Source organism: Nothoprocta perdicaria, unplaced genomic scaffold (genome assembly GCF_003342845.1).
Source record: "Nothoprocta perdicaria isolate Ctin4 unplaced genomic scaffold, notPer1 scaffold_93, whole genome shotgun sequence".
Taxonomy (NCBI): Eukaryota; Metazoa; Chordata; class Aves; order Tinamiformes; family Tinamidae; genus Nothoprocta; species Nothoprocta perdicaria.
This window is the reverse complement of record NW_020456232.1, coordinates 1,612,691-1,684,623: the sequence shown is the minus strand read 5'-3', so window position 1 is coordinate 1,684,623 and position 71,933 is coordinate 1,612,691. Positions and strand designations below refer to the sequence as shown.

The 71,933-nt window shown below is 43.8% G+C and overlaps 1 protein-coding gene across 1 annotated transcript; it reads left to right on the top strand.

Moving 5' to 3' along the window:
- The first annotated feature begins 30,698 nt into the window (after nucleotides 1-30,698).
- PAK5 (p21 (RAC1) activated kinase 5) lies at nucleotides 30,699-70,859 on the top strand. The gene is made up of 8 exons (XM_026052919.1): nucleotides 30,699-30,908; nucleotides 50,490-51,287; nucleotides 58,898-59,389; nucleotides 63,542-63,675; nucleotides 65,519-65,645; nucleotides 68,067-68,192; nucleotides 70,021-70,155; nucleotides 70,704-70,859. Exons 1-8 carry the CDS (start codon nucleotides 30,705-30,707, stop codon nucleotides 70,857-70,859), a joined length of 2,172 nt encoding a protein of 723 aa, XP_025908704.1. The 5' UTR covers nucleotides 30,699-30,704.
- Nucleotides 70,860-71,933: the final 1,074 nt, after the last annotated feature.

Here is a 71,933-nt window from a genome sequence, read left to right as displayed (position 1 = left end):
GTAGTGCGAGCTGTTGGCAGCGCTGTCCCACTTTAAGTACGYACCTTGGGAGCAGACCCTGTGCCCCTGAGGGAGGCCGTGGGGCTGATGCAGGTCGCTGGGCCAGGGTGGTGTGTGGGGCTCTACACGTTCATCTCATCTCTGCCCATGTCTTTTGCTTACCGGTCAGGCGAGAGCTCTGGAAGGCTTGGTAGCAAAGAAGGGCATAAAAAGCTCAGGATCTAAATCTAGGTGCCTGCTGTTTAGTGCAGGAAATGGGACTGAAGTACATGGATAAATTCTARGGTTTTTATTTATCTCTTCCTCTGTGCTTTAGGTCGCCTTTTGCACCAGAGCAAACATGGTTGTAAAATAGATCGGCGTTCTGGGAAAAGTTATKTGCTTATGGAACAGAGCTAGGACCATTCAAGGCATGATTCATATATGCAATAAACTTCCTTTACACGATGCTGTCAGCAGGTTATAATCTTTGCTGTGAGAGTTAACGYAACTAACTTTGTACCAGGGCCCTACAACAGAAGATGGAATGTCCACGGGAGCCTTCTTTTCAAGGTTGTTGGGTGTATTTATTTTGTTGTACATGTGCAATGTTGAAAGTGCATGCGATCTTATTAGAAGTGCCCCTTTATGCACTTTTTTTTACTTTTGTTTTTGGCATATCCCTACCTCGTACAGCCATGGGGCTGCCAAAGGGGCAGCGTTTTTGTGCTTGCTGCAGTTGCACGATGGAGATGCGGGCTCAGTGCTCGAGTCCAGAGCTCACAGAGTAGCCTGGGCAAGGACAGGAAAAACGGCTGGGACTCCAAGCGAAAATGATCTCCTTGTCTTTTCCAGCCTGCAATTTCAGAGGAAACGTAGGAGCAAGATGGCTCTAGAGCAGCATCAGAGCTTTCCTTTGAGGAGAATGAGGTGTGTGCTTGGAAAGACAGCCAGGAAGCAAAGCTAACGTGCAGTGCTCATCGTGTGGAAATCAGGATCCACAAGTGGAGCAGGCTGCTAAGCTGCTTGTCACTTGTCACTTGTCAGGCCCTTTCCTGAACCTCGGGGTTGCAACTGGTATTGTCAAGTTGTGTCTATATTTGAGTTAGTAAACTGACTTTTTAAAAGCTTCCTTTCTATTTTTATTTCTTTAATATCAACTTTTCCCCTTACACAGCTTTGTGTTGTGTTGTTTCCTGGGGTGATATATAATTTGTTTGTTAATGCAGTGTCCTATTTTTACAAATTAAATCTTTTTARTAGCACTCTTATTAATTGGTTTTGACTGCACTGCATTAATTACAGCAGGGATAGTGTAGTTTTAATTGCAGAGAATTAGTCTCTAATTTAAGGGAAACAGACAACACTCAACGCGCAGCTTCCAGTAAGGGTTTGTTATCTCCGAGCCTAAACATGGCACTTACGCCATTAAAATAATCTCATGGTGACAGTAATACGAATAAAATAACATGGTGCAAGAACAGCACCAGGGCTTGTTTTTACAGCTGCAATAATGTCAGGAGAGGGCAAGCTGCCAGGTTGGAGGTGGCCACGGCTGCCTCCGTCGAGGCTGCCTCCTCGCGGCCACCACGGCGTTTGAGAGGCAGTTCTGCCAGTTCTCCTTTGGGGACGGATGCTCCTCGAGTCCCAGTGGCGTGCTGTCATGTTTTGGCAGCTACAGCTGGTGCATGTGTGCTGAGCCCCTGCGTTTGCACAGCACTTAGCACAATTCCCGATGTGTGAGGAGCGCGCGAGCGTGATGCTGGTAAGGGGTCCTGCTGGAGAAATAACAAGCCCTAACGCTAAAACTGCGCTTAATTCTTCAGGGAGAGGCTGCTAGAAGTGACTGTGCTCTGCGTGTGCGTGCAGGCTACAGTGAACGGTGCGGGTCCAGACATATATTGGCCAGATGTGGTCTCTGGTGCTACATTTTAAAAGTACGCTCAAATAGTTAAATCATTACCTATAAAACGCTTTAAGGATTCAAAATGCTAGCAGGGTAATAGCATTTATTGTTTATTGTTAGTAATTGCTAATTTGTTGTTGCAAGATTTTGAAAAATGGAAAACAAAGCGATGATGCTTTTGGAGACTTTCATTGATCTACAGTGGCTGTGTGGCTGCAAAGTCACTATGTTTGTTTGTTTGTTTTTTCACAAGTAGACTTTTTCTGCCTTAATATTTGGCCAGCTTTAAACCTGGCTGACTTCGAGCAGATTTGCTGCTGAGATCCGCTCAGGCTTGCAGGTTTCCCCTGCACGGTGTAAGCTGTGCAGTAGCACCGAGTGTTTATTCATCCCGCCAGGCAAGCAGAGCCCGTGATTCCCTTACTTAGAGCATGTCGGTTCCAAAACCATCTTAATATGCGGGTATCATCGCACTTTAGAAAGTCAAATCTCTTTTTATCCCGATTTCCTAAGGAGGCTTATGTGCTCATGCTCCGTTTGCATCTTCATCCCTCCCTTTGAGAACTTGTGAACCCCTAGGCCGGGAGCAGCCGAATTCTCCGGCGTGCTCGAGCTGGGCACCCCACGGCCCTGCCAGCTGCTGGTGTGAGATGTGGTGGTGGTTCCCAGCAGGCTTGATGGTGAAGGAAAATACAGCAGGTTCGTGGGGCGTAGCAAGTCCCCAGGGAAGGCTGCAAACAAGCAGCCACCGGAGCTGCCACGGGGATTGCTCCGTGGCCGGGCCAAGGCACAGGCTGGTCTCCGGAGCGCCGTGTCCCACTTCCCTGTTGTCCGCTGCCCCATGGGAACTCTGCTCGGAGCAGCAGCCCGTGAGTAGCAGCCATTCTAATTGCTGGTGGGAAGAAGCAGATTCATTATTTTAACTGTTGTGCTGGGAGAAAATCCCCAAAAGCTGCTTGGGTTTCGCTGTGGGTTGCAGCGATGGTGCGTCRCAGGGAAGAGCTGGGACCAGGGACCTGCAGAGCTCCTTCTTGGTGCTCTTTCCTCCCGCCTGCACAGGGAAACGCCTTCAGGTCCGTGTGTATTTTGTTTCCCCTCCACTTCTCCATCTGTATTTGTCAGGGCATGAGGGCTGCTTTTCCAGCTGGGGGAGACTTCGATCCAAGTGGAAGCGATTCCCTGTTCTCTGCCGTGACCCAAGTAAAACAAGGGTATCTTGTCTGAGTCGTATCTTGTGAGGAAAAGGCTTGTGCCAACTGAAGTCTCTCAGCAACAACCTCAATAAACGAAATCCTCCTCTGAGAGGGCAGATAATCACGTGGAGAGGCTGAACATCCCCTGCTGCACATCTGTCCAGTGGGGAGCACGCGGGGCTGCAACAACCCCCGTGCTCAAGATGAGCACAAGCAGATCCGAGCTCACATTGCTGCCCTAAGGAGTAATTCCCTGCCTGTTCCCCATTTCCACCCCGTTTCCAAGAGCAGAAGTGGAGGGAAGTGCTTCTCCACTTGGAGATCCTTGGAGAAGGTCATTCTCCACCCCCATTGCAGTCATGCCCAGGAGCTGCCCTGGTTTGGAATTTCAACATGAATTAGGCATCAATGGGAGACTTTTTTTTCTCCATCCTTCAAGTGATGATAAGCCTATTAATCTCAATGCACTTAAAATGTCCTAAAGTGCAGAGCGGGGAAGAAGAAAAAGAACGAATTTGTGGATGTCTTCAGGTACCTGATGCAGATACTCATCTGGTTAAACAGAAGGGGTTTCTCTTTGTGTTGAAGAAGAAAAGTAAATTTTTCTGACTTCAGAAAAYAGTCCTGAAAGAACTTTCATAAATTTTCAAAACATACTTTTTGGGTGTTTAATAGCTCTTTTTCTTGTTTGGGTGGATCAAGGATTTTTGTGTTTGCTGTGGCTAAGGGAATTAGCCGTTCAGGAAATTAAACTTCCCTGGTCATTGCCAAGCCGGCTTCGGCGACGCCTCCTCCGTAATCGCTGCTCCAGACGCCGCCGTGAGAGGCAGCTCTGATTGAATCTCTGTGCAGTACCAGGGCAGAAACCCTCCGGAGCAGAAACCTCAGCCGTGCGTAATTATTCAGGGGAGGAGGTTACGGTGTGGGCTGCTTAGGGCACTAAACCCATTTCTGCTAGAAAACTGATTGGATTTGAGGCAGGAGGGCAGAAATGAAAATGTTTTCACCGCTAATCTCAGATACGCGCTTGTTTTGTCTTAACTTTTAATCCTAAATGTATACCTGCAAATAAGATGTGAATGGGAATAAGCTATGTGTTTTAAATCAGTTTTTGATGTGATGAGAATTGTCTATGGTCAGTGTTAGAAGCCTTTAAAAGGAGGCAGTCTGGATGCTAGAGAGGGAGCAATTTGAGATTTACCAGCAATGTTCCCACAGCTGCGGGCTCCAGCTGACTGAGTCCCACGTGGTGAAGTAGCCACCAGAAAGCTGGCGTACCCCAAATTTCCTCCCCATCATTTCTCACAAACTGCTGCTTGTCATCTAGGATCTCATTAACTGAGACCTTTAATTCTTTACAAATCCTTCAGAAGATGACTTCTAGTCATTACAAACTTCAGTCCAACTCAAAATAAGACTTAGATGTGTAAGGATTTGTGCTCTTAAATGATATAGCGAGCAGTCTAGGCTCTCAGAGGAACAATGCTTACAAGATCTCATTCCTGGCTTAATTCCCCAGCTTTCTGGCCTGCAGATTTCTTGCTCTTAAACGCATGTGCTCAAATTGGTTGCAGAAAATGAGCTGCAGACTCTGGACTCCATTACCTTTACTCTGCCTGTAGATTTCAGCATAGCATCCCCTCCCAAATGTGTTGTCTCCTCCAAAAACACGTATGTATTTTCTCCATTGCACACCATAAGCTGCCTGCTTTTAAATTCCTGCTGGTTGGGGCTGCAAATTGGGATAAAGCCGATGCAATCGGCAGGATTTTGGGGGCCTCCTCCTGTGCTGAGTGATGCATCAGCACCACGTGCGGCAGAGACAGCAGGGCTGAAGCTCTAGTGAAAATGGAGCAGTGTTTATTTGAAGTGGCAAAATAGGCATGCATTAATCAGCAGGTTGACTTCGAATGCTCTGCCGCTACAGCAGAGCAACAAGAGACAAAATAAATAGGTCACGTTAACTGAGCTACAGACTTACTAGAAGCTCAGAACTTAATTATGAAGTTACTTGCCGTTTTCATCTTTGGAATCTCCTTAGTTCTTAATACTCCTCTGCATGTCAGTTAACACTCAAAGATATCTTTTGCTTATTTAATTACAGCTTAATCTCACCCATTTCTGACTGCTCTGGTGCGGCTGTTTGAGACTGTCCATTTATACATGCAGACATATAAATGTTCGCAGTTAGATGGATGGGGTTGAAGGACTGGAGCAGGAATATGCCATGAGAGTGGACAAGGGGTGATGAGCTCATGTGCCACCTTGTGCCTCTTGTATGAACAGCTGATGCACTGATGTGCTCCGAGCTGTTGTCTTCAGCTTGGATTTGGGATATGCACAGACCAGCTGGGCACGTGCAAGCTCATAAGCCATGTAGACTTGGAAGAAACCATTGGAACATGGAGTTTTCCTTCCCGTTTGACCGGATCAGCTCTGAGTGCTTCCCTGATATAGTCAGCACCGCATTGTTTGTTTGACTGCATCTGGCCCCAGTTTCCTGCACGTGAAATGAGAGGCATTCCCGCTGCCCTTGATGTTGTCTCTGTGGAAGGCGAAGGGAGGCAAAGAGGGAACGTTGGTAGTTAAGCAGCTCTACACACCACATGTTTGGTGGACTGAAATAACATATTTGCATTTTGTAGCTATGAGACGTGTAGGTGCTTCTCTGTGAGTTTGTAAGAATAACAGGTCATCTATCGGTCATCGAAGTCATCAAGGTACTGCATAGGAGAATGCCAAGTGGCACCTAGTAAGTGGAGCTACAGATTTTTGTTGCTGGGATGTAGCCCTGAGCCCCCTGAAATCAAACGGAGTCTTCCCTGGCCATGGAAATCACCTGCCATTTCCAAAAGGGCCTGAGATACCCTGAAAGAAATAGCACGTAACATCAGTAAAAAGGCATCAAGGAAAATTGCATCAAGTTCCTGGATTCTTCTAAGTTTACCTCTCCACTGCTGTCCTTTTGAAAAGCTCATCTCCAACTTTATTTCCTCCATGCTCTTGGAAAGTTATTTTTGGAATTGCAGAATGATAATTTTTATAATATATATCTTTTCTTTTCCCAGCAAGACTATTAGACTTTTCCACTGACATGTCRTTGCACTAATCAAGAACATGTCGTGTGACTCTTCTGAATATAATTTATGATAAAGATTGCTCAAAAGATATTCCAGAAAAGTCTTTATCATTTTTTATGCCTTTAGTTATGTGCATGTTGTATTATGCCGTTGGCTTTCTAAATATTCCTTGCTGACTGAATCTTATTTTCAGTCTTTTCAATCTTAGTGAAACTAATAATAATAACAATAAAAAGATTTCTGAATTTAGATGCTTTTCTGGCTGGAAAAGTCTTTGAAGATGGATTTTCTGTTGATTTTCATGCTGTTTAGCTCCTTGCTTGGACGGATGTGAGCCTTCCGATAGTTCTCCTAGCTGGCAGGTATGCCAGATTTTAATATTTTTAATGCTGTTATTGACTCAAGGATATTTTGGACTAGCTTTATCTTTCTTTTCCTGTTGTTTATTATTTTTGACCTATTAACTCCAGCAGGCGTTAAATTAAATTATATTAAGCTGCACTTGATATTGTAGCCTTAATTAAACTACTCCGGGTCTCCGTTCTCCAACTCTCTTGAAACCACCTTGTACTTCTATTTCCAGTCTAACCTATATTAGCAATATGTGCTGAACTATTTAAAAAGGAGCGGGTTGATGTTTCTGTGCTTTCCTGGAGTGAATGTTATTAAGGGCTAGTCTTAATTTTTGTGAGGTTTTTCCATCTGCACAGAAGAAGCCATTACATGGTGAGCACAGAAGGCTGCAGCATGCGAGCCGCTCTTTTTCCTCAGACATTCCCTGTGACTCGTGTTTGAGAACTGCGACTTGTTGTAAGGGATCTGCAAGGCTGTCTAAGCCAGTGCTTTAAAATTGCAGTCTCTTATTTTAACCAGTGGCTTTAGAGCTGGCTTTGATAAATGTACCCAGACATATTTAATTAAGTATAAAATATAATGCAATCCTGGGGTATTTTTTTTAAAGGATTAAATAGTTACAATACATGGAGAGATTTTAATTTTATTTATTTAATGCGACTTCCTACGTGGCATTCTGAAGACCATCCTTATTAGGTGCTTCATCTTTTTGGTATAATTTGAGAACCTTTGGTGAACGACTGGTCTTTATCAGCTGGGACACGTGGCAATGACTTGGCCTCGATGAGAGGAAGCATCAATGCGTGGTTGGGGCTGTGGGTGCAGAGGCTGCAGCCTTTGCAGCCTGGCTAAAACATCCAGACAGAAGGATTTAATAGAGCTTGTGAGGGAAGTGAACTGGTACTTCATATCCCAGGGATCACGCTGGATTTGTGTTAGCACTTGGAGAGCTCCTTATGAAGTTCTGCATTGTCCGAGTTACAAATGAAGCGCAAGAACATGGAAAATTTTCCTAAAGTAGCACATTGCTTCTGAGAAAACGAGAAAGTGATGTAAAATGCATGACTGGTTAGATTATCAGCTGAGTGAAAAAAAAAATGGTTTCTAGCGGTCATGAATTATGTGTGAAGTCATTTTTAATATTAATTTTATTGGCGCTTTTTAAAGTGACTCTACTGATGACACTCTAAATATTTAAAACCCTCAGCAGCCAGGGCGAAGAGCAAGGCCCAAGTGGTGTCCCCTTCGTGCCCTCTTTGGTGTCCCCACCTCACAGCAGGACCAGCGCACCAGCCCCACTCACCGAGCCTGGTGGCCATGAGATGAAGTATCTCTTCCTTTTCCCCCAGCAAGGTTAGAAGGACAGATGTATCCTTTGGTATGAGAAGCATTAGACTTCTGTTTGAAAATCAGGAAACGCAGGCAGGCTCCCTGTGAGATGCAGACAGGTCTCTTCACCATCTACCCAAGTAGGGCTCATCACACTCCTTCCCATGCTTGTCTCCTGTCTGCTTGGGCAGAGAGCTCCTCAGGACTGGACTGTATTGTATGAGCAGCACTAGGCTCTTCCCAACACTGTTACCAAAGCAGTTCTTTATAATACCTCGAGTGAGTTTTCCTCTTTGGCATGAATTGAGCAAAGCTCAGGCAAAGCCCCTCAGAAGAACTCAATTGGCATAGTTTCTTGGTGGAGGGTGTTAGTATTAAGATACCTTTGTCTAATTGTATTTAAAAAAAAAAATCCTGCAAGGGGGGCATGTAACCAGAGTAAAAGGTATTCTGGGTCAGATTTTGCAGTTACTTGGGCTTCAGTGATGTGCAAAACTTGGTGTCAACTCTAGATTTTTTTTCTCTGCACAGGCTGTACTTTTACAAAGCATTCAGAGGTTTTCCCTTGCTGCTCATCGAATTTATTTCTACTGATTGAATCATCTATGTAACTCTTCTGGGAGCTGCTCGGAGGCAGAGGTGTAAGCAGATGGTGTCTTGTCTTGCAAGGTGTGCAGGGATCTCAACACCCACCAGCTGTGGTTGGCACCAGAAATGGAGGCTTGACCCTTCTCTTGGCCAGCTTTGTAGGACCAACTTGGTCAGCTTTTGTTGGAGCTACATTTTGCCTACCTTTCTATTGACTTTGGCAGTTGTCAGATATTTCACAGTTCCCAAGTTTAGGATCCTGACCAACAAATTTGGGAAGGAACGTAAGAATAGCTCTAATTGGGCTAATTGGGCCTTGGTCTTTGAGCACATTTTGGTGCTTCATTTGAGAAGATACTGAGGGACGCTAAAACCAGAACATTTGGAGATGCTGGTGAGGAGACTTCTTTTGAAGCTCCTCTGTTAAATCTCTGCTTTGAATAAGACCTTGAAGAGATCTGAACCCATTTCTCACATCCCAGCTGAGTGTGAAACCACACAGCCTTTCAGCATAAAAGCAATGTCAACACCCTCTCCATCTCCTCAGCGGTTTTATGAATAGTGCCTGCATTTTTAAGGAAGAAAATACTCAGCTGAATCTGTTTGCTGAATTCAGCCCAAAATCACAAGTAGCTGCAGATCCTCTGAAACAGCAATTTTGACAAGTAAGCTACATCCATTAAAAAAAAAAAAATTATTTCATATTTAACCCTGCACTTGGCTGATCTTTTTGTTAATCTTTCTTGACTTCTTTTTCATAGCCTCCTCTTGAAATTTGGTTTTAAAAAATTACAATTAAATTTTTCTAGAGGCTGAGCTCCCCCCCCATTTGCTGTTTAGCTTTCCATTGTCTATTATTATTATTTCTCTATGTCACCAGGCAGATRCATTCTTTCTCCGCATGTCAGCAGGTGCTCTCCTACAAGACAGTTATTGTCTTGAACATCATGGGACAGGAGACCTCGGGCTCGGAGGGATGCAGCCCTTGGCACTCGCTGCTCGAGCTCCCTGGAGTCCTTCCCCACGTGCAGCTTTGCTTTTTGCAGCCTTCTCCTGCATCTCAGTGGATGCTCTCCCTGCCCGGCTTCCCAGTGCAGGCCCCATCCTTGGGTACCTGCTGCAGTAGTTGGTGTATTTGTTTTGCTGGAGAAACAGCAGCAAAGGAACCATTTACTAGCAGAAGGTTCGCAGGATCCACCCTGGGGATGTTTATGTTACCAATCTCGGCCACTTGACCATAATAACAATAATTTAAACAGGTGCTGGTGAGTAAAGGACAGTTACAGATCGTTGAGTTTTGCATATGCTTCTTATCCTCCACAAGCTGCAACTGCGCCTCATTTGCCAGAGTTTATATTATTAGGATTGAGCGGCTCCTTTGAAGTTGTTGGTGGTAAAACCACATTTAGGAAGCGTGGAAGGAGGCCTGGAGCCCAGAGTGTCTCCCCGGGATGTGGGTACTGGCGCYGTGGGCGCTGGAGGCAGCGCTCGGTCCCCCCCTGCGCCGATTCCCGCACAGCCGCTCTCRCTGGCGGCCTCATCCGGGCACCGGGATTTATGGAGCTGAACAAATGATTAAAGAAAAGCTGGACACTTAGCACACTTGCACAGATTTTTCCAAGCCGGGGGGGAAAATCCCCTCTTTTCTAGCTGCCCTCTGTTTCTACAGCTGTCATGCATCCTCCTAGGTAGTCTGAAAGCCTCAGAGTAGGGGATATTCAGCGTGCCTGGAGAGTTATTTATTSTCATCTGGAAGTTATGCTCATAAATGGTGTAGGTGTTGCTGCAGACAGATTTTTTTGGTGTGGTTTTGGGGACTGTGCAGGCAGAACTGAGGCCAAACACAGGAGAGCCTGTGGAAGCAAGTGCCCCTCTTCGAGTACCCTTTTTTTGGGTAAAACTTCAACTTCAGGGTATTGATAGACAATACTGGTCCCTGGCGTTTTGGCATTATCGTCATCTGGGGGAAAAAAAGTCTGTTGTGTGCCAAAGATCCCCTGTGAGCTTAGCCTCCATCAGGGACATGARCACTGGTGGAGTCACCGTCCTTGGCACTGTTCAAGAAATGTGTAGGTGAGGCACTTGGGGACGTGGTTTAACAGGCATGGTGCTGAAGAGCTTCCTGTTGGACTCACCGTGAAAGCCTTTTCTAACCATCATGATGCTATGACTCTGTGATCTCTGCTTCTGTTAAACCTGTTGAGTGGACTCAGTGTGGTATAATGTGAATTAGTGCAACTGCCATGAAGGGAAGTTGCATCTCGGAATGGATTTGGGGGATTTTTGTTTTSTTTTGTTTTTTGTTTTATTTGTTATCCCTAACTTGCTTGGATGGAAAGGCCAGTTCTGCCTGCTGTTTGTTAAACAAAATGATGGGTTCCTCACATGGACACACAGATCAGCTTGATAATAATAATTACTGTCTTGGGATAAAAAATGGAGGGGAAGGAATGTTTTATAGTTTCATTTAAATGTATTGTTTGGTGTCCAAGCTTATTATTTCAGAATGAAAACTCTAAGCACTTAGTTGCATCTTGGTTTTGGTAGTCCAGAAGCTGCGTTAACGCTGCACAGGTTCATGAAGTGCCCAAGTCCGAGGTTCAGCCGAGTTGCAGCCAGAATCCCACTGCTTTCCCCAGCAAAGCCGAGGTCGAGACCAGCCCGTGTGTCAACAGGAGGTTTGTGCAGATGCTGCTAAGTGTAAAATTTGACCTATAGAAACTTCATGGTGATGACAAACGGGCCAGAGGAGACCTGGCTTGATTCTCACATTTCAGCTCAAATTTTCAGCGCTTTGCGATTAAGCAAGGTGGATTTCCATGTTTAAACTGAGCACGTTGGATCTGGAGCATCTCTGGCGGCATTTCCATGCCATTTCCATTGCCATTTCCATTGCCATTTCCGTGGAGTCAGCTGTGAAAGAGATCCTTACCTTAAGGAAAGGAAAAGCAGAAGACAAGGCACATGTAGTCCCAAGGGGAAGATTTCTTCAACAAGCCCTGGCAGAAATGCAGTGATCCTGATAAATCTGTGCAAAACGTGAGTCCCTGTTAGCTACTCCTTTATAAATGAATTTCCTAGAAATCAATAGCAGGTTCCCTTGTGCAGACAGCCAAGGCACAAGAGGGTTACCCACCTGTGCCAGGTGGTTTCTGGCGCTCCAGGAGCCACGTACAGAGATGGAAGGCAGCTGATCTCAAAAGGACTTGCTTCAAGGGAAAAGAGAGAGRAAGGTTGAAGGGGTTTATGGATTTCTGAAACCCTCCTGTCAAGGCAGAGAAGCTGCTGAGACTTGCTGTGTGCGTCTAATAAACTTAGCTCAGAGCGGCSGGGTTACTGGGAGGAATATCCAAGGCAGAAGCAGCAGCGGGACCCAACGCAGCCGCTATGCGGTGCAGAGTTAATCACGTTACTGTCACTTTGCCTCATCTAAAACACAGCTGATCAAATCCTCCCCGATGCTCTGCAAGCACCACTGCGTTGGCTTTCCCCTTTGCTATTGAATCACGTCAAAGCTACTTGATTTATCTCTCCCTTTTTCTTCTGACCTGCCCTCTTATTCAATTTGCTCCCTTTGGACGCAGCCCTGAGCTCGGCACACACAAACCTCTGGGTCCCTTCTTGCCTGCACGGCCTCCAGGCTATGGCCGTTTGCAATCAGGGCGTTTCCAAAGTGCATGGAAACGGGATCGAGGTCATGGCAAGTGAATTCATGCTTTTGCAAAATACGTAGCACCCTAACGTTGTGTTGGATTTGCCAGATGGGTGGTTGCACGCTGGAAATTTTCTGGAGTTTTTCTTCTAGCGTTTTGTGTTAGCACAGAAAATGCCCAATGGTGTTTGGCAGAGAAGAAACTCTACATTTATGGCCCTGGGACTAATAATGCTCTTCTTCCTGTTTTGTGTTTCAGCAGGATAGATGGGCTTCATATGCGAGATGCCTTGCCATGAAGATCACTTAACAAACCACTGAGTAGATAAAAGATGGGCTAACAGGAAAGGCATTAGCAGGAAGCAGATGGGTAGCACAGTATGTGGCTTGCCTGGCATTTGTTATTTTGCTGTAGGAAGCTAAGAAATGAGTTACAGTGGGACCGAACAAAGAATAAAGAAAAAAAAAAAAAGAAGCCATAAATATTCAGAAGGGCAGAAGAAACAAATGTGTTGACCTAAATGACCACTGGTGACTAAAAGGCTTTCAGGCAATACATTCACATCATAACTGTACCATTAAGAACATGAAAAGATGCGGTCTGAGTGGGGCTGTGTGGCAAAGGAAGAAGCAGAAATCTGCTGTCTTTCTGAGGGAAATGCAGAATAACACAAATAATTTCCTTCATGATCCACTCGCTGTCTGTGTCCACAGAGACCCTTTACAAACCAGACTTCTTGTAAGTTCATATTTGGCCTTGCGCTCAATATAGTTCATGTCTGGTTRCCTTCTCCTGAGCAATGTTTCATTAGACTAATTCTGTAAATAATTCCCTTTGAGTGTCATGCATCCCAGTGAATGGCAGACTGATTGCAGTTTTTTTGTGTATGGTTCTCCAAGCTGAAAGCTGACGTGTATGTTTTCGATCTTTGTTGCATTCAGATGGAAACTTTTGCTGTGCTGGCCTTTACAGTCTTCTTTTTCTAATTCCAAATTTAAAAAATAAATAAAAAGAGGAGATTACCTTGATTAACTCAAATGGAAGGTTTAATTGACTTCTTTTAAACAAATCTCTTTCCTGGAGAAGCTTGAATTAAAAACCCACTTACCCACTTTTATCCCTGCAATTTAATTGATYATTTTACAGATGAGATACCACCGATGTGCAGTGATTGATTAAGCCTTAATGTTTCAGACTTTTGAAAGCTGAGACCAAAATGACTCGGAGCTGTCTTGGAACCCTGCCATACTAATAAGCAATATTTAGTACTGATTTGGGGCATCAACTGTTTTCTCTTACGTTTGTTTTTTATTCTGCACCCTTGTACTCATAGCTAGTGCATATTCCCTACCCTTCAGAGGGTTTTTCTGTATAAATGGGTAGCGGAGAAGCAGTTTGGAAGGGGAAGAGGTGGCTGGGGTGGGCTTTGCCTGGTAGGAAGAGGCCTTTCAGAACCAGCTCTGGGTCTGAAAGGACTTGGATTTGGGCAGAAAGACAACAAAACTGAGATCCTGGGAAGAAATATGTGACGGAGMAGAACTGCAGAGGATCCCATCTCTGTCCTGCAGAGCGAGGATGGGGGAGGAAGGGGCTATTGGGTCCCCTTGCAAACTCTTCAAGTTTTAAGTGCGCTTTTAACCAAGAGGGAAAAAACGTCCTCTCCTCCCCTCGAGGTGTAATTTCCTTGCTCTGATTATTGCCGAGCGTGGAGAGCGTTTGCCTCCGTGAGTGTAATGGATGCCAAGGGCACGGGAAAGCTGTCATCAGGCTGAGGAGCAAAAAGCTTTCCGTGTGCTTCCCGGAGCAGAGCTTAGCAGAGCACAACAACCGCTTGCATGCTGGTTCCTGCTATTTCATGTGGCCTCTTACTCCCCTCTTTCTCTAAATTTGAAAAACATCTATTAATAAGCTGACATATGAGGAGTGTTTTTGCATGTTAAATAGAGTGATTGATTCATCTCAGTGGGAGTGTACTATTTCTAGGTTCGGAAAGCTGGAAAAAATGCATATACTGGTAAATACATTAGACTTTATTTACAAATATTGACTCTGAGCATTTCCAAGTCAAAAATTTGCTTGCTTTTTTTTCTTCTTTCTGTTTTCCGATGAACTTCAACTTTGACTTTCTGCTGCTGGATTGGCGATGCGCAGCGTGCGCCGCTCAGCCTTTGTGCAGCTTTGCAAAATTCGGGGATTAAGGGAGGCGATTGAAGTTGCTGAGCCTTTGATTCGCATTTAGAAATGGGAGACRGGGCAGCAAAGGGGAGGGAAGCAGGCGAGCCGGGCGTCAGCTCCGTGGGGCTTTTACACCTGCATGAGCGTTTGCAAACCAGATTCCCAGCTAGTTTCGTGTGGAGTGAGGGCTCCTGGTGTGGGAGCAGGTTTGYGCTGGCTTCAGTGCAGATGAAAGGCATCTAGTGTGGCAGCTTTAGAAAGAGATGATTAATGTTTGGTTGCATGTTATCATTGCTGCAAAAGGATGCTGAGTGCTTATGTTTAAAGGGCTAGGTGCAGACCTTGGCTGTCATAAGGACCAGAGTATGGCTGTATCCTTTTTTTATTTTATTTTATTTTATTTTATTTTATTTTATTTTATTTTATTTTATTTTATTTTATTTTATTTTATTTTTCTCTCTTTAGCTGGCACCAACCCATTCTTTGTCCCCCCCTCTCCAGTTTCGTCACCACTTCTGTCACCACTTGGGGCTATTTTTCCCATCCTACTATCAACAGAAGGAAAGAATGGAGAAATAAGTGGCTGTTCCTGGGGTCTGGGCCCTCTCGCATGGAAGGTCAAGCAGCTGCAGTTGTAGCTTTTCTAGCCTGATACTCCCTCCTTCAGCTCCTGGCATYCTAAGAAGTGGCTACTTTCAAGGGCAGCCCACAAGTAACCATGTAGGGAAGAGATTATTCCATTTAAAATATTCAGCCTATATATAATACGTAGCATGGCAGTTATTATAGCGCAGTTCATTACCTTCAGAATAGTAAAGGGAAGTGACTGCAAAACGTATTACACGCTGAGGTGTGCTTTGCATAAGCTTTTTAAGAGCCTTTCACGACTTCTTCCTGCTTATATCAGGAGGAGGATGGAAATGATCTAGGAAAATGTGTCTGATAGTGCCACCGAGCTCACGGCAGCGTATGGCAATGCCCRGACATCATCTTAAACATTAATGGTGTCTCAAAGAATATCTCAAGAGTCTATTTTTTTATGCCCGTGCCCTTGCATGTACCCTTGCCTGGCCTCACAGAGGATGCAAGGGGCRGCTCTTGGGCCTCTTGGGGAGGGAATCTTTTTGGGAAGATGTGGAAGGCCTTAGTGCATTGATTGTTYTTGACCTTTTCTCTCAGAAAGACAGATGAATTGTGTTAGAAAGGTCTATGTGGTACTATTTTCCAAACCACCCACCACGAGCATTCCTTGCAGCAGAAGAAATGTCTGCCGTTCAGCAGAATTTTGTCGTCTGGTTGGTGCAGAGATGGGACTTGTCATGGTGATGCATGTTGATATCTGCCATGGGGGTCCTCAGGCCACAGCGATGGAGGTTGAATTTGGTATTTAGGTAAAGGAGCCTGGTGGAAAGTGTCATTCATAGCTGTTGAAAAAGCACCCTCTTCTTTCCATAATTGTTTGAATAGTCCTTACAAAATTACATGGGCTACCGAGTATTTGGACTAGATCTAGGCAGTGCTTCCCACTGTGGTACCAGGTTCTTGAACCTGGTTCTTGAACCTGTACAGACCTGTGGGGCCTGTACATATCCCAGATCATCATCATCATCATCAAAGAAGAGCTCTTTGCCTATTTGAGCCTTCAAAATGAAGCTTAAGCCCCTTTTTAGACAGTGTTCAGATCTATATTTAGGGTGCAGTATTTGCCATCCTAAGGAGCTAAAGAAAAGCTTCATGTTAAGGGAAGTAGGAGATTCTTGGCTTATATCCTTCAAGACATGAAGAACTGGRCAAGTCCATCTCATAAAGCTCTGCTGGTTGTAGGTAGAAGAAACTTTTGCCAGTTCTTTGGGAGAGTTTTGGTGAACCCTTTTTGGGAGACGTGGTAATTGAATCATTTGGATCTCCAGAAGGATGGTTATGACAAGCAGTTGGAATAAAGAGTTTTAAAACTCAATAAAAAGCATAAAATAGCTTTTCAGCATGGAGCATACAGCATGCAAGTTAAGAACTCAGAGGAATATATGGTAAAGAAGATTTTATTGTCATTAATTTGCAGTGTCTTGAATATCTTGAGTGTCATGACCATCTTAAAAATCTTGTTTCTGAAACTGTTCTATTGCCCCCTGAAGTGCACGTTATCTTGATTGATACCTCTCTTGAGCACAGGAAATTTTCAGATCAGCTGAAACCAAGCCTGTCAGAGAATTTATTATATCCCCCTCAAATTTGTGGGAAATGCTAAATTGATATTTTTGTGTTTTAACATTTTTAAAATATCTTTTTACTTTCATATTTCTTAGTATTTATGAAAAGGAAAGAGTGAAAATGATGTAGAAGATTCAGTTGAAGAAAACACTTCATTTGATCATAAATAAAAACGCGCTTTTGCTAAAAGAAGTTTTCATTTGAGATTGAGCAACTTTTGCACACTTATTCCTTAGCTTAGCCAACAAATTTCACAATCCCGTTTTCATGTAGTGCTAGTCTTGTCCCCACCTCCTTGTATAATTTTGGCTATTTCTGTAATGTCTCCGTTTGCAGCCGCTTCCCCTGCCTGCCCTTTTGTTTCCCAGGTTGCATGAGCAGCTTTGTTTGGAGTTTTTCCGTGGTGCTCTGTGGAATGAAGGAATTATTAAACCTACCAGCCCCTAGGAAAAGCCGGGAATGCAGCCGTAGATGACATTTACAATTTTCATTTTATTTGTGTTTTCTTTTTTTTTAAAGTGATTGTATTTTCAATTGGAGGAGTACTTTTGCTATTGAGCCTTCAAGAAGTGTCCGCAGTCCAAGGCACCGATTAGCGAGTTTGCCTCTTCCCAACTCATTCTATCCAGTGCTGTGTACGCCATTCAGGGGATATAAAAAGTGTTTTTTGAAGTAAATATAAGGTTTATGAGATAAAGGTAGAGTTCTTCATCTCCTCTTTGGTATAACCTCTCCCTCTCTGCCATAAATAAGACCTYTCAGGAAATACAGGGGGAACATTTTGTCTTCTTGCGCAGCCTYCTTGCTCTGGTGTGACCTTCTTGGTGAAGTGGCCTCAGCTGGAGCGTTGCCTGCAGATCTGGGGGATCTTCTCAGACGGAGCTGGCGTTTTGACAGAATTCCCTGAACATTTCCAAGCTGTCCCAGCCTGCGCAGGTGCTTGTAAGGCAACCAACCTCTCTTGTTATTTCCAGCTCTGGGAAGCTTTTTGGGAGTCATCTGGCCACCTAGTCTGCTGACAGACTCCTTCCTTGTTCCCGGTGAGATGGAAAGTGTCCTTTGGGACCATTCCAAGTGAAAATCTTTGTCCTGGTGAGGCAAAACACGTTCTCTCCTGAGACAGAATATGGATGGGGCCAGCAACATGTTTAGTGAGTCGTGTGTGGGCATCTTCCCTCTGAAGGAAGGGATCTGAGCAGCTTTTGGTGCTGCCCCCTCATCTCAGAAGTGGCCATCTGCATGCAGGAACCTTCCCCATTTGTTTGAAACCAAACTACAGTCAACAATAATTCTTATTGTAATCATTTAAAAAGGTCTTAAAAATTAAAGAGTAGCATTTTTWWAAAAAAAAATATTATTATTTTTAAAGAGTAGCATTAAAGAGTAGCATTATTTWWWAAAWAWAWATATTATTTTTTAAAAAATAATCATCCAGAGATGAAAATGTGATTTTTATATTCATCTCTGTATAAAATTTGATGTCATATGATGTTGCTTGTTTGCTGTCTGGTGGCTGGTCCCAGAGCTGTCACATAGGTTAGAAAGGCACKGAATAAATAATCTCAATTTCTTCCTAAAAGTGTTTGTCTCATAGTTGAATCAAGAGATAGGTGAGACCTATCACTTTATAATTGACATTTGTACAATACAAAATCTCATTTTAGCTCTGAAAAGGATTGAGGAATTAATCAATACAATCATGGATGGTTGGGGATGATCCAAGTGGACACTGCTTTATAAACCTTCAGAATTTTGCATGAAATATAGTAAACTTTATGATGCAGGTAGATGAAASCATAAGCTTTAGAAAGCCCTTCAAGAGATCAGTTCTGAATCTTACTATTGGAAACCAAGTATAGCATGACAGCAGCTTGAATGGATATGATAAGATGAATTGATTCTCAAACCATGTTTTTCATTGCATTCCAGAGTGAGAAAAGGACAAGCAYATATTTAAGACATAAAAACTTAAAACAGTATATATAAAGTTCACTGTAGATCATGCAAATATTTTTCTATTTTTCCTTCTGTTACACATTACAGCAGTACAGAGCAAAACCTCATAGTAAGATGAATCCACAGTGATAATAACAGAAGTGATTTTAATCTTCTGTGCATTTGCTGTGTGTAAGCTAATTTATAGATATGTTTGCATTTTAAAAAGCTTTAAAAATACTGCATTTTTGTTCCACTTCTTGCTAAATACCATTGTGAATATTATGTTGTGATTGGAGGAAAAAAAAAAGAAAAAAAGAAAAAAAAAAGCCAGCACAGCCTAATACTGTTGTAAAAATAAAACAACATACAACAAGAAGTATGAAGAGATAATGTGCAACAGGTTGTTTTGCTCCTGGAAAGATGAAAGATTGAACCTACATGTTTGTGGATTGAATATACACAACACAGGGCCCAGCAGAACTGCAATCAAAAGAACACAGGGCCACAGCTGCAATCAAAAGTTGGTTTTGAGAGAGATCCTCTGTCCTGGGTGCTGTGTCCCTTTGAAAGCCTGGTCGCTTGTGACGTTCYTCAGTTTTTCTTGATAAAAGTCATATATAATTATAGGGGGAAAAAGTGAAAACAGCAGATCATTTGCAGTGCTGTCTCTGCTGCCACCAGCAAGCATTGGAGAAGAAGCTGTTCCAGGGGSATGCAACTAAAGCTTTACGTGTAGAAGAGTCATTTGATGGCCCAAGCACCACATTTACTGTGCTGTAGGTGAGTGACAAACAACCTAGCTATTTCCTGAAGCTCTGCTGCCTTCTATCACCAAGGATGCCCAAAATGCAGAGAGAAGGGATCGTGGTGCAGAATGGATGAGAGCCGATTTCCAAGTGCTTTTCAAAGGCTTCTCTCATTCTTTGCTCATGACTGAGTTATGATTTCATATCCAGGCACTTCTTACACTGCAGTCATCACAGCCTATAGAAATSTCAAGATTTACTAATACTAATGCTCAGAATTAAATAATATGGTTTCAGGAGTCGCCTTTGATGCATCCTGCAGGCATTCCAGGTGTGTTATCTGTCTGCTCTCCAGATAAATCAGCATTTTTATTCTTGACAGTGTTTCCATTTCATGAGTTTTTTTTCCTAACTCAAATATAGGAATAAAGAGCAGCTGCTTTAGAGTCATCAACTATATTCTTTACAATATGAATTATTGTATTTTTATCCATATTTAATACTAATATAATAATATAGACATAATAATAACAAATAAAGGAAACTGTTACAACTGCTTTTAAATTTCAGAAGGAATTCGAGGTTAGTGTTGACTCACTTTTGGGTGCTTTATTGAATCCCCCCTCTCTGTGGTTTTCATGCATTTCTTGAGAAGTTAACACCATTAAGCAATCTCAAGCCAAGCATCCAAAGGATGATTTGCTTCTGCAAGTCTGGAACCTTTTCCTTTCCTAGGAATAGAAATGGTTTGAATTGCATCCAGAGGCTGTTTTTTTTTCTTTTTTTTCTTCCCTTTTAATCTACCCYGAGCTATTGCAGACTAATTCATTGCAGGAGAATCTCTGCACTCGCTGTACGTGTGTGCATATGTATAAGATAATAGGGAGTGACTGGATACAATACGTGTGTTTAAGCTACTCAGTTGAAAATTACCGAGCGTTGAAATCTGCTGGGAATCACAAGATTTCTAAATTAGGAAAGCACATGTCACTCAGGATGTGCAAATGAGTCCTTGTACAAGAGTAGCTTTCAATAAGAAGAATGAGTGTTGTTCCCCAGAGAACATAAACCCTAGTTTGGCCACTCTGTACCAGCTCTTGCTATTTCTCTAGAAGCATATGTTGCCTTTTGTTGTTRTTTTTTTTTTCCTGTATCTTGTTCCCTTGTGCATTTCTATTAGATGTTTCTCATGGGCCAGATATCAAGAGACACCTTAACTATGCTGTGGTGTTGCAAAGGAAGGCATTTTCCCCCCATAAACAAGGTATAGCGTGGTTGAAGAGAAACATTGACAATGGCAAGTCCCAGATGGCTTGTAATTGTTTGAATGTATTTTTATTATGTGTCATGGTAACTCAGAAAAACAGGCCAATTTGACCTGAGGTTGGGGTGAATGCTGTAGAAAAAATGAGGGGTTTTAGGGACGATGTCATTTATGTGCTTATTGGGGGTGGGCTAGATATCAGTCACTCAGGGCAGGTCTTTCCATGATTAAAATATATATTCTAAAACAGTTTAAATGCTTCAGGAAGGAAAACAAATTAAAAWATATATATATATTAACCTAGAAAATCCATGGGATTTATAAAACTAAGTTGAATCCTATTGACCGTTAAGCTTTTTATCGTGCCTAAGGCTCATTTGGACAGGCTTTGAAAATGGTATTTCTATACTTCCTTTGAATTCATATAGATAGTGCTAGGCTGAAAAACCTTTATGGACACAAATGATTAATTTTTCACCAGTGATGCTGTTTATGTGCGTAGGAGCAGGAAAAGCAGGATTTGGCTCCACGTAAATCCCTGCTGTTCTTGTGGGGAGGAGGAACGTGRCAGGGAGAAGGGACCCTTTTCATCTCCGTGTTTGGTTATTGGTGGGATGCAGGTCCAAGAGCATCCTGTGGTCCTTAAGGACACAAATCCCAGAGTGGTCACTGAGTTGCGGTTGATTGCATGGAAATAAATGTTGGATCGCATCGGGGTTTCAGGGAAAACAGGGTGCCCAGGAAGCGCTTCTTGATGAACAGAAGTCACCTAGAGCATCTTGTCTGCAAAGTCAAACCAAATGGCTCCTCTGTCCCAACTCCTACATTTGTTCTCTGTTACTTTGATCTTCGTTTTCCATGAGTTCCCCATCTGCCCTACACGTGGTGGCAAGAGGGGAGCCGGCCTTTGAGGTGACTCCGAGTTCTGCGGTGCACTCTCCTCTTGCAGGCACCTTCCCTCGTWATGGGCAGCAATTGCAAAGCACAAGACAAGGGAGCAACCACCAGCCCAGCTTGCTGAGTGCCACAGGGCTCCCGAGCTGTAAGTGAGCATCGTCTGCTTGAGAAGTCCTGCAACCTACGTAGGTTTTACTCACAGAAAAACAGACAAGCATTTTTAAAGGCTTCTCATTTAAACCTCTTTGCTTTCCCAGGAATTGCCTGGCAAACAGAAAACAGAAAGTTTGACATCAATTCCTTTTAAAAATGGAAGACGCGCATTTCTTTTTTTTTGCTAGTGAAAATCATCACCTGATTCCAGCCAGCAAAAGATGCCCAGTAAGAAACTTAGAGGAGTTTTTAAAGGAAGCTTAGAGCATTTTTTAAAAGAAACAAGAAGTATGGAGCTATTGCTGCAGCTACACCCTAATTTAGAAAAATATTAATACAATATTATAAAATATTAACATATTTTACACACTTTGATATTTAATGTAAGATATGTCTCACTTATATCTGCATATATACCTGAGTGTTTATGTACATTTATGTATACAAATGTGTGTCTGTGCACCTGCATGTACCTTGCAGCAATGTGAAATAGAGTGGGCCAGAATGAGTTTCTTCTGCAGGTCTCTTCCCTGCCCTTATCATAGCTCACAGACTTGGCTTTCATTCCTTAAAAACGAATGAAGGGAGAAGGAGAGAAAAGTGCAGAAAAGCAGGCAAGCAAGCGGACGAGAGCTGCTGGCCAGAATGCCAAGCCTGAGACTTAGCAGCACCAACCCAGCTCTGCACGTGTTGTGTGAAAATGCAGTGGTAATATACGTTTATGCAATAATATAGCATATGTAGGTAATATTTATATATTTATTATATTAATAATATAGGATATGTATGTAATATTTATAAATTTATTATCTCTCTATATATAATATAAGCTTATATTATATTATATTATATTATATTATATCGTATAATACAATACAATACAATACAATACAATATATATAATATTATATATATAATATAATATATATATATAAAATGTAATATAATATAGGCTTATATATAATATAGGATCAAGGTGAGATTTCCCTGTCTTTCCCCTCTGCAGAAGGGAGCTTTGCCAGTGTAAAGAAGAACTTCTGTAATTTTTCCCTCACACTTACAGAGTATTTCTTAGTGATTTATGCCACCAGAAGCCAATAAGCAGACATTGGCTTTCTTCTCCAGATTGAGCACTCGTCCTGCTTCCATTTATCCAAAGCCCTGGCTATGCAAGCTGGCTTGACACGTTAATTTAATTTGTGCTTCACAATTCATACCCTTTCATTTATGATCACATYTTGGGAAAGGTTACGATTAATCAGCGAGCGCGAATGGGAGCCGGCAAAGCCAGTGGTGTTTTATTGCACTTGGTTTGCTCTGCAAGAGAATAGAGGAAGMCCCTGTGCTCCAGAGAACTATTTTTGTTATTTACTAAAACAAATAAATTATTAAAGGAAATCTTCCAGCACTCTTCTCCTGTTTTCAAAACGTGTATGTTTGTCTGTGTTTGTAGTGATGCCCCAGTTCTTAACGGCTGTGACCAGCTTTGGGGTTGGAAACGGCTGAGGGGCGCTCTGTGGACGAGGGGACACCGTGGATGTCAGACAGGCTTTAGTTTGCATTGGCCTTGTTCCCTGGAGCAGAGGAAAGGCAGAAATCCATATATCCGGTACCAGGTGGCTGCTCTGGTCTTGGGAGAGATGAATATGCAGCGAGCACCAAGCCAATTTTCAGATGCTAATAGCTTGCCCATTGYGGTGCTGGAAGGGGTTGATGCTGATGACTCAGGGAAAGAACCGCAGGGAATTGCAGAAGGAAAAATAAAACCCGTCAAACTTAATGCGGCGTGCGCTTAATAATTGAAAATGAACTAATTGTTGGTCGTTAAAAAGCAAACGTGTCGCTGGGCTGGGACAGATGCTGAGAAATGCCCCCTCCTGGGTGGATATTTACAACCCAGCCACGTGCTTGCAAACCAGACAGGTTTCCATAAGAACTGCCTGCAGCCTCCCCGCTATTAGGTGCTGCCAAAGGGGCACGACCAATTTTGTTGGACTAACAGGACACAGCATTAGGCTGCTGAATCACTGTCGTCATCATCATCATCATCAGAAGAGAAAGGACGTGGTTCTTCAGTTGTCGTACACAATTGTTAAAAGTTAATTTATAGGGTAAAAATGCACGGCTTACTTTATAGTTGTTAGTTTTATAAGGTTAATGTATGTTTTTATGTGTGTCGGAGTTCAGCAGTCGTTTTCTTGGGTTTTAGTCCACTGGGTCATTTCAGATGCTAATTGCTATCGTTAATTCTCATCAGATGCACTTGGAATTCCTCTGTACAAGACAAAATAAACCTTTCTTCTTCTCCTGCTTTTTAATATAAATAGGCAGCAATTGGGAAGGGGAAAAAAAAGGCATCCACCTTTTCACTGGGAGCGGAGTCTGGCATATGGTCACTCTGTAAGTCCTCCAGAAATAAACAGGCTCCTCTTTTCCCATTTGAAGGATTGAGTATATTATTTAGGGTGGGAAAAAATGTACTGAAAGCCATCAAGGCATCCTTTTTTTTATTTTTCTCTCTCTCCTTTTTCGACTACCTCAGATTTTACATGCTGTAAATGCAAAATCCATTCTCGTGGGCTTTGTACACAAACCAGACTTTTCATTTCTGCCAGCCCCTCTGAGTATTCTTGGCATAAAGCGGGGAGAGAGCCAGCCAAGGCCACGGGATGCAGTCAGGGCACGTGAGGCTGAGCAAACAGAGCAACCTGGCATCTCCCAAAGCAAGCTGAGGGGGAAAACTCATGGACAGGAGCTGCACATGGTTTTAACTTTGTGTAGGAYATGTATTGCTGTAAATCTTTAGCTGTGTCCTAAGCATATGGGTTTGTTGTTCTTTACAGCAGCTTGCACAGGCAGGTGTTTCTGTGCACATTTTGGACATGGGTAATTTTCAGTAGCCTGAAGTAAGYTGAAGACTTCAGTAAGTCTTCAGGAGGGTTCTTGTGTTCCCGTTGTAGCAGATGCACTTRTGTTTTTTGCATTGTGTCCATAATGCTAGACTTCTTGCTGTATGTGAGGACTGCTATATGTGGCTGGGTTTTGGTAGATAGGCTTTTGAGCCCCCGTGGAGAGCATCTGGACATGGAGATGCGATGAAATTGGTGGGACCAAGGGCTGCTCTAAGCAAGAGTGAGTCACTCTGTGTCACGCAGGGCGACTTCTGCTCGCAGCAGGGTACCTTGACTAGGGTCCATGGACCTTGAATTCCTCTGAGGAGACCCAACCTCTTGCTGGAGGTCATGCAGGAAATTTGGACCAATGTGGGAGCCCTTTGCGCTTTGGTCTTCAGCAGATCCGAACATGTTTGTGCATAGAAAGTCTGGCACAGCTCTCACTGCTGAAGTGTGCAGATTAGCATGTAATGTGGTTTAGTAGGAAGAGCAGCAAGCAAGAGGCAACGCTCACGCCTCCTGGTTCGCTCAGAGCCTCAGCTCTGCTCTGGCACCTGCTGCAGGGAGCTCTGCTCTTGCTCTTCACCCCAAGRAAACCTCAAAAATGCAAAGGCTGTCATGTTATGGAGCAGCTTTTTCTTTTTTTTTTTTTTTTTTTTTTTTTTTTTTAAAGTCTTATGAAGAAGCATTAACCTGTTGAAGGTGTTTGCCCTCAGGCCCTAACGTGCCACCCCTTGGCCTCCAAGGGCCTGTGAGCCCCAAGCCACAATGATAGAGCTTCTGAAASAAGGTCATGTGAGTGCCCCAAAATACGCAGTGCTCGACATGCATAGAGAGAATATGTGCTTTAAGGGCCCTCTCATAATGCAATTGGGAAGGGGAAATGCTGTGCATTGCTGCTGGGGATCTGGAAGCTGGAGGAACTTAGTGGCAGCACAAATGTCTTGTCAGGGAGCCTTTTTTTGGAAATTTTCCTCATCAGGAGGAAATTTCCTTTCCTCAGGAGAGGCGAACCATGCCTCTCTTCCATGTTACTGGTGCAGCACCAGTGGCTTCCAGGAACTTCCACCAGTTTACCCAGRCAGAGACTTTGGCCTGTAGATCCTGTGGGAAAGGAGAGCAGATGTCCAGTGATGGAAATTCGGGTATCTTGCTTGTCTCTAGAACAAAGGACGAGATACAGTTTATCGCTCATGGGTTTATCTGGATGGTTTATTCTTGGTAAGATGTAGTACTTTGGGTTTCATGACCATCAGCACAAGGAGGGGCAGTGCTTAAGGCCAAGTTTTCTCCATCACTGCTGTGTTTTCYTCCAGGAAACATCATCATGTTTTTTTCCATTGTAACTTCAGTGAAGTTTTGGCATATTTGTACCTGTAGCAGTAATGCTGATTTCTTTTGAAGAAAAAAAGCGCCTTATCCAGACTGCTATGTCATGATTAGACTGCRGGTAGAGGAACTCGACAGAGCAGTTTTAGCACAAATATGACTTTCTTTCCAAACTTTTCTAAAACAACAATAGATTTGCTTTTGGTGTTATGACATCCCACTTACCAAACTCTCTGGCTACTCTAATTGAAGGACTGCCTCTTCTCATTCCCGTTTATAGACACAAAATGAATGCACTGTATATTTCAGCATAAAGGTAAGCCCTCCTATAGAAATATCCTACATCTACAGCATCTACAGTATCTACAGCAGTGAGCTACTTCAAGGCCAGTGCTACCAGTAGTAGGTGTTGTTAGAATAGGCTCCACCAGACTCTCTTACATCATGTATCACCTTGTACCAGACTAAAATCGTCTGGATTATTCATTAGCAAAGCACATGCAAACAAAGGATAGAGGACAGGTATCCAGGTTGTGTTCATCTCCACAAAAATAGCAACAAATTAGGAATATGACAGCTCTCATTTCCTCTCTTTCTGTAGGGGTGAGCACAGGAGGTGCCGGATATAAACATGGCATTTGCCAAGAGAACTGGCTTGCTCATGACTGTGCTGGATGCTGTCAGGAATAATTAGATTAACCATGAGCAGTCCAACATGGAGAGGAATAGCAGAAGATGGTCATGCCTCAGAGGCAGCCCTGTGCAGTCCCTTTCCTCCCTTTGCTGYTGCTAAGTGGAAGTGATTGCCCGACCGTCAGCAGGACGTTTTCCTGTTGTCAAGAACTAATGCAGTGCTCTGCCACAGCAGCAAAAGGCTTGCACTTTGTGTGACAGAACATGGATGGGCACCTGAGATAACTTCTTTAGTAATAGGAGGCATTTTGGTTTGGAAATGGGAGGCATTTTGTGCTCCTGATGGGAGTTTTGCCACATTGGCCTTGCACATGTTATCTCCATCATCCTGGGTGATTGAGGAAGTCAATCATTGTCTTCAGCAGTTGGTGTGTAGTTACCTCTTATTCCTCAAATYATTTTTTTATAGGCCTTGGTGAGTTTTCTCATTTATTCTTCAAAAATGTTTTCTATTTTCTGCATTTGATTAAGTAAGTGTCAGAAGGAGTATGACAAAAAGCATAGATCATTCCTTCTTTTTTAAGGTTGTGATAAGGCTATGTACATTGAATTATTCCAGTATGGGCACACGGCTATTGCTTGTACGTCAGGCATTATTTCGTACTGGTGCAAACATGCCTGGGATTTCATAGCCAGGAAAACAGAGTGTTTCAGATTRTTTGTTGAGTTTCTGGGAGCTGCAGCTGTAACCCTTCTCCTGAAAACCTGTGCTGTGGRGTGGTATCCATCCACCCAGCAGAGGCTGCTTGTTGCCCAGGATCCRCGTGTGTACAGAGCATGCACAGCTGCAGTCCCAGCTTTAATTGTTGCTTAACCTTCTGTTCACAACCCCCAAGTTGAGCATAACATAAATCCAGCAAAATGTTTGCTTTCAGCAAAATAAAAACATATGCATGTGAGATATTATAACATGTCGTATCTATGCCTACAGTTGCACAGAAYGCGCTAGGCCTTGAGCAAAGTCAGGGAAATGAAATTTCCTTAGAATTATTGTGTATATTAATTGTAGTAATTTAAAGAAACCATGGTAAGGGAAAGTCAGTGTTGCTTTTCAGTGAAATGGAGAGACCTTGCTGGCAGGTGGAGTGTAAAGGCAGTATACGGCATTTATTATTCACATCCCTCCGAGCTGGCTGGGTTTCCTCAGCCACGGGTCGCAGCCAGGAGGCCCAGAGAAGCTGTTCTCCACCCCCTGCATGTCACCTGTGCCCTCAGCACATGGCTGAGTTGGGTCCTTGTAGGGGAGTGAGTCCATCCTTTGGAATAGGATGTGCCGGTGCCTCCATCTCCCCAGTTCACAGTCGATTTAAGCTGGTCTAAGCACGAGYTGCAGTCTGAAGGGAAGGCAAGTCCCATTTGCCTGTATTTCAAACACATCTCCCCGTTGTGAGAGCGTGGCCTTGGCATCAGAATCAAGACCAAAATACTCTCCTGAGAAAGCAGAAGTGCTGCTCGCTGATAGCTACCACTGGGCCAGATTTCACATTTACTTCTAGCTGCAGTAGGATTTAACAAAAGAGAACACTTTAATAAAAAGCAATTTAAAACCAAGATAGAGTAATGCCTCGTTGAATTAATTTGCTCTACATTAAAATGAAATGGTGATGGTGCTGTATTGCAGCCTGTGTGGTTTCATCTAGTGTCTTTTGGGGCTCTGCAGAGCTTWAAGCCTCCAACAGTTGTGCTAAGGCCTACATGCTGTTTTGGAACCATGCAAATACCAGCATTGATTATATAAAGAAGTACATTAGAAGAACTGATGGTTTAAAATGTGACTSCAATACGCCTTATAGATTCAAATCCCAGAAGGTAAATGAAATCAATGCACTGCTATTGATCTGAAGCTGTCTGTGAGTTGTGGAGCCCAGCTGATGAATGTCAAGTGCCAACTACTAACAAAACTGTAGGCTGCTTCTGGTCAAGTCCTATGAACAGTCTTTGAACCGAGACCAAAGATGAAATCTTTAGGTTAGGCTGGAAACAATTCTGCTCCTAGAATTGGGATCCTGGTTTCGTAGAGCCTGACAGAGAGCAGATAGAGACTGGTGGCAGCAGGCTGGTTGAGCACTGTGAAACCCTGAGGTACTGATGTGCTGTTGAAAAAGAGAGGGGCAACAGGGTAGAAACTGGGGAGAGTTTGGAGATGGGGAACAAAAACAGAGAGGTTTAAAAAATAACACCTTTAGAGAAAGCTTAGCACAGGCAGGTCTGCTCTACCCAAAGAAACATACCCATGGGGGGCAGTTGTCTGCAAATAAATAGTGGGAAGTTATTAAGCAGTCAAGGATCAACTTCCAAATAATGGATGTTAACTTTAAATAAACTGATGAATGGAAGGAGAATTGAATAAATATCTGATTTTGATCCCTCTCTTATGCAGAAATGTGACCTCCTTTTCTTCACCGCGCTTCTCGTCTCCAACAGTTGCACCTCCAGAATCAAAAAAAGATAGATTGGCATCTTTACAGCTAAGTGTCTCTTGGGATATACATCTATTTTATAGAACTGCTGACCTCCCTGCCCAGCTGTTTCAGTCAGATGCTTCTGTTCTTGTTGCTGTAGGACTTGCTAAGTCTGACTTGAAATGACGAGGAGATAAAGATGGAGGGCTGTTTTAAGATAACAGAAAGCAAACCRACAAGATTTTTCCAGGACAGGGAAGTATTTCATGGAAAATCAGCAGAACCTCTTTCTCCAGGTGTCCAGGAATTTCTCCTTTCCTCAGGCAGTAGGTTTCTGGAGTACTTAGAAAATGTGAATTCTGGGCTTGCTTAGGAAAAACTATTAGGCTCTACTTTGCTGCTTCCACATCTAAGGATTAATCCAAATGGCAGAAGTATTGGCTATTTCCTATACTCCACCCTTCAATACAAACCTGCACTCAGCTGAGCCCTCAGCTTATAGGGCTGGTGCCAGGTGGTGACCTGGTTGCAAAAGCTTCTGAATTTTCAATACAGCAAGTATTCATTTCATAATGAAGGAGAATTTCCTTCATTAGAGATAGCTACAGTTAAGCCCTCCTAGGATGGTAACAGTAGGTTGAGAATAAATTGAGTAGTTTAAACAATCTCCACTCTTTTCAGTGTGTAGTGRCTAAGAGAGTCAACCAAAACAACCCTCTCTGCCGGGTAAGGCAGCGACAGTGCTGTAAAGGATATCTTCTCTGGGTGGCTAGATCCAACTAGACATCTGCTGGTGGGACATAAGCTGGGAAGGGCACACGGGTCTCCAGGGACCCACCAACCTGCACACATCAGGGTACTCCAACAGTCAGTGATAGGGGTTTCTGCACAGCCTGAACAAGRACTAGATAAATTCTCCTCACAAAGGGGCTATCACCTTTCAAAGCGAGCAGGGTCACTGCTGTCACTGAAGCCACCTGAATTTGCTAGCCAGGAGCCAGCAAGAGGCACCTGCCAAAGGGCATCAAACCAGGAGCCTTCCATGCGGCTGATTCTCCCTCTGCCCTGCAGTGCTGTTGTGCTTCATGCTTTGCTGGGGGAGGCAGYCCTGGCTCGCTGTTGGTACTCAAAGCATGACTCACTTCTCACAGCAAATCATTTCTCTCAAAAAGACAAGTTGCACCGTGTCAGCGTGATTATTGTATGAGCTGATGCCATGGGTAAGCAGAACCCTTTACACAAAAGGATGAAAGGACTTAGGACAGGGTGGAATTAGATGCAAGCTCTGTTAGCATTTTGTTTCACTTATATGAAATATTAGTAAATCCTCCTTTCATTTCTGCAAAGTGAAACCTAAATATGAATATGTAAGGACTAGATTCTCAGCTGGGATGAACTGTCTTTGCACCAAGATCTGGTGTATAGTTTTAAATTGCAAGTTCTTCATGTGTTTGCTCTCCCACCATGTTAAGATATGGATAATCCAGCTCTTGTACCTCAGCAGAACTTTATGTTGCTGCAGCAGGTACAGAAAGCTCAGGGCTATGAACTTCGGTGGACTGTATCCTGCAACATAAGCAGCTCAGGACACACATGAGTAGAAAGTAGATCTAGGGTTTTTTTATTGGGAATAGTAGCATTTCCTTATCTTTTTAAGGTAATATGAATATGTATACAATAGAGAGCAGGTTAGTTAAAACCTCAGGTCCTGTGCTAGGAGGTCAGACAAGAGCTTTCCTGCCATAGACCTCCAAGAGAGTGTTTGTTTAAAGTTCACGCACTAGTTCACTAGCATTAGGCTAGTGGTGTGTGCTGAAATAATCAATACAGCAGAGAGACTGGCTATGAAGGGAAACAAAGCTGAAAGATTTTTTTTCCCCCTTTCTTTCCTCTTTCCTCATGACTTCTCCAGGTTTTTCCACCATGTTCGGAAAAAAAAAGAAAAGGCTTGAAATCTCCGGCCCGTCCAACTTTGAGCATCGGGTTCACACGGGGTTCGACCACCGAGAGCAGAAGTTCACTGGACTACCTCAGCAGTGGCACAGCTTGCTAGCAGACACGGCGAACAGGCCCAAGCCCATGGTGGACCCCTCATGTATCACTCCCATCCAGCTCGCTCCTATGAAGGTACCGTACAGTCTTTGCTTCTTGTCTCCTTTGAATTTCCTAGGACAGCCTTAAGTGCCTTTGGCTTCGTAGGAGAAATGCTTCTGTGCCCTCCAAAGTGAGGCAAAGGTTGTACTTKATCGCTGTACATGGCAGCAGATGGGTGGATGGTGATTTCTGGCTTGAGGCTCGGTGATATTTTTGTCATATGACACAGACAGAACAACTCGTGGTTGTAAGCCTCAGAGTCTGGGCCACTGTTTGCCACACGGTTTCCCCATATCTGTTTGTGCCAGAGTCTTGGATAGAACTGCAAATGCAAATATTTAATACTGGGATTGAAAGGAAAAACTATTATATTCATTAAACYTCTAAAAAAGTCCCAGAAGAGCATGCATGATGGTGTTAGGGCTGCTAAGGGCAGTGCTTTGGTGTGTTCTCGGGCTATAGAAGTAAAGCCACAAGTCCCTTTGAAGGTCTAGGACAATACTCTTCTGCAGTATAAAGCTCCGTGATAATTAATTTAAGAATAATGCTTTAGGCAAAGGCAGTTTGGAGCAGAGGAGGGAGGGAAAAGTACGCTGACAAAAATAAAAAGTAGAAGAGAATGGCTATAGCAGCTCTAATAAGAGCCTGGCCTTGAGAACAGGTTGAGGGAAGATGAGTTAGTGGGATGAGAGCAGGTCAGTCTATTGAAGGTGTTTGTTGCCTGCACGTACAACGTGTTGGGGGAGGCAGAAGCTGACTGGACTGCTGGGCTCGAGTGGTGGCACCCCATGGCTCAACACCCATCAGCAGCTACTGATGGGCAGAGCACCCGCATCAGTAGTGGGGCCAGCATCATTAGAGCCTTCATCAATAACAGAGTGCACCTTCAGGGAACTTGTGCATGCTGATAGTACGTGAACAAATAGTGAAAAAGAGGAAATGGCTTCAGGTTCTGATGTGATCCAGATTAGATACCTGAAAATAATAATAAAAGAAGGCATCACAAGGCTGCTAGAACTGTCGGAACAGGTACCATTGCAGCTGTGGGGTCCCCATCCTTGGAGGTTCAAGATTCAGATGGACAAATCTGACCAGGTTTAGTGTTACCAGTAGTCCTGCTCCAAGCACAGCCTGAACTAGTTGGCATCCAGGATTCCCTTCCCAGCAATGTTTCTATGACTCTACATCCACTGTCCCAGTAAATCACACCTGCCATGCTGGTAGTTGCTGTATACTCTGCTCACTATACAGAGCTTACTCATACTTTGCCTCTCACTCTCATTAAACTGAAAAATAAATTTAGGATTGCAAATTCATGTGGATTTCTTTTCCCTCAAGGAAAAATCAGATAATCCTGAGAGCACAGACCCTGTATTTGTATTTGATAAATGCTCTTTGCTTCATTTGCATTTGCTGCTTCCTCCTGAATAATGCTCATCATTTACTGATCAGGATTTCCAGGCATTGCTACAAGACAAGGAGGATAAAAGAGAAGTCTTGATTTTTTTGCTGTGATAGAATATTTTACTTTATAATAGATGCCCAGGATAATGAGGGGAAAAAGGAGGCAAACCTTTGCCTACTAGCAGAGAAAAGCAAGTCTATTCCACAGCCCTTTTTAGCACCAAAATATCCCTGGGTATTTTGACGTGAGTGAATAAAGATGTTTTAAAGATGAAAAACTCATTTTATTATCTCATGGCAGTACCGTCTCTTTTCTGCAATTCTGAAGCCATAAATCTCTAAGCATAAAATACTTTAAAATATATTAGCTTTATCAACACCCCTTAGGCAATATAAATCTGTGTCTGAGCCTACAAATGTACATATGCATATGGTGGTTCGTGTGTATCTTCATAGTGAAGCAGTCTGCTCCGAGTGTGGGGAGGATCAAGCCTGMAGTGAATAAGTGAGCATTTCACGGCAGAAAAAAAATCACTGTCAGTAATTCCTAAGAAACTGTATGGTCTTGCTCGTCTGTCTGTGTATCCTAAGCAGTTGTTTTAATGAGGATGCATCTGCCGTGGTGTTTTAGCTGGGATTGGGAGTGCGCTTTTGAACACAAGCTGTGCCCGTGTCTCAGCGCTGAGACCCTGTCGCGTTCTCCCAGGTGGCAGCTCCTGCAGGACCTTCCCCATAGGGACCTGCAGGAGCCTTAGTCAGACAGGACAAACGATGGGGCTTTTGAAGCAGCTTAATGGCATTCCAGTTAATTCCACTCTAAAGGTGTGATGAGCAAATGTGATTAAGACTGCAGGATTCAGAGTGTTGTGCCTTCACCCTCCAGTTACTTTCTCTCTCTTTATTATAGCCTATTGAAATAGGCCTCCATTATAATCCTGGGGATGGGGGAAAAAAAGATAGTTTTAATACTAGTTAGTTTTAATGCACCTATATTCTCTAATTTGTGATTCTGACTGTAATCTGAGAATTTGCTCTTAACTTTGTAAGAAATCATTATAGTGTGTATTCATTAAAAATTAACCTGCCTTGTTTTGGTGCATCTTAAGTTATGGAGTTAAATGAGGTTGTGACCACCTTAAAACTGAAAGCAGTGTTAAAGTAATTCAGGATAAACACTTTATTCAGATTAGTTTTTGCAAATGTGCACATGCATTTACTTATTTAGCTCTGTTAGAAAGTGACTTAGATGCTTAGGATCTTATAATTTTGGTGAGAACCAAAGATTTAAAGTGCCCTTGCAGCCGGTGATGATAGAAATCAAAGACTCCAAGCTCATGATGGTCTTTACTTTTTTATGGTTATTACTTTATTTTCCACACAGCAGTTAATACAGTTTAATTAGCATACTTGTAAATGCACTGAGGTGTAGCAGAAACAGGTTCATAATTGAGTTCTGAGTCACCCTATGAAGGCAACCTGAGGCATTAGTGCAGAGTTAGCCCTTGTGGCAGCTCTGTGCTTTGCAGTTCTGGGTTTCTAAACTTGCTTTGTTTTTAATTACTTAGTCAATAGTCAATAGTCAATACTCACAGTGTGAGGTAGAAGTGTTCGTGCTGGTGGTTTGAGGCTAAGCAATCGTGCAGGTTCTGGAGTCAAGGTTAACGGAGTGTTTTGTTGGGTTTGGGGACAGAATGGATTCTCTTTGCTTTGGGCTTCATCCAAAGCCTAAGGAAAGGAAGGGAAAGACTGAGGAGGACCCTGGGGTGCCCTGTCCATCAGGGAGGTTCATGGTGCTGCCTCTGCCTTCCAGAGACCAGAGGGTTATGGACCTTTTGCACGAGGGTGGCACCACAGGGGCATGCTGATAATAATTAGCAGGGTTGCCTACAAACCTGAACTGACTGCCAAAATTCCTGCACTTCAAACACAAGGAAAGACCATAATGAATTCCCATCCCCAGTGTGGATGACCTGGGTACCAATGAAGTTTTGTATATCTCAAATTCTAACATGAGTCAGTAAAACATGGCAGAAAATAGCACAAAGAGTACAAGTGACAGTGCTGTCTGGATGAGTTTCTGCTGGTTTTGAAAAAAAGGCTGTCTTTTTCCACTGAAAACTTTCCTGCATGAAAAATGGGAATCACTCCTGTCTTCCTGCACTCAAGATAGATTCCATGAACTCTCAGGTCCTACTTTTAGTCCACGTGCATCAGCCCTTTTTATTCTCTGCATACCTGGGATTCATTTTTTGTGTATTTTTCTCCAGCATCCAATATGCTTGGGCTTTCCTCCATYATAAGAAAGAACAAATTATTTGGTCAATCCGTTGCCATCATTCTGTACAATTGGCTGCCACCTTTTGATTTTGAAAGGCCTCTAAATCAATAACTAGGCAAACAAACACTAATTAGGCAGCAAAATCCTGTCACTTCTTTATAATTTCTCTACTCTACACAAAGTATTAAAAAAAAAAAAAACCCAAACACCAGAACATGTTGATTTTCCTTAAGAGCATAGTGTTGGCTTTGTAAAGGTGCTTTACTAAGATATTTGTGAATGTTCACTGATGTTGGTGAAGGCAGGACAACACTGAACCGTTAAAACACCCTCCTTGTGTTTCCTGGTGCCACTAATGCAAAGAAGGAGATGATGGGACCTTATCCTGGTATTATATCCATTTATATCTCTAACCAAAGGTGAGATCTAGTGTTGGCATTGTATCAGGCAATTATTTATATTTCTATTTTGCTTGCTTTAATGAAGTTTCCCATATATTTTCTCCCCTTTTTTTTTATGTTCTCTTAGCACATACTTGTACATACTCTTTTATGTCTAGTATGTCTTGTACATACTAGCACATACTCTTTTATGTTCTCTTAGCACATACTTGGAGGCTAATTCTTCTGGTCTTTCCCCCTTCAAGAATATCATGTTCCGTTAGGAACAYGTTGTGGGCTCTTTGTCACTGCTGTGCAAGCTGATGAAGAAAAAATGCCCTGTGTCCTGCTCCCATGCCCTATCAGTGATAGGGCCCGTTGTGGTCCTGCAGTGTAATTCCATGCATTTCCTGATGTACCTGCCTCTCGGTATCTCCCRTACTGAGATAACTCATGTGAACAACCAAGACGTGGCAACGCAGAGGGGTTATTCAGCTGTTCTGGAGGTGGTTGGCAGCCAGCAAAGGCACGGCAAGATCATGGGCATGACRTGGGTGCTGTGCTGCTGGCCAAGGGGAAGTAGCTGTGCTGTGCCGTGTTGGTGTGAGCCACGTTGAAACTGGAGAGAGCAAGTGCTTTGCATCCGTTCACCAAAATACCCCGGGCTGCCCGTGGTGGCAGTGGCCCATGTGCTCTACTGGGGTCAGTTGTTCAGGGGGGGCTGTGGCATGTGTGAGCTTTCCTGCTCTGAGTTTCTGAACGGGACTGACCGTGGTGGCACTGACCTGTCTCCCATCCTCGTGTTTCAGAGGCCTCATCTATGCGGTTTGTCTTATCTGCAGTTTTAGTTTTCTTTGCTGTTGTCTCTCAAACATTCACCCCAGTGCTCCCACACAGGCCTCTGCTGTGACGCCAGGGGCCTAATTTGAGTTTTAAACACTAAAATCAAGAGAACCAATTCCAGGAGGCTACTCCAGAACTTTCCCGTGCCCATTTTGAACAGAAATCAAATGGCAAAGGAGGGTTATGTCAGTGTCTGCTCTTAATGCCTGTCTTGTCCTTAATGCCTGTCTCATTTCCATCCCTTCGAATGCKGCCTCTCTATTTCTCTCTGCAGACMCTTGGTGCTTTCCCCTTCTGCTCTTCCCAGGCTGTCCCTGGATGGGCTCCCATCCTCCACGGATGCTCCTGAGCCGAGTATCTGCAGCCTTAGCACAGGACTTGGGAAGCTGCTGACATCTCGTGGGCCCTCTTTGCAACCACACGCTTCATAATTCATGCCCAACAACTGGTGCGTTGCATTCCCACGTTTTGCCAGGGCACCTTAGCTAAAAGCCCTGACCTTCCCCACTTGCTGCTCCTTCCAAATGAGGAAAGGGAAGGGAGAACAGGCGAAGGCAAGTGTGCAGTGGGGGTGTCCCAGCGGGAGCTCCCGTCCCTGCATGTGGCTTAACTTGGCCACGCCAAGCTCMGGGGGCTGCGGAGGAGGCAGAGGTGCTCAGCAGAAGGTTGAGAGCCCACGGGTTGCACAGAGGAACTCAGAATTGGTAGGGAAAGACAGTGGTTCAGCGGTGGGACAGGAGCCCGGAGAGGCTRCACAACCTCTGCCCTTGGAGATGCCGAAACCTGATGGGCAAGCAAGGCCCTGAGCAACCCAAACATTCCTTGGAAGTTATCCCTGCTTTGAGCAGGAGGTAGGACTAGGTGACCTCCAGAGTTCCCTCCCAACCTAGATTTTTCTAATCTATTCCTTCTTTCCTACCTTCATGTAAGCCTAGGCAYATTTGCATCTGCACTCTGTACATTGGTTGTTAAACTGGAATGTATTCGATGCTACATAGTGCCAGGGCAGTCCCCTATCACATAGTTAAACAGAAGCTTTTTCTTACTCAGGGATAATGTTTCAGTTTAGAGGGCTATTTGATTTCACGTATTTTAAATGTCAGTACAACTTGGCTTCATTTCTGCACTCCCATTTCTCTCTGTGCAGATATAATACAAATATGCCACCTAGTGTCAGTGGATGTGTTTTACACAGGCATTGTCTTGCTGTGAGAAGAGCCAAGCCTCCAATTCCAYGTGATCTTGCAGGAAGTCAATCACTGTCCAAATATTAATCATCCGTGGAATGAATAAACGTGAGAAATTCACAGTTCAAGGTTTCATTTTATGCCACTAGATTAATATGTTCTCCTATGTACTGTGTTGTATAGTGGGGCCTTTCAGTCTCATTTTGAATAGTGTAATTTGAGAAARTTGCAGCTTTTTACATGATGTGCATGAGAAGAATATTGCTTGTACYTCTAAAGATTAGTTCCACAAGGGAGAATGTACCTGACCAGTGGAACAGGAAGAAAGTTTCAGACRATTGGTTCATTTTATGGAAAGTGCAGTTTCAATGGAGATAGTTTCAAGTGGAAGAAAATATGTTTCTGAAGATGGAAAAAGCTTTGTTTCAGCATTTTTTTTTCCTGAGAAAAAACTCCCCCATTGGTGCTTTCAGCTGCCTAGTGTATTCCCAGTTCTCCCCAGCTCTGAGTTTCAGTGAGGTTCCTGATTAACTAACTATTCAACCTGGCATGAAATTGTTTTCCTAGYGCCTCCTTTGGACAAGGAAGCAGAAACATTATTACTTCAGATTGATTCAGAGCACAACGTGTTCCTGTTTTTCAGTTCAGCTCATGAACCAGAAAATCAATTATGCACATGGCCTTTCTATTTGTCCCTTATCAGAAACCCCTCATGTTCAGCCCTCATGTTCAAACCCCTCCTGCTCAGTGGTGAGGGTCTATTGCAGTTGGTTTGTAAACAACAGCATCTTTTTGCAGGGCTCATAAGCAGCACACTGAAACACAGGCAGTGCCTGCTTGAAAAATTCTCCTACCATATAAAACAAATACTGCAAGGAGCAAAAAAAAGTTTTTTCTCATTCTGTTTTCCTGTTTGTGTTCCTTTTAGAGGCTTAAATGGCAGCACCCTGCTTGCTTGAAATGTGGTTTTCATTTTTCGAGACAGACTACCAGGCTTTAGAGCTTAAGAAATATATTATGGGTTGGGATGTGAAAGATACAAATTGTGGTATCGGAGTTCCAGAAATGAAGTATGATCCTCTGGGAACGTTCTGTCAGTGCTAAACCCCTAGATCCTTCCTCCTAGTCCTTTCATGTAGCATCGTACAAGCTAAAAGAAGCCAGAGATGAAATAGTACGTGCAAATCCCTACACAGCAGTACTGGACGCAAGGTGGCAGCAAGGAATCTTTGGAAATTCACCCACCTGCATGTCAGGGGCTTAGCGGGCAGCACGGGAAAGGAGAAACCTGCCTGGATACACTGATGGAATTTGTTCAAGATTGTGCTGATTTCTACTTTTGTGCTTGTAGAGACTTMTAAATATGTTTTCTGTTGAACTGTCGTTTCCACAGGATGAACTGCACAGATCCAAAATAAAAGGACATGTCAGGTGCAGATCTTTGAAGGGAGAGAAATGAGCAAAGGAGGAATATTCAGAATGAGAACTTTTCCTTTTTAATTGCAAAGATCATATCCCACAGGCTTTAGTTAGCTATTGGAATTGCACGGCTAAAAGAATAGCAAGAGATTATGAATTTAACTGAAATGAGCAGCTTTCTTACTAGGGGTGGAGCACACAGGCAGGGAAAACTGTCTTGAACGTGTCCCCCGTCTCGTGTCAGCTGGGAGAAGCATCAGTGCAGGAGAAGGAGTGCGGGGTCTCTGCTCGGTCCACTCGTGGCACAGGGACCTGCAAAAGCACCAAGGAGAAGGAGGAGGAGGAGGAGGAGGAGGAAGGGGTTCTCCATGGCTCACATCCCGCGCCACCGACGAGCCCGTTTCCTTCACTTCTACTTCCCTTGCCGCTCTAAGGGACTTAGGAAGGGGAAGCAGCAGCAGTTTGTGGTGCTTTTTTTTTTCAGACAGATGGATTAATTTATTAGGAGTGTCAGGGCCAATCTACTGCTGGGAACAGGATGCAGTTGGAGGTGGTGCGGTCCAGCAAATCAAATCAAATCACAATTACCCTACAAATGTCTTAGCAGTTTCTTGCAAATTAGATCATTTTATTGTCCCATGTATCATTGCTGCAAGTTACTCTAATGCAGACAATTCTCTGAAATCTTCGGTTCTCTTTGGTTCCTTAGAGATGATACCCACTAAGGTGTTTGATTTGCAGTTTTCTTTTACAAGACTGARTAAATTAAATATCAGCTCAGGAAATTCTTCTCATCTTCCCTTTCACCTATGTTGTAAGTTAGACTTAGCTGCTTAGGTTTCTGCACAGGGGCTCTTTCTGCTAACTGTCCCCATTTCCAATTGGCAGTTATTCAGTGATGGTTAGAACCATTTCCATACATCATTCTTACTGCTCATTCTTCCTATTTAAAAATAACTGTTATTGAAAATGAAAAGTTGTATTTCTTTGGAAGAAAAAAAATGCTATTTGCAGTGCCAGAAATTACCCCATTCTGTTAATATAGAATCTGAAATTCTGTGAAGTTGGAGAATTTGCTCCATTTTTACTATTTTAATCCCGAATAGCCCGGGCTGTGGTTGCAGCGGCGGTCTGGAGCCTGAGCCCTGCCGTGCTGGGCTCCTGGGAACTGAGCCCCATGGATCTGTGCCATCCAGGCTCCGCAGCGGTTGGGACCAGGCTTCCCGTTCCACTCGCTGCACTCGCCTGATGTCTTGTGATGCAGGGATGTAATTCACACTGAGGTTTGATGGCTTTTGGAGCACAGGAAGCTTCCCTGACTGGGCTCTATACGTCGTAAAACAGAAACGCTGAGTTTGTGTTCAAACACGTGCCATCTGTAAAAACTACTGCACTGTGGAAAGTTGCATAAAAAAAAAGTAACGTAGCTTAAATTGCTTSTTATAACTTAGTAGACTCAGAGAATCCTCCTTGTGATTAAGACCAGGAAGATGGTCACAGCTGCAGTATCTAAAGCAACTGGCTCAGGAGCCTCTGCCACCAAAACCTCTCCCTGCTGCCAAAGCGGTCACACAAAAGCAGTTATTGCCATAGCATAAAATATTGTCACACTGGAAATCACTGAAGGATTTTAGAGGGTTCAGTCAAAAGCCTTTGAGAAGAAGAGCTGAAAAAGAAGAGCAGAAAAGATCCCTCTTTTCTGGATCGTTAGCTGGGTGATGCTCTCTCACCCTTGCATTTGTTAATGCACGTGTTTAGGGCAGAGTAGGAAGCTCCTCCAGGGAAATGTCGTCCTTCCAGGAAGGAAGTTTTACCCCGCACATCCTTCTTTCAAAGTCTGTCCCTTTCTTGGAGCCTTTGAGGGTGGGCTATAATTGTGGGGGCAGCAGTCAGCACCCCAGTACTCAGAGTCAATTGCATATAAACTTAAAAATACTGATGTTGTGATAGAGAAGTAATGTCTAAATAGACATTACTTTAGATTTAGTTAGATTTAAGTGCCTGATTCATGTCCTTGAATGTCTGATTCTGCCACTAACAAAGTTTGGTGCCATTTTCCACTATGTGAACGTTTATACCAAGTTCAAAGCAGTGGACAGCTTAGTCGGCGCTGTTGAATATCTGCCAGTTAACACTTGTACTGAAGTGCAATTTTGCRATACATTTTGCTTTGGATGCCTCTGACCAGAAGCTGCTTTCATCCGTGAACCCCATGATTCACACTTAGGGACCGTGGCCTCTGCTGCTGGCCCGTGTGTTGTATCCAGCTCCCTGCAGATCATGTCAAGCGGACTCTGCTGGATCAAGTGAGCACCTCAGCGAGGCACTGCCAGCAGCATCCAAATCCTACAAGTAAAGCCAAAAACCTCTTGGCAGCTTTTGTGCACAGTTCTTTGCAGATTTCCCATGGAGATGCACTCGGGTTTGTCACGCTTCTCGTGCCCTGCGGGATCAGCGTTCCTAGGCGTCTGAGGAGCACTTGAAGTGTCAGCATTGAAAGTGTCTTCCCCAGCTAATGCAAAAGGTGTGCTGGCATGAAACTGTGTTGACAAATTCTGTGCCCGTAAGTGAAAACAAACCAAAATAGTTAAAAACAGTTGGTATGGCAAGGAATAAAGTGTGCCTAGAGCAAACCTACACACACTGATGACACGTAATGCCATGGAGCTAGAGACCCTGCAGGCATGCGTGTCTCCTGTGGGGATTTTACAGCTGCTGATGATGCAAAAAGGGCAGAATTTGATTTGAAACAATGGCATGTCATGAGTTTGAGTCTGCTTCTGTCTTAGTCTTACAAGACTGAAAAGCACAGTTGTGTTTCTTGGAATCCTCTCCCATTTTCTGGAGACCAGAAAGTTTCTTGAGAAAATGAGTGTTTGAAGTTTGGGGTTTTAACTACTTATGAATTCCACGTGGCTGAGAGACTGTTAGGTGCCTCTGCGTGGCACTRTGGGGGACACTGTCGGTGCTCTAATCACTCCATGAGTTGTAGGATCGCAGCTGCAGCACCAACAGTAGGGAGATTTACAGCGTAAGGATAGGACCACATTCGCAATAAATCCTTTTGAAATCACTTTACGTCTTCCTTGGGAAGAAAACCAAAGGGATATTTCCTTAGCATGGAAATACCAGGCTTTTTGGAATACTGAAGAGGTGGAGAAACTAGATGCCCAGGTTCTCTTTAATTTTCTTTAGCAGAGATGAGGAACCAAATGATTTTTTTTTTTCAAAAAATCCTGGTTTGACCAAATATGAAATCTTTACATTGATGGTCAAATTTTATGCAAAACATGGCCAGAAAGCTACACTCTGTGAAATGATTTCATATGGCTTTTTGACTTAGCCATTCTGCTCTTAATACTAATGAAATGAATTACATTAGTCTTACAAAAATGCAGTGTTATCGAGAGGGCACTTGAGCTTCCTACACTTAATCTTTTTGAGGAGTTTCATCTTGTGGGACATTTTGCTCTCTCATTCCATCTTGGAATAAAAGAGAATTCAGATGTGTCAGAAGTCCTGTGAAATTGAAGTTCTGAGTTTTTGAGACTCCCTGTTTTTCTCCATGTGGAGTGGTTATGTAACTCATCGATAATCCTTACCCTCATTTGTTCTTGTGGCAAAACTATTAAATCATATTTCACTCTCATTTGTTGTGTGTCTAAGACACCTGTGTGTATATATATGTATATACATATACAAATCACATATACTTGATGTATTATAAGTAGAGCCAGAATAATTATTTTTGACATTTCATAGTTTTCTAATAACATTTAAAATTATATATAATGACCMTGTTTATATATTTTAAATCAGAAAGAAGGAAAAGTTACTAGAAGGTAAATATTTGAGTGGAATTTTAAAATGTTTTGTTAAAGTTACTTTTTTTTTTAAATGTCGAAAGAACTCCCAGTGACTGTGATTGTAACGAAGTGTTGCTCTTGTTGTTATGGCAACTGACTTTTAAAACTTCGGGGAAGGTTGGCAAATTACACAGTACGGTTTTGGCTAGTCTTMTTTTATAGTTTTCCATCATTTTACTTCTTAAGATTTTTAAGCGGCTGGCAGTAACATTGCTGTTAAGGATAGTGTTCTTGTCTCTAATGTTTAAATATACATTTATTTTGATTTATCAACTAATGCATATTTTTCAGTCTGAATGAATTTCTTTTCTACATTATCAGTTTTTTCAGTAATTAAAAYGTCACCCTTGTTGATGCCCCTGTGATTTGTCCCCAGCCAGCTCAGCCCCCTTTTCGAGGAGTCCCAGCAAATCGTACTGCACAGTTCAGCCTGGGCTCGTTCTTGCTATTTGTGATCTACCCTTTGCAGAGCAAAGGAGAAATATTTGTCTTTGCAAAGTTTATGGATGCGTAGGAGGAAGTCTCTTGAACAGAAGACTGTCTCTAGTATCTGCTTTTCCTCAAAGGGAGGATATCTCTTATTGAGATAAGATTTTCTGGGTTCCTCTGCCTTTCCTTATAGGTGAGGTAGGATTAGCAGGTAGGGTGGTGCCAACAGCAGATTGCAAAGGATGGCAAAATGTTGTGAGATCCATTGGCTTCAGCTCTAAGGACTAGCCTATTTGAAGGCATCTTGGTGCCTAAAGATGTAGCCTGACACACTATGGGACTTAAAGAAGCAAGTAGAAAAGTTTGAGACTCTTCTATTYGGAGAGGACAGAGGTGTGATGATATTTGGAAGCAAATGGGACCAAGGCAAATGAGATACTRTTATACTGGGCATGAAGTTGAATGGTGGATCCAGTTGCCAAAGGAGGTTGTGACATTTAACAATCAAAAAAGGATTAGACAAATTCATAATAAGAAGACACTAAAAGGAATAGGGAGACATGGACCAGTTGTCAAAAGATTAAAGACAGCAAATGCAGAAGCAGTGGGAAGATTAAATCATTTTTTTTATTTGCATCCAATATATGTGTAATCTCCAGAACTCCTTGCCACAAGGGCAATTTATTAGCTACCAAAAGGAATATATATATATATATATATATATATTTTGTGCAGAGAATGAGAATATATATCATTGGGATGAAATCTTTAAAAACAGAAAAGATACTGACTCTGGGCCTTTCCAGGTATAAGCCAAACTTTAAATTTAGGAAGAAATGTTCTCATATACATTCCTACTCATTGTATATTCCTTGTGACTAACTCTGAGTAATAGCCATTTTATAGACAGGCTGTAGATCAAAATCTGAATAGGTCCAGCAGGACACTACCAGACTGTGCAGAGGGATAAATCTTGCTTCTTCCCTGCCAGCACACCTTCTAGACATAGATCTGATTGGTTTCTGTGGCAAAACGCATGTTCCCAGGATAATACTGTATGTCACAAGCTCACTAAACTTCACATATAGTTTAATGATTTTTATTGCCATTGGAAAATGAGGCGTTCAGTTAGTGCAGTTCTCTGGTGCCTGCACATCCATCCATCTAGCTGTATCTGCTCCTAGGATGGGAGCCAGCTGATCAGATGCATCACTTTTCACGTGGATAATTCATCCGAGTGGACCAAGGGGGACTTGGAGGGGACCAACAGGTACAGGGGAGTCAGGGGGACTTGTATTTCCTGATGGAAAACCAGCTGGACAAAGCTATGTGCGAGAAGTTTGAAAGGCTGGACCTTGTCCTGGTGGCTAAAGCGTTGATGGCCAAAGGGAGAGTCTATGAAGTGGCTGCTGATGAGGTGTGAGGTCCACATGCTGCTAGGTGGAAGGGTAAGGAATGGGTGACCACCAGGCTGAAGATGTGGGAGATAAGTTGGGTTCCTTACCTTGGAAATGTGGATAAATGAAGCTTGTCCCTTAAAGGGAGCTTGTCTTTAGAGCCTAATTCTCTGTGAGCAGACACCATAAAAATCAGCCTCTCCTGCCTAGGACAAGCAACCAAACGTGGGCCCCAACAGCTCTTATACCTGGAGCTGACAGCGTAAAACTCTGTTAAGTCCAAGAAGAGCTGGGGCTTGCTCTCTGAGCTAATAACAAGGATAATTTCTTCCTCCAAGGTACAAATAGGCTCACAGTGGGGAGTAATGTGCGATATCACCAACGTGGTTTCCAGTACTTCACGTGCCTGGTCCATTGTTCATGCTGACATTATTTTTAATGGCTTTGCTCTGTGTCCCTTTTCTTACAAAAATGTGATTTTCAGATATTCGTAGATTGGGCTTTTGTTTTATGTATAGTAAAAGCGAGGGGATGAGCTAGCTGGAAACAAAACCGGAATTTAGATTGGCTGTTTATAAGATGTCATTTCCTAAAAGGACATTTGTTTGCTCCGCACGCCACATATTTTAAATCCATGCAGACCTCTGAAAACAGAGTTCTAGAAGGACAAAAGATGATATATTCTTAACGAGTGCATAAAGCATAGTAGCTTTAAAGACAATAAACGCAAGGTCATATTAGGGCAAAACAGTTAATTACCCACTTCATTATTGTCAAGGTTAATACAGCATTTGAGAGCAGAAGCTGTTTTTCATCTCCTTTTGGAAACAAGGCAAGACAGCTGTTCTTACAGACAGATCCATTATAGCTTATCACTGCAGGACAGACCACTAAAGAAACGCCATGAAATATGTCTGCTGTCACGGGGACCCAGAACGGACGCCAAACCTGTTCACAAAGCACTGSAAATGAAATGAAAGCTGCAGCTTCAGAGTACCGCGCTTTAATTCATATAGATTGGTTTCCATTGATTTTAATGTATGACAGTAGCGGCAGCATAAAATTCCCTGGCACTCCTTAATCTATTGTAATATTGATCTGCCCTAAATTGCTCAATGTTTTGCGCTGAAAAATGTGCTTTAATAAACATTGGCTATCGACTGTAACGAATCCCTCGTGGAGCCTYGTTAAACGGAGTTGTACGTACTGTAGGTTTTGATCTTTGTTGTTCATGCATGCCTGGTTATTGTACAAGTTTCCATCAGATGATCTCGGCAGACAGAAACAAAGCCTTTATAAATGTTAGCTGGTCAACCTGAGGGAATCAGGCTTTATTTTTCTGCTATCTGTCCGTTTTATCTGTAGCAACACCAGAAATTATTTTAGCTTGTAAGTGTATGAACCAATGGGTGGTAGAAAAAAAGGWAATTTCTACATAAATACAGATGAGGGAAAATAATCTTCCCTCTTTATATGGAAATAGGAGTTGCATTTTTTAGTTTATAAAGCATATAGGCTGAAGATTGTGAATATCAGTCTCTAGTTACTCTCTAAGTACTGGTAAAACTGTGTTTGCATCACTTCTGATGGAGTCTGCTTGTTCCCATTATTTTTTCTAGGGACAAATTAGCATGTTCCAACATGTTTTTTTTTCTGTAGAAACTTCTGCTTTGGTTTATTTTTTTTTTGATTTCCAATACACTGTGGGCATTCTTACAGAGTAACTGCTTTTATTGTTCTTATAGAATAATACCAGCTTTGGGATTTTCATCTGTTTTTTAGGCTAAAATTGTGCTGAATTAATACTCTGCCCATAAGGGAGGCAGAGTACTTTAGGCTTGTGTATAAACATTCTAAGTTCTCTTCAGATAGCAAAATGTTGAGGAATATATAGTATTTCACTGGGTCACTCGTAATTTTTTTCTAAATTATCTACTGCTTCATAAGAATGAAGCTAGATATTTCCTTTAAAAAAATGCTGTTGCTTCAAATATGCTCTACTAGGCTGTGTGATTTAGCCATAGATAAATCTCTCTAAGATGTATTTCTTTCCATTTAAGAGAAGTGCTATATTTAAAAGCAAAACAAACAAAAAAAGCACTGACAGTCTTGTGGAAAGCATTTGCTATCTTGAAATCATAATTTCTTTATTCTTTTTGCACCAAATTATTTTTGCATGCTGATTTATGGTAGTAATTTCAGTGACATGTCTTTGATGTCAGTAGAGGCCGTGCTTCACTTACGTGGTTGCAGATTTTGGACAGATACTCGTAATATTTTAATTTAGACTTGCAGCAAGCTTGTGGGATAGGTAAGTTTTATCTTGCCTTTGCTTTTAAAGATTAAGTAGTGCCAGGGCTTGTAATTAGGCCCTGGAATTAAATAATTAAATAACTTCAGTTGTTAAGACAGTCCCAAGCAGCCTTCTCCTAAACAAATTCTGGGCTTATGAATGAAAGAAATTGAGGTTCAAGGGCTTTTAAAGTCTTAATTCTCCTTAATTTCCTCARTCTGGGTAAGAAGGCACTGCAGGCACAAAGCTAATCAAGAATGCTTCATTTGATTGGTTTTTCAATGGCAGAGGCTCCTTTTAGAAAACTGAGATTTCCTACATGACAATTTCCTGTTTGTGGGAAAGAAAAATAGAACCCTTTTCTTTTTTAATCCACATCATCAAAATGGTCTCTCCCAAGCAGGTGCCTCCCTGCAAAAAAATCTTAAACTGTTTGTTGTTGTTGTTATTGATGAATTCCCTAACACATAAACACATTTATGTTTGTGTTTCTGAAATGCCTTCTATTTGTGTGTTCTGGTTCCCTTGAGGGACTTGATTGATGTCCAAGCCTTGCAGCAGAGCCTGTGCACGTTCCCTTCAGATACCTGCGTGCGCTTCTTCTAGCCCCTCTGCGTCTCCGTTTCCAATAGCTGCTTCAGCAGAAGATCCGTTGGAAGGAGAGGAGGGACAACTGCTCTTTTCTGCTCTTTTCTACGAGCTGCCACGATCCCCCCGGTTCCCTCCTGCTCCGAGACCCTTTTGTGCCTGCACAATGCCGATTACTTCAGGAAACTTCTTTGTGAAGGATGGCCCCAGAGAGATGATTAAATTGGCATTTTACTCTCTGGCATGCCTTTGCACAGGGGAAGTGGGATGGCGGTTGGGTATTTCAATCTTGTATTCAATTATAAGCATTTCATTGTCGAATGTGCTGGTTTATTATGTGATAATTAAATATGAATGATCACACAGTCCTCCTGCCAAAGAGAGGCTGTAGCTTAACGCAACCAATTCCTCTCATCCTCCTGAATGACTTCAAAGTCAAAAGGAGTGATCTATTTGCTACCTCTTTTTTTTTATTTTTTCCCTTGTCCTATTGTTTCGGTGTCTCCAGCTTCAAAACAGCAAACCAGGCAGGTAATTATGGACATAAATCAGCACGAGGATCAATGGGAGGTCAGGATTGCTCTGCTTTGAGCCTGGCGTTACTGAGCTGTCTCTCTGAATAATGGAGAAGTACATTGCTGTTAATTTTGTGGAGATTCAGCAAAACAGCAGCTGAAGTGGAATGAGGAAGAAAGGCAGCCACCACGGAAGCCAAAACAGGCTTTTCTTTGTCAAGGCTCCTGACGAAAAAATGAGAGTGGCTTCAGGATTTCGCACCAATATGGGAGTATTTCTGAGTCATGCAATAGGCCCTTTTTGGAGGACTGTTTATACTCATCTCCTGCCTCTGCTGGAAATCCTTTCTCAGACCTACTGACTGCTGAAGCCGGGGCACCTTTTTGCAAAGACTGCTTCCTAAATTGTGATTTTCAGCCTTTGTGTGCATTTTCACATGTGCTTCTTTGTTGTGCWTCTTTGTTGATCCAAAGTTGTCAGTCTTGTCCCAGGTTTTCATCAGGAAGAGCCAGGTTGCCTTGCTGGACATGATGAAAGCCTTGTCCAGCAGTGCACGGCTGCACCATCCCTGTCTGGACACCAGGATTGCCCCACRGAGCCACACAGGGGAATCCCAACTCTTACTAGAACTAAAGGCCCATAATTTGCATGAAGCTTCCRTGAAACCCATACTTTTTGAAAGCTTCAGAATAAGACTATAAAAAAAAAATCTTAGTGATGAAATGCCATATAGCCATTATGTTGACCAAGTTTTTATCCCAACTTGCTTTTTAGCAGGGATTTGAGCAGCCACAAGGTGCTGATGCCTGGAATGTGTGTTCCCCTGCCTGCCTGCCCATCTGTTTGCAGGATACCTGGCCAAGTTGGGTAAAGTTACGACGTCTCTTTTTGCATTACGTTCCTGGAGGAGCACCTTTGGAGTGGTGACCTGATTAAAGCAGTCATCACGTCGATGTTGTTTGGTTCCTGAGACACTTTTCCGAATGCCCATGGTGTTCCCAGTGTGGAAATGGCTATTCCACAGTCTCAGCATGACTGACTTATGGAGTGTCTTATTTTGTCCTTCCTGTACTGTATTTGCCAGCTCTACAGGATAACTGTTTTGTGCACAGACTCGACAGATCAAAAATAAAGGCAGGTCCTGCTGCTTTCAAGCTGAGCGATACCTTCTTCCTTCTGCAGCCCCTTGAATGCAAAGGGAGCGTGCTTGCTCCTGAGCCTCCTTGGGCTGCCTAGAGATGGGCACAGGCTGGTAGGGGGTAAATATGGAGCCGTGTCCCCTGCTTGCTGCTTCCTAACAGGTTCTCCTTGAGAAGCAGAGGCAGAGCATCCTGTTGTGCAGAGCTCTGGGCTGGCTGCGAAACGTTATCTTCTTTGTACATTACAGCCCCATCTCTGTGCACTGGCTAGTTGAAGCACTTGGAAAAGGCCCCTATTTGGAAGTCCCTATGCCATCTAGGAGCCTGTGTATCCTCAAACATCAATGAGGTTTATATTCCTCTCTGACACAGGGGCCACTGAAAATTTTAACCCCTATCTTTTAAGTTTTCTGCAGATGGGTGCTCCTCAGCTCCCTTCTTGTGCTGGACACAATATCCCAGGTCCCGCGAAGGCTTTGCGGGAAGGAGGTCCCCTCAGGTCTTCAAAACCTCAGGGCTGCAGCAACCTGCTGTAGTGCTTAGTCATTYTCATGGTGATTTTTTTGTACTTGTTGGCCAGTGCTCACTGCAGCCACTGATSGGCACCCAGCAGTGACCCGGGCCCACCATGTGCTCACATGGGCCACTGCCACCAGCTCTGGAGGTGCATGGAGCTCAGCTGCAGGCACCAAGCGGCCCCAAAGTGCCTGAATCTGCCTTAAAAATGAGGCAAGCAAAATTATAACCTCAGATACTTCGCTGCAGTGAATCAGCAAAGCAAATGTGTTTCACTCGAGCCGTGCTGATTTATGGCCCTAGCCCTTAATCTGTACATCTTATTCTTACAGGGTGTTTATAAGCACGAAGCAGCACTCGGTAGAAGTCAACTGCTGAAAAATGGATGTAATCACATGTTACAATCTTTAGATGATACTAGCTAAAAAAGTCAATCTTCTGTGAACGAGAGCAGAAATTGAGCATTGCTCACTCCATATCCTGCCCAGGAGGACCAGTTTTGGACAGAAATGAGTAGGTCTAAGGTAGTGGTGAAGGAGCTCTTRTTTTTTTGCACTCCTAAGCCCTTGTGCTTCTAGAGCTGTGGCATCTGAGGAGTGCGAAGGATTTGATGAATTTACAGTATTAGGATACAAGTAGGGCCCCACAGCTGCCACCACCTAGCACGGGTGATGTGGGTGTCCCAAAGCCGTGGTTATGTGGGATGGGCTGCTGGATATAGCAGGAAAGAGAGGCTGGCAGGTATTACTCTTCCCCTCTCCCCCAGCTGTCTGTAGTCTTAAATGAACTAAGAARCAATTCTTGATGGTAGTTCTATTACTTGTGAACATACAGTTTTGCAAAAACAAACAAGCAAACAACAAAAAAAAGCATCTGATAATCTATATGCTGCTTTCCAAAACTGCTTTTCTTTTAGCTTATCCATACTCTGTAAAGCAGATGCAGCCTCCCGGCTTCACTTGGTGTAGACAAGTGAATAATAGCAAATTTAATCATACCAAGTCTTTAAAAAACAACCAGTGATTTTAGATGCCTCCGTTTTTGACTGCTGAACTCCCACATCTTTAATCAGACTTTTTGAAAGTGCTTTGAAGGTGCATGCCAAAGCTGAGTTTACGGTGTACATAAAATTTAACCCATGCTTGTTTCTTTATTTCAGCTTGCCATTCTGTAAGTATTTCTTGAGATTTTCTTTTTTTCTGGCAGTAAATTTTTGTTAGGTACATGACTGAGGAAATGTAATACCCCACTACATGTGTTTCTAGGTGAATTATAGTGCTTTCAGTGGTTTTATTGGTCAGATATTAAATGAAATCGAACAATCAAATTTAATCAAAACAATTTTTTTCTTATTCTCAGACTATTGTTAGAGGAAATAAACCACGAAAGGATACTTCAATCAATGGCCTGCTAGAAGAATTTGACAATATTTCAGTGACACGATCCAATTCCCTACGGAAGGAGAGTCCTCCYGCCCACCACCAAGAAAACTCAAACCACGTGCCAAGGCACCAAGAAGAGAATGGTTATATCACCTATTCTCAGTACTCCAGCGAGTCAGATACTACTACAGACTATGTCGTGGAAAAATACAGAGACAAGAGTCTTTATGGGGAAGAGCTGGACAGATACTACAAAGGTAGCTATGCCGCCAAGCAAAACGGGCACATGATGAAAATGGCTTCCAGGGACCTCTATTACTCGGAAGTTAAGCCCCTGAAATCAGACATCTCTAGGTTCCTTCCAGATTATCATTCGCACGTGGAAGCAAACACCAAACCGCTCGAATACGGTGGGCTAAAGCTGGAGTATCAGAGGATTCCTAGCGGATCCTCCCTGGACTATGGAGATCCCTTTCCTTACGCTCCCTCCCGAACGTCAGTGCAAAGCGAGTACTCCAAGGACAGACTGGAGTACGGTGACAGTGACTGGGGTAACGGGTCGGGCAAGGATGATTACGAGAAAAGGCCAAAGTCGTCGTACGTGAACGCGGCAAGTCCGCAGCCCGCCATGAGGCAGAGGTCGCGGTCGGGCTCCGGCCTGCAGGAGCCAGCCATGCCCTACGGAGCGAGTGCTTTTAAAGCAAGCCAGCAGGGGCACTCGTACAGCTCCTACACCTACCCTCGCTTGTCCGAGACGGCCGCAGGCATCTCGAAGGTAACGTTAATGCCCCYGATGGTGGCCCTGCCAGGACAGGGACCGAGTCGGGCAAAGCCGGAGGGCAGAGGGCATCTCAGTCAATGGGACCGCGCTGGGAGCGACAAGTCCGTGTCTTCACGGGTGTGAAAATGTATCTGGTTTTGGTTGTATGTCTGAAATTGGGAACTGGAGGGTTTAGGGTGTTTATTTAGAGGCAGATCTTTAAATGCCTACATTCCACTGATTTTCCTTGGGATTTCCAGATAACCCAGGCTCTACAAAACTTTCCATAATGCTAGAAATGCCAGTGTAGATCTTGGTAGCAGCCGAGAAGTTTGCCTCGTTTCAACACTAGGTTCTTCTGTATTTGAATTTATATTATCCGTATCTCTCTGTTACTTAGAAGAGTGTTCCCGTTCTGCTGCGGACACACAGTCACAAATTCAGTGCATCTGTTAGGTAGAAGAGCCTTCTGTAGTTAATTCAACATATATCAAGTCATATAACTAAGGCGGAAAGGCTGGCTAGCCTCAAGGCTGACATGTCTGCTTTTTAAAGCTGAATTTTTATTACAAGTTTTATTAACCCTTTGCCACTGATGAGAATAAGTATTTACCCTTCTCTCTCCCTTTTTTTTCACACCTAAAAATCAAAGAAGTTTATCTCACCCAAGACATTTTTTATATAGTTAAAAAAAAGGTCAAAACGGTAAAAAAGTGTTTCTCTCATGATATCTATAAGCAGCATCTGCAGAAATTTTGGCCTGCTCTGATTTTTCTAACTCGCATGAGGGATATTACTCATACAAGCTATCCAGCCCTTGGGAAGCCAGCGTATCCTAATCCTAACAGCTTGCCATTTTGTTCAGCCAAGGGGAGAACTCTTTTCTTACATATCTATAGCTCACATAGCTATAGTGATGACCTGCTTACACGTATCGTATTCTGCGAGCGCTGTTTTTSCTAAATTACACTGAACATTGCTGAGTTCCCCTGGTAACAGCAGCACAGGCTGCTCCTGCCCGGTGCCGGCACCGAGATTAGAGCTCATTTTTACTAGGGCTGAAATGTACCTGGGTTGTCTTGACTTACCCACTGTTTTGAAGTAGGCAACTTGTCAAGTGGAGAGAGCTATTCTGCTGTTTAATAATGATGTGAACAGCACATTTTATTACTCTGGGTAGGCAGGGCTCGGTGCATTGGGAGCCTGGTGCTGTCCTGCTGCAGAACTGGAAGAAGTTGCCCAAATGTGTGATATCCACATGCCAGAGTCGTGTGAATGTCTTGTTTTGGTTTCAGCTATTTTACTCCTTCTGGGGTGCAGTGTTTTCCTAACTAGTCAAGGGAGAGAGRCATCTTTATTCAAGATTGCATTGAGTGACAGATCTGGGCCGTTGAGTTTGAGGACAGATCTTGCCATGGAGGGTTGAAGACTATTRTCACTGCTAAGTCTCTTCCCTTGCTTTTCCCAAGCTGGGGGATCATGAAGCAATGCGTGTGTTTCATTAGGGGGCTGATTCCAATGGGCTGATCGAGCAGTGCCAGCCCCAGCTTCCTGCACAGAAGGTGGAGGCCACCCTGAGCTCTTGCCTCACACTTGCCAGCTTTGGGCAGCTCAACAAGTGTCAGGGCTCAGYGGGTTAGCCGGCATGCACAGGAGGAGAGGCACTGCTCAGGGAGCAAGCTACCACCATGAGAAGATCCCAGGTCTCCAGGAGAGCAGACCCGTGCCCCATGCTGCCCATCAGCTCCTGTAGCACAACCTTTGGCCAGGGCAGGGCTGGGGCAGAGGCTTTCAGATGGCTGGTTCAAGGCTTTTGAGAGAGATTGAGCTCTCTGATGGCAAATACTAAGTGTTTGCTAAGAAATGCATCCACTGAAGGTGTGTGAAACCAGGCACCTAGAGCATCATTCACTTYGGGAGCTTCAAGCACAATTTGTACACTGCACCTTTTGCTGTTTTTCTCAGTCCTCAGACAGCAAAAGTTAACTTGAGAATTAAAACAATTCCAGGGGGGAAATGTATATTCTTCGATAACATGTCAAATAAAGAACTTTAGTTTGAAAATCCATCTTTAATACATTAAAAAAACAGCTACGGTGATGTGAACTCTCAAAGTTATGAGGAAAACTGCAGACAGGCTATCTACCATTTCCTTCATTTAAAGCAATCATTTTTCCAGAATTTAGTATGGATAGAAAGTGCAGAAGGACAAAACCACTGATAATTCATAGACTCCCTTGTGCCTGATCCTGTAAGTTTTACAACATTCAGTAGGACTTAAGATTGAGGTATGTTTTATGGGACTCAAAGCACTACAGACACTTTGAAAAATACTCTATTAAAATGCAGTAACAACTTTGGAAAAAAAAAATGCCTCCACGCAAGATTCATTGTTAGCTGTTTCTCTCCCTGAAACATCAAAAACACTCCTACACCCTCAGTATACTGAAACTTGATGATTCACTGTTAYATGCAGCAGTTTCAATTCCCAAACCCATCCACAGCTCCTGGAAGTGAATAGCGGTTTCTTGTCTTGGATGATTGCTAAAGAACCTTCTTTTCAAGGAGGCATTAGTAAGATAATRGTTCATTCACTGGATTTACTAAATGAGAATCAGGTCTCAAATCAGATATTTTACAAATTAGATTGGCTTTAAAGTATAATTAAAAGTGGAAAAAAAGTAAGCATTGAAAAAGTCTGCACACAGTTGCACAGCTTAAAAATACTTTTAACAAAGATATGCATTTCAGCTTGTAAGTCTGGAGAGTATGTTTAGTTCAGAGTAGTGATGGGAAGTGATGTAGCAGATAAATTTATACCCTATTTCATCATCAGTGACTTCAGCAGTCTTACATCAGGAGACTTTTGACCCGTTGGGTTTGATGGCAGCAGCATTGCAGAGGGATTTGAGGGGGCAGCGTTGCTCGTAGGAGGCTGAGGGCGACCAACCTGGGTTCAGATTTGGTTCTCTCATGGGTCTCCCCCAATGTTACTCGCTGGCTCCTGCAGAATAACTCCTTTAATCCCTGTGCAGTGTTGCAGCATGTGCCTGTGTGCAGCCAGAGCCATTCCGACATGGAAATCACGTTCCGTTTTGTTCAAAGCAGTCACGTCAGCAGTGTCACACCTTTGACTTAACCTACCTTTCTGCCTCCTTTAAACCCAYGGCACCCTCTTCCAGGTCTGCACACTGTAGCAAGGGTTTCTTCTATTGATGGGCATTTTGCTGCATCCTCCTCCTCAGCACAAGCAGCCCTTCTAACCTTTTGCCTTTGATGATGTGTTTGCAAAGCTCAGGGGGCTCCATCTAACTTAACTATTCCTCATACCTCCTTGTTTCCTGCTTTAAACAAGGTCCCATGCAATTTGCAGGTACTCTGTATCGGGACGATGCTTCCAGGCTGGCAGTGGCAGGGTCAAGCCCTTACTATAATCCCTCTATTTTTTCCCTGTTATCCACATGCCAGAAGATGTCCATGAATGCTGTCCAGTGTCACTGCACATGGATCTAGGAACTTTGCCGAGATTTCTGCTGAGTGCTACAGAATTGCCCTTTCCCATGCAGTCTAGGTGTCCTTTACAGCCAATCTCTTCTACATGTCCCCATGCTGCTGGTTTTAGCGTGCACTGTGAACACAAGTTTTCCTGGTACGTTGCAGAAGTCCCTTCCACCTCCTCACTTACAGCCTGTGTCCAGTGCCACCTACATAGCTCCTGTGGCAGGAAAGCATCCCTTGCAAGCACCAAATATCCCCAGTTTCTCGTCACCAGTGGGATACCCCTGCTCCCGTTTCTAAAGCAGCTGAGGGCAGTGTGGATAGGAGATTTGCCCGAGCAAACGGCATCACCAGGCAAGGCCTCCCTTTCAGATAGACAGATGCTCCAGCCTAATGTCGTGCAAAATGGGTATCACTGCCATCCAAGTGGAAACCGCAGTGACTCTGAGCACTGTGTTGTATCCCCCTTTTAACAGAGAAAAGAGCTGCCTGCCCGAGGGGCTGCGTGTGGATGTGAGTGATGCTGCGAGTCGGTGGAGCAGCCCGCACGGCAGCACCAGTGTGTTTCATGTGATGGATTTCATGTCAGAGCTTAAGCTGCTCTGCTGACCTGATCCTGAATGAGAGTGGGKTTTTTTTCTTTCCTTTGTGGTATTGAAAGAATTTCCTTTCAAATAATTCAATAATTATAAATAATAATTCAAAAAAATAAGTAAAATAGTTCAGTAGAATTATTTGTGGGGTAAGGTGTGTTTGGCTTTGCGGTGATGTGAAGAACTGCATTGCAATACAGCCGAGGTTAAGCTGATTTAATCATTTTATCTCCTGCATTTCTGTAATATCTCATGGTATTCAAGAGGTGAATGGTTTTAAATTTTGCTGCAAATCAGTTTTAAATGCTAACTGCAAAGCTCTTAGAAATTTGTGACAGGTTTTGGKTTTTTTTCTTTTTTTTTTTTCGGTGCATTTTGAACCCCAAGTTTTCATTCTGAAATTTCATGGTGGAATTTGTTTTTGCCAGCGTACTAAGCATAGGAGGTGCCCAGCCACTTCAGGCGTGGGTGTAACCCAGGCTTGAACAGTTAATTAGTATGAATTTATTTAGCTGAAACTTCTAGACTGGGCTTCCCCCCTCTCTGCGTAAAAAATATTATTGCACGTGGATCTGTGTAAATAGGTATATAGGGCAGAACTAAATTGAGTTCCCTCCCTGCCKTGAACCATCTGAGCACTTTCCCATGTTAATTAGATTGGCAAATGTCCTTTATGAAATCCATAATATCTCTGACCCCCTTTTTTACTTTATGGGTGCCTCTGCTTGGCGGCTTCAGTGAAATTATGGCCATAATTATTTGTGCCTTTTGCTGCTATGGAAATAATGTGCGAGGAGGTTGCTGTGCCCTGCAAAGATGCGTTGGATGCCTGTGCCTTACGGCTGAGAGCTGGCRCGGTGCGAGGCCCGCGCCGGAGCGGGATCCGCTTTCGGAGGGGGCCCTTGGGCAGAGAAATCCCCTCATCCCTCCTGCTTCGGCTCCCAGGAAGGACCGGGATGTCCCCTCACACGGGATGCTGGAAGGCACTGATACGGTAGCGCACTTGGAGGCTTTTCTCCCCGCACTGACTCGACTGCAGCTAGAAACTCCTCCTCGCTTGCAGCAGCCTACAGTGATAAATTGATGCTGCGGCAGATTTTTTTTTTTTCTCCCTCTTTTTTTTTTTTCTTTTTTTTTGCAGTCTTAGCATAAAATGGTCAAATGATGTTCCACTGCAGAATTCAATTTCACAGTTCAGTTGGGTCCTTGATTACACTGCCAAATTCAGATTAATGTGCATTTAACTAACATGGATCAGGGGCTCCTGGCCGGCAGCCAGCGGTAATAGTAGCAACTGTGAGTTGTGTAGGGCTCTCTGCTCCGTCCACCCCTGTGCACCACCACTGAAATTGATTGATTAAATGAATTCATTGCCATAATTATCTGTAATTGTGCTACATCGTGAGCCTGTGTCTAACCACCCACCCCCCTTCCACGTCCTCCCCAGGGATATTCCACACATTGTCAGGAGCGACATGTGTTGTAACATAAATGTGGAGATGTCCTTTTTTGGAAATTCTTTGTATTTTTGAGGGAATGAGAGCTTTTTTTTTTTTTTTTTTTTGCCTTTCTCTTCTTTCTTTTTTTGTCTAGATAGAGGCAAGCTCTTGAGCAAGTATCTTGTTTGAGAATGGAAGGTGTTCATTTGCTAAGAAGCTTAGAAAAGCCTGAGAAAATAAAAAGAAGAAAGGAAACTGTAAATGAAAAAAGCTTCCCATCGAGATAATTTCCTCTGCGATTGTCTCTGATTTTAGATGAAAATYAGTGGTTTTGTGACACCGCAGTTAAGTAGCTTGTCACTCTGGCAAATGATTTAAGAAATGGTAAATTAAATTAGTCTCTTTGAAGCAGTCCCTTTGAAAACTCCCCCAAACCACCTCTCATTTCAAATAGGCTGGGGGTGACCTACTGGAGAGCAGCTTTGTGGGGAAGGACCTGGAGGTCCTGGTGGGCAAGTTGGCCATGAACCAGCAAGGTGCCTTGTAGCAAATGTGCCCACTGGGTGCATTMGGAGGAGTGTTGCCAGCAGGTCAAGGAGAGTGGTCTTGCCCCTCAGCCCTGGTGAGGCCACATCTGGGTTGTAGTGCCTAGTGCTGGACTCCTCAGTACAAGAGGGGCATGGAGAGAGTCCAATGGAGGCCAGCTAGGAAGATGAAGAAACTGGAACATCTCCCCTATGAGGAGAAGCTGGGTCTGCCCAGCTTGCAGAAGAGAACACTGAGAAGTGATCTCGTTAACATGTATGATAAATATCTGAAAGGACGGTGCAGAGGGGCTGGGACCAGGCTCTCTTCAGTGGGGCACAGTGATAGGACAGAAGGCAACGGCCACTACATGAAACCCAGGAAACTGGCTCTGAACGTAAGGCAAAACTTCTTTCCAGTGAGGATAACAGAGCCCTGGAACAGGATGTTCAAAGAGGTTGTGGGGTCTCCAGCTTTGGGGATATCTAAAAGCTGTCTTGACAGGATCCTGTGCAACATGCTGTAGGTGCCTCTGCTTCAGCAGGAGCTTTGGGCTAGGTGATGTCCCTTCCAAGCTCAGCCATTCTGTGGTTCCGTGGTGGCCTCATCCTGGAGGCTCTGGGAAAGGCTGGTAAGTCCCAGATGCATCTCCGCCAAGGAATGAATTTTGAGGCTGAAGGCTAATAAGAGGCATCAGCCCATCTTTGATGAGCTTGGCATCTAYCTCGTATGAATGTGTGTGTCTGCAGTGCCAGGCTGAGGAAGGCTCAGCTCTGTCCCTGCATCAAGAGCTGGCAAGTAGGTGCCAATGAGCGAAACGAGGACTGTGTGGCGAGTTGCAGGGGATGTCTGCAGCCCATGCGGCTTCCTGGGCACTACAGGCAGCCTGTGTGTTCCCCAGSTGCCTGCTGTAGGGCTCTTGGTACAGCACAGTGACAATGGGACACCACAGTGGCAGCCAGATAGTGGTGTTTGGCAGCTATGTCAGGTGTGCCTGGCCATGTCAGTGTGTGAAAACACTAGTCACCTTGCAGGATGCAGTGTATTCCTGGCCTACCCTTAGAGAGTGCCTTGCTGGTCTCCTCCAGGGCACTGGGTTTGCAGTCTTTTCAAGCTTCGCCTAACAGGTCTCTTGCTATTGCCGTGCCTCATTGGCACTTGCAAAAGTGGAAAGGCAATCAAGCTAAATAGCTTKTTCCTATGGAAAATGCCACAATTTAATGGTTTAAAAGTTTGTTTTCAGAAACAGGGTAGCAATGTTAGTTTTCAAAGTGGGTTCTTTGAAGATGTGAGTTGTGTCAGCACCCAGCTGAGGACCTCCAGGGGTAGCAAAAATGAATTGGTGATGGTTGGCTGGACAGATAGAAGAAACGATTTGACTTTAACCAAGTGACSCAAAAGGAAGGTTAGGAGACTGATTAGGGAGACAGCAGTATGAGCAATCTCTGAGAGGACAGTGCTGAAGGACTGATGGTGCCTGGCATGATGAGTAGCTCCCATTTTTTAATGCTAGTAACTGTCACTCTTTGTGCTTGACTAGGGTGCTAACTTGCCTGGTTTTGTTTCGCAGGTGGATTATGATCGAGCACAGATGGTAGTTAGCCCACCACTCTCCGGATCAGACACCTACCCCAGGGGCCCAGTAAAGCTACCTCAAAGTCAAAGCAAGGTCAGCTACTCAAGTAGTAGCTACCAGTATCCTTTGGTCTATCACAARGCATCTCTGTATCACCAGCCGTCTCTCCAGCCAAGCTCTCCCTACATTTCCACGGCATCCTACCCAAGCTCCCCAAGTATCACATCAAGTGCTTATCCTCCACCAAGCTGGGGTTCCTCCTCAGACCAGCAGCCATCCCGCGTGTCCCACGAACAGTTCAGAGCTGCCCTGCAGCTCGTCGTCAGCCCAGGGGACCCCAGGGAATACTTGGACAGCTTTATCAAGATAGGGGAAGGCTCCACAGGGATTGTCTGTATCGCCACTGAGAAGCACACGGGAAAGCAAGTTGCGGTGAAGAAAATGGACCTCAGGAAACAGCAGAGAAGGGAATTGCTCTTTAATGAGGTAAGTTATTTTGGGTAATGAGACCATTTTTACAGGTGATAGGTTGAACGTGAATCATGAACAAAATGGCAAACCAAGTGAATGTCTGCCTAGAAGAGATCATGAGATCTAAGTACATCTGTATTGTAGAAATATTGTAGAATCAGAAAAGTTTCAAATTATCTTCCTGGCTTTTAGTCTGTAACTGTTAAAATTCATAGCAAGCATTTAAGATATCTGTCAATAGATTCATGTAGGCTATAAGGCAGGACAAAGACTTTTAGGGACCTGTAGAAATAAACCATGTCCTTATGGGTCCATTCAGGGTACTTCTAGGGTATTGTATCTTCTCTTGTATTAGAAATCATTTGTTCTCAAATGTAAATGTTTCTGTTGTGAGAAGGGTAAGCAAGTCTGGGAAGTGTGTCTTGGAGGAACACAGAATTTCAGCTATGTAGCATAGAAATGAAGTCAGCTTGGGAAGACTGACTGCATCCTCAAGCCTGGAGTTTTAAGGAAGCTTCAGGTAGATCCCAAGTAGTAAAAGGAGTTTAAGTGCTCCCTCAAGCATGTTGTGCCCTATAGCAGCACCTATGGAGAGATTTGCATGATCTGGATCAAAATGAGGATTCAGATGATGTGAATTGTGTGGATTTGGCTGATGATGTCAACTTCTAAGCTGAAGCTGGGAGTGGGGGTTTGTGCTGAAATGCCCTGAGAGTTGACCTACAGGTYAGTCTTGTTCATGGTATTCACTAGCAGAACTTTTATCTCCATCAGATCAGAATATTATGTTCCTTTATGGAATACTACACTGACAAAACCATGTGTCCTGTTCACTTGAGACGGCGAATCCCTTGCACTCAGGCAGCTCCTGTTTCAGAGTTTTGTATGCAGGAAGAATGAAGTACCCTGTGGATTTAGATCTTGTCTCCATCTGAGCAAAATCTTAAATGATTACAAATGTGTGCAATTATGTGTTTAGCTAGAAATACTGGAAAAAGGTCTCGGGGCTTAAAATCATTTCATTTCTGTAATCGCCTAGATACTGGAAGAACAGAAGACTAGTCAGGAAAATTTAGTATTCTGTCCTAAATTTAGACTAACCTGTCCTGTAAACTGTTTTAAATACTGACCAGTGCTGGGTATTTAGGGAGGATCAGAAGGCAGGCAGGGAAATCACTGCAGTGATTTCTGCCTTTTCCACCTTCCAGGTATACATGGCTCATGAACATGTTGAGCCTGGCCTTTGGGCTTATGTCGCTGTTTAACAGCTTGCAATGGATTTTTTCAATATCTTTACAAATTGTATTTTTAAATCTTTGTTTACTTTGAACCTACCACCTAGTTATTTTATTTATTATCACCTATTTGTCTTCTCCAAGTTGCTTATTGTGTAAAATACCTGTCATAGAGTTCCTCAGATGTGTCATTGCCATACTGAAGAATCAGGGACTCAGAGAAATCTTGTTGGGAAGGTATCTGTGGGGTCCTCTAGTACAGCTTCTGGCTTGAAGCAAGACTATATCAGGTCACGCATGGCCATGACTAGGTGAATCCTCCAAGGATGAGATCTCACAGGGTACCTGTTGCATGTCCTGTTCTGCCCTCCTAGCAGTTTAGGAAAGCATTTTGCTTTCCTAAATTCCCTCCAAAAAAGCGTGAAGCTCCCAAGCTGCAACCTGTAGCTTTTGCAACTTGTGATCTAATCTATTTACTGGATTCTCGGGCAAAAGTCATTCCATATACCTGGTTGTCCTTGGGTGCATCTGTATTAGCATCTTATTAAAGACTGAGTTTGCACTTTCAAGAAGAATCTCCTGATAACTTATTGCACTTTGTTTTGTACTTAGAGCAACCTCAAAGCAGAGAAAGTGGTTCTTTAGGGTGAATCTAAACAGACACAGGCATGCCAGGAATGCACCTGGTATGCTGACAGATATTCAGTCCAGAAACCAGACTAGAGAAAGTTCAAAGTAAAACCGTCTGAAAAATGTATACCATGCACACAGGATGCTTGAAGTCACCTGTTTCAATCTACAGATCTCCTGGTTAGCATTATCTCCTTCCAAATCCTCCTTTACTGCTAAAAGCAGTTTGAGACAGGTCCTGTGACAGGCCAACCATCAAGCACAGCCCTAGCATGGGGATCTCCACAAGCCCCACCATGGGCAGGGRTGCCAGGCATCCATCTATCTTTCCTGCAGTGATCTTATCCTTAAATATTCCTTTTACAAACTCCCTGTCTACTGACTACCCACAGTATCTCGCAGGCTTTCTGCTTCAGCTCTCTTTCTATTTCTTTTATTGTTAGTTTTTATGCTTGTGGCAAGCTGCTCTTCAGAATCATTTTGGCTGGTCTGTCGTTGTTTTTTATATTTATGTCCAGATTTCGTATTGTTTTCTTTTCCCTCATTTGGGCAAGGCARTGTTTTAATGGGCAGCTCTCTTATTCTGAATACACACATTGACTCTGCTGTCAACCATGCCAGTCTTTTTCTGRCATCTTTTGGATAGATTGTATTTATTTGCTTTATAAGGCTTTTTAATGAGCTTCCTCATTTTCACAAGGTTCTTTTTGAAAGCTCTGACTGTGCGCTGGATCCTTTGGCTTTATTTTGCCTCTGCTGTAACGTTGCATCAAATTGCATTGCAGTAACTCTAACAGAACGTTTCTTGGATGGTGACATCTTGAAGGAGGCCCCACATGCTATTGAGGACCAGGTAGAGAGTTGCTTCTCTGATGAGCTCCTCTTAGACTGTCAACTCTCCTCCCTTGTTTTCTTTTTTTTTTGTTAAATTCTGTAGTGTTTGAAAAGTGTTAGAAAACAAGAGCATAAGTACTTCAGAAATGCAACTGTTCATATAAATAAACAAATCCAAACACATCACGTGTAGAAATTCTTGTTGACTTTAGGGAATTATGTATGTGCACRGGCCTTCTCTGATTAGGGGCTATAGACACCTAGGTTAGACATTACAGGACTCAACCTAAATTCAAGGAACTGTAGAACCAGGCTGGTTCTAGGTGTAGATGTGCAGAACTGTTAACTGTTTGGGCACCTATGTAGCGGATTCACCCATATACCAAACCTTAAGATATTAATTATTCCAGCACTTACCCTAACACTATTAAGTACTTATCATTTTTAAAATCATAACTCTGTCCCATATTAGTGATTATTCTTTTCTCCCCAACGATCATTGAGTTTGAAGTAAAGAAATTATTTCATTTCCAAGCAAATTATTGTAAGGAGTGAGAAAGGCTATATCTTTGTAGGGGAATATAAATTATAAATGCACAATCAAAATCGCAGAAGTAAATCAGTTTGGAGTATTCCATTTCTAGCTTGGGTATCAGAATTATTTATGTATGATCACAAAACTCTGTGCCAGCTGGTGAGCACAAACTTCTCCAGAGAGTTGGCAAAATCACAGAGTAATTTCAAAGAGCAGCTCAAGCATTGACTCTCGGATTTAGACCAAGCCTTAAGGGCTTATTTTTCAAAGTATCAATTGTAGCTCCCTGTTCTTGGACCACACAGAGATGCTGAAGAGCAACTTCTTGTACAGGATACCTCATCTTGTGAGGATCCATGGACGAAGCTGAGCTTGGTCCTTTTCAGTCACTAACACTATAGTACATGTAGACAATTTAGCCTGTACCCCTCTGGGGGAACCCCCTGCCCAAATCCTGATTCCCATTTCATTTTACTGCCTATGATGTGGTCGGTCTCACAGCAATATCAGAGTCCACTGAGTTGCCTTATCCCCTGTCTTATCAACTTTTTATTAARTTCCTTGCAAAGTACATGATGCTACATTGGTATGGGACAGAGAAGATTTTCATGTGTTGAATGACTGGTCAAGTGGAAAAAAATCTTAGTTGTACTGAAAGCAGCTGGCAAGAAAAGCAATGAAATGAGTAGTCCTATCCATTCAGGAAAGATGATTGTCTATGATTTAGAATTTAGCAACTGAAGAGACTTCCTCTTTCCTACTGTATTTGTGATGGGTGTCATTTTTATGCAAGTGTATTGATTCCGTTTATGTGTTGGCATAATGATCAGCAGAAATGTGGTCCATAGCAGGACATTTGGTGAAAAAGCAGGTCAAGAGAAGCATCAGGTAATGCTCATGGTAACTCACCTGGAATCCCCTCCTTTCCCACAGGTTGTGATCATGAGGGATTACCACCACGAGAACGTGGTGGACATGTACAGCAGCTACCTGGTTGGCGATGAGCTCTGGGTTGTGATGGAGTTTCTGGAGGGCGGCGCTTTGACRGACATCGTCACTCACACGCGGTAGGTCGGGGACCACCCGTCAGCGCCTTGTGGCAGGCGGGCACCCCGTGACACAGCGGGGGCCTGGGGTGGCTGTCCCTTGCTTCTACGTCTGCCCCATGCCACGTGGGGCAGCAGGAGGAGAGAGGAGCTGGTGAGACTGGAGGCACCCACCTCTCCATCGCTTCAGCTTAAACGGGAGGCAGATGAAGTGTGTCTGAGCCACAGCCAAGCCAGAAGAGTCCAGGGAGGAAGTCRTTCTGCTGGGAAACCAGCAGAAGTCTTGGGACCCTTGCTGTAAATTCAGTCTTTCATTCTTCTAGAAGCAGGTGGGAAAGGGAGGGAAGCATGAATACAACATCAATCAATAAAAATGTAGATCCCCCTTAGCTGGAAATCAAGTTGGAAATCTTCTTCTCCTGTATTTCTCATCCCAGGCACATCTTCCCGTATTTCAGTGTTCCTAGATGTCATTGGCACAACTTTCACTGACTCCAGGGAAGGCTCCTCTTGCAGTTAGTGATGCTCAGTGGTTGATGAGATCTGACATACTGAAATAAATCAGAGTATTGCAAGTCGTTTGTTAACTACTTTTCCCCAAAACATTAAAATCCCTATCTCAGATATTTGTGACAGGAGTTAAATGGCAGGAAGATGTTCCCAGGATAACACTTTGTAAGAGCTGTCATCTTTTTTCTTTACTCACGCTAGTAGGTCCTTCATCTTCTGGCCTTTTTTATACTTTATGACCTTCCCTCCAAGATTGTGCTGAAATTCTTCTAATTGCATCACCAAGTATTTCAGTTGCAGTAAAAAGAGACCATTTCATTTGTACAACCCAGCCCAAAGGGGAAGACCTTGCCCAGGAAAAAGGCTCTGTTGAACCACACACTGCTATTTCTTTTGCTTTTGGGTCAAGAACATCTAAGGGCAAAAGCCCTGTCTCTCCAGGCAAGCTTCTCAGTGTGCAATAGGACAGCCATGGGTCATAAAGCCCCGGGACATGGAAGAAGGAAGGAAAAGTCTTGGCTTGATTTGCAGCTTCTCACTTGGGAGCTGCTGTTTTCCAGCTTGAACCACCTCTGGCTCCAAGCTCAGGAGTGTCAGAGCTGCAGGGCAACGCACGGATACTGGGGCAGGTAACAACTAAAATAAATCTGAGACAAAGCTAAGGGTTTTTGAAGTATTTCTTAATTTACTGCCACTGTTCTGCTGTGGCTAGGGGAGATATCTGACTAGCAGAGAAAGCATCCTTTATGTTCTGTGGTTCTGCCTTTCACGTCTTTGTGTGAGATGTGTAGAGTGCATTAAACTGCATTAAACTGAATTAGCAGTGCTCCTCATACGCCATCTGTTTCTTCAGATCAATGCAGAACAACTGTGGAGGGCTCTGAAGTGGCTAGTGGCTCTTATGGCCTTATGTGCTGGGTTCTTGAGGAAGCAAAATCTATTCAGGTTTCACAGCCTCATCTCCTAAGCGGATGTCTCCGCACAGAGAGAACTGCTCCCTCTGTGTTACTCTTGGTTGGTGCTTTGGGGAACAAGTCCAGGACATTTTCCTCAGGGCAGCTCCGTGCAGCTTGAAGCACTTGTGTAGGTGGCTTTCATSCAGGTCACAGCCTGCAACTTGAACCCTGTCAAATAGAGAGAGACTGGAGCCGTGGCGATATCGACCACCGCCCAGAGTGATGAGAAGCTGAGAACACAAATCTGGGCTTTGTGGTTTTCCTCCAGGGTCCCAGTTACTACAACTATTGTGACTGCCTCAAACAGGGGAATTGTGTTTCTGTGCTGCAGCTCTGCTGTTTTTACATTCTGCTTGGCTTTCCCYGTTTCTCCACTAACACTCAGCTTGTTGTTTTAGAATGAATGAAGAGCAGATAGCCACTGTCTGCCTGTCGGTCCTGAGAGCCCTGTCCTACCTGCACAACCAAGGGGTTATTCACCGTGACATCAAAAGTGACTCCATCCTGCTCACGAGTGAYGGGAGGGTGAGTCCAGTGCTCAGCTTTCACTTTGATCCCTCGCCAGGATGTGAGAGGAGTGTGTTAATTCTGAGCAAAGAGTCTGCCATGGGGAGAGCTCCATGGAGCGCTGTGAGCTCCTGGGGCAGCTGGTGCCTCCTGCAGCTGCCACCCCTCACCACTTCCCCTTGAAGAAACCCAAGTGCTACGATGCTGCCTCGGAGCAGTGATTTGCTGAAAACAGTTAATGGTAGCACCACGAAGCCCACGCTTGCCAGAGATAAYGTATACTGAAAGGAGTACAGTGCATGTTGGGTGGCTGCTGTGAGAGTGACACTATCTAAAACAAAATAGGGGAAAAGAAAAGAAAAACAGGGGAAGCTGAGTCAACAAGCAGCTATTTTGCTGCACGTCATGAACTGCAGAAGGTAACAAGGCTCTTGATCCTAGTCCTACGTAGACCTGTCCCCTCCGGCATGCGGGTGCCTCCGCCTGGGCTAGCCCAACATCCCCAGCAGTTGTGGTTAATGTCACCGTCACAGGCACAGCCCATCGTGGGGGGCCTGAGCAGGCAGGATGCAGTGGAAACTATCCCACAGGGACAGATAAAGCTTATGTAACGGGAGACCTTCTTTTGTGCTGTGCTGCGCCTACCCTAACGCCTCTCAGAAGTRTTTTCTTTTTACTATATTTAGTTATGTAACCTTTTATACTCTGCTTGCTCTGTTTTCCTAAGCTGATTAGGAGACTAACTTCAGTATGCACTAATAGGAGATTTGATAAATTACTACAGAAAAACTTGTAGTTGTACCTTGTATCATACCTAAGCTTATGAGACGGTTGATAATGCCTGATCTTTTACACTGTTTCACCTGATAGCTCCCTGTTACTCAAACTGCAGTGCTGGCACTTTGAGATGTGATAATTTAGTCATTCTGCCTAAGTTACATCCCTGTCTTCTAGTTTAGACTTCACTTTACCCTGTTACAAGGGTAACTAGTGACAACTAAAGCACTTGTGGGACCTGTGTTCACGGTTTTAAGGATTGCCCTACTGGAAATACATGTTAGACTAAAGCAAAACTTAKTAAGTTGAACTTGGCCGAAGACCACTCAATACTTCTGGAAATAAATCTAGATCATCTGATTCAGAAGGCAAAATCTTGGTCTCACCTGCAGGCAAAAACAGGCTCCTCTAGCCTCAGGGACAGTCCCTTTCCAGACCTGATTTGCCCTTTATAATTTAATCCCTCCTTCACCAGTGAGAGGGCTGTTCGTCCTGCAGCAGGCACAAGGCTCTCCTGTTAATTTTGCCTGGGGAAGAAAATTCCAGGTATGGAAAAGTTTTTCAGTTGCRTTTCAGTCCGTGTTGCTGAAATAGCATCTGATCTGCTTTCAGGATCTGCATACAGTGCCTCATTATACTCATTACTCCAGTACTTATTATCTGCATTGCAGATTTCTTCATGGCTGTGTTGTGCAATTATCTTTTTTTAGAAAATCGTCGTCTTTTATGTACTGGAATGAGCAATAGATATGCAAAAGCTCTTGTGCTCCTACAAAAGAAGATTGGACTCTGCTTCCAAAATATGCATTATTTCATCTATTCTTCCTCCTGTAAAGTGAAAAAATACATTTAGCTTGGAGAACTTGGCTATTATTGGCTTTGTTTTAGAAATACCATCAGTTATTTTGTAATTCCTTTAAAAATAATACCCTCAGTCAAAAAAAAAAAAAAAAAAGTAATGTCTGTATTTAATCCAAAAGAAAACAAATCAGTGATGATAATGAAGTGCTGGGCTACACAATACAGCAAATTAAGGAGCTGCCCACTTAACTTGTCATGGAGCTGTTTGGGTTTACTTCATAATCCCAAAGGCTGAATACACAATCTGATCTGGACTTTATATGCTCATCTTTTTTTTTCACCTTCTATGAATATAAAATGATTAATAACCTTGTTAAAGCTAAAGGAGTGGTGGAGGGTTATATATTTATTTAGAGGCCTCAAAGCGGTCACTAGGATTTTCCTGGAGGCTATTCCACATTAAGATAACCCCTATCTTAATTCCACATTAAGATAACCTCCTACACCATCCTGTGCAATAAAGACTCAGGCCTGGCTAAGCTAAGGTCAAACCCCTTAACCTGTCCTGTCCCAGGCAAACCTTGCAGTTCAGTCCTTGTCCATCCCCACTGCAGCTGGTACCCATGCATATCTCTTGGAGACATAGAGAATGGTTAAGGTTGGAAGGGAGATCATCCCTTCCAACCCTAGACCCTAGAGATCATCTAGTCAACCCCCCTGCTCCAGCATGGGACTCAAGATAAGCGTAGGGTAAAAGCATGGGGTTCAAGGTAAASATGTTTATCTTGAAGGTGAGTCACCCTTAGGGATGTTTGCTTTGATGGTCAAGGAGAACGTTTTTTCTTCCATGTTTTTTCTTAGATAAAATTGTCAGACTTTGGATTCTGTGCCCAAGTTTCCAAGGAAGTTCCCAAGAGGAAATCACTGGTTGGAACGCCCTACTGGATGGCCCCAGAAGTGATATCTCGCCTGCCTTATGGCACTGAAGTAAGTCTAAGTGGGTACCTAACGCCGGCCTCTTTCTTTAGTGAAAAACAACCTCCCTGGGTGTCCCAAATGACCAAGTCACTTGGGTTGCATTGCCCCCCAGTGCACAGCGCTCACCTCTGCATCCTCCTTTCTCTGTTTGGGGGTGGATTCTTTTGTTCCTCAGCCAAGGGAGAAATCTCTTCATGGGGTTTTCTGGGCTCAGGCTTGCAGTAATGCGGTAGCGTGGGAAGAGCAGTGTGCCTGCTGTGAGCAGCAGCACACTCACCCCTCGGAATTGCTAATCTTACGTGTTATTTGCCTTGAATTTTTGTATTTCAGTCTGTGCAAAGAGAATGTGCATGGGTTCTGAGTGGGTGCAGAGGTGGGTGAGCTGTGACTGCTCTCCCTGTGCCCTGCTGCTGCTGGGTGACAAGTCAGGCAGCCTTTTAGGGTCACAGATGATCTATCTTTTCCCCCAAAAAGGTGTGTATGGGAAATGGGGGGATGCTTGAAAGAAACATGGAACTGGTCGTGGAACTTTTGTGTTTTAAAGACTGCCTCAAGTCTAGGCTCATCAGTGCATCCAAGGTGTTTTAAGTAAGGCATTCTCAGAGATYGTGTATAATATTTATTTTTCCCGGATGGAATTTTGTGTAGAAATGTTTAACACCWTCAGCAGGTTTCTCCTGAAGCTGGAATTGCCTGTGACCAGGAGCAGTGGTGCGTAGCTTGGTCACGTCACGCACCGCAAGGACATGGGTTAAAGGAGGCAGTAATTCATCCCAAACGGCAGTCAGCAAGCTCATTAGCTGAGTAATGGTAACAAAAAAAAAAAAAAAAAATCCATGTATCTCTGGAACTATTTTAAGCAGTGCCAAACTGTCTGAAAAAAAGAGGTGATTCACGTGGTTTATTGGAGACCTTCAGATGAGCAGAGAAAGGGCTGGTCTGCGGGGAGCATGGGCTCGGGAGTGCTGTGGCATCACCCGGCTCTGCGTCACAGCACGTCTGCCCCAGAGCTGACAGGGGAGCAGGCTGCCCACTGCCTAGCAGAAAATCATAAATAAATAAATATGTATATTTAAGGAGGATAGAGTTAGCATAAGAACAAAATAGGTATGAACTATAAATATGGTTATATATGGGCTGACAAATTACAGGAATTTCAATCATCAGAGGAATAGGGCTTGGGACTAGCTTTGCAGCAGGCCAGAATTTAAAAAAAAAAAAAAAAAAAAAAAAAAAAGATGCTTTTTTTAGATGGAGTGGAATCGTTTTCCAAAGGGATTATGTCATGTGCTTACCTGTGATAGCTGCAGATGGGCTCAGGTGAAGTGCATGTTTGCATTTGTCTTTGGTCTCAAATGGCACCTCGGTGATATTTAGTATTAAACAGAATGTAAAATATTTAGTATTAAATGGAATGTAAAAGATTTTGCAGCAGCTGAACTATCCTTAACTCTTACTCTAGCAGCACGTTTCTGCAACATTACAGAGCCCACGTAGGGTAACTCCTCAGTGCAGCTGAAGTGAAATACAGTGGGGATTAGTCAAATTGTCAAACTAGCATAACTKAGCAGTCATTCCAGTGGACTTAGGCTCACTTAAACCAGCTGTGGATCTGATCTGTAAGTTATTTCTGATTTATTTCTTGATGAACTTACGATTTAAAAGCAAAAAAATGATATCACTTAGAGAAAAAGATACTAGATAGCTCACCAGACTGTCGGCTTACAATGGATGCAGRCACTAGATATACAAGAACAGGAGCTGGCTCTGAGGGTTACAGGAACCCGAGCATTTAGCCCTTTGCCCGCAGCGTTTCTGAAGGGATTCTCTGTTGCAGGTGGATATCTGGTCCCTTGGTATCATGGTTATAGAGATGATAGATGGAGAACCTCCCTATTTCAACGAGCCGCCGCTCCAGGCAATGCGCAGGATCCGGGATAACCTACCGCCCCGGGTGAAGGACATACACAAGGTTGGAGTTCTCATACATGCAGTGGGTCTTTAATGTATCCTGGTGCAGTAAATTCACTGGCATCTCCTGCAGGATAAACTGTGCCTGTGGGCGCCAGGTGGAGCAGAGGGTGCTGCACAGGGGTTCCTGCTGCAGCCAAGGACCAAGAAGAGAGTTGGGAAGAAGCTGCTGTGCCCTGCACTTCCCCCTGGTTGAGGTTTAGGCAAGTCACCCCTCCTGTGCACTCACTGGAGCGTCAGCAGCCGATGCCAGAACCTTTGGGGACGGCTCATTCTGGTGGTGCCCTCAGGGCAGCCCAGTGTGTTGTGGCTCCTCTCACGTGCCACATGCAAAGCCACACACGCACCTCGTGTGCTGGGTCCGCTGCTATCCCAGGGGTTTTAACCTATAGCAGAGGCCTATAGGAGACACGTGGCCCCTCGGATCAGTCCATGTTGCAGTGGTGCAAGGGCTCAGTGCGCGTTTCACCTCGCCAGGAGAAGCAGTTTGTGGAAAACAGCATAGATGGAAGTGAGTGTCTCTGCTGCTAATGCAGTGCCCTGTTGCAGGTCTCCTCGGTCCTCCGGGGCTTCTTGGACCTGATGCTGGTGCGGGAGCCCTCRCAGAGAGCCACGGCACCGGACCTGCTGAGACACCCCTTCCTGAAGCTGGCGGGGCCGCCCTCCTGCATCGTGCCCCTCATGCGGCAGCACCGGCACCGCTGAGCCCGCCGCCCGCAGCGCACGGAGGCCGGGAATCCCGGCGGGTTCGGGAGCGCGCGGGAAGGGGCAGCCGGGACCTCACGACGGAGGAGCAGCTCTGTGGAGGGAACGCAGTGGACCAAACCATGCCCGAGTGCTCCCTGGAGCTGTGCAGCACCCGTGGGCTCCCTCCGCCGCTGACGCCACAGCCGTGTGGTGACCTTAGGGGCTGCCCCACAGAAGGACCCGTCCACGGGCGGTCGTCTGCTCGGCTTTCCACCACCCGAGCAGAAGGATTCCCCCACCAACAATCCACCAACGTGGTTGCCAGCACACTAGGGGAGAGCACAACCGGAGTGCTACACCTGCATTTTCATGCAAAAGTAAAGGATAGGGCACTTCTGTTTCAGAAGAACACTTTTCTGGTGAAAAAAAAAAGCACTTTTTATCTCAATCATAGCGGTGTAATGTATTTTGAAATGAATTTGTAATTTTCTGTACAGTACTTTTTGATAATTTGCAGTACTTTGTCATGTAACCATCGTGCTAGTTGAAGTAATAAGTGTAACTTAGCAAGAGTCTGGGGCGGGGAGAAATCTTTCCTACTTTTTTTAACCCTTTTGCAAGTGAAAAAGAAAAAAAAAAAAAAGAAAAACCTATAGGAACCTAGAATGTTTGGCTGATTTTCTATCAGGTTCAGTAGAGAACACTTCTTACCTTTACAGCAGTTTCAAGAGCAATGGGAGCTAACAATACTAATGCAGTAATGAGCACTGAAYGTGTTGCTTTGAGAGTATTGTTACCCAGCATTGCTGGATCGGAGGGAATTCTCGCTGCGTGGTGGAAATCAGCACTTCTGTGGAATGTCACAAATGGTTTCGTTCTCCTTCCTTTCCTCGCTTCTAGAGCCAAGGGAGCCATCGATGCCCCTCTGTTCAAAGGTCCTCTTCTAATGACCTGGTGGGTTCTTCATTTCATGCTCTCGCATGTCACCACAAAGTCCCCATTTTTTTGTATCACACTTTGAAAGTCCAGCTGGACTGCAGAAGTCTAAAAACCAAGCGGGTATTCTCCAGATTTCACACAGACTGCTGCAAT